Genomic DNA, 72,089 nt, shown 5'->3' on the forward strand with positions numbered 1-72,089 from the left:
TCGCGGTCAATGTTTTTTTCAGCTGAGGAGATAACTTGAAACGCCCGTATCTTGGGCAAGGAAGGAGTGAGAGAGCTCACATTTCAGACACAGCATCCATGGTGCAATGGCTTCAATTTGTGTTATTTTGGGGCAAATTGGGGAATATTGAATTTTTGGTGAAAATGTTGACCCCGCGGTCAATGTTTTTTTCAGCTGAGGAGAACTTGAAAAGCCCATATCTTGGGCAAGGAAGGAGTTAGAGTGTTAAAATTTTAAGACGCAGCATCCAGGCTGCAATGGCTTCAATTTGTGTTATTTTGGGGCAAATTGGGGAATAGTGAATTTTTGGTGAAAATGTTGACCCCGCGGTCAATGTTTTTTTCAGCTGAGGAGAACTTGAAATGCCCATATCTTGGATAAGGAAGGAGTGAGAGAGCTCACATTTCAGACACAGCATCCAGGCTGCATTGGCTTCAATTTGTGTTATTTCGGGGCAAATTGGGGAATATTGAATTTTTGGTGAAAAAGTTGACCCCGCGGTCAATGTTTTTTTCAGCTGAGGAGAACTTGAAACGCCCATATCTTGGATAAGGATGGAGTGAGAGAGCTCACATTTCAGACACAGCATCCAGGCTGCAATGGCTTCAATTTGTGTTATTTTGGGGCAAATTGGGGAATATTGAATTTTTGGTGAAAAAGTTGACCCCGCGGTCAATGTTTTTTTCAGCTGAGGAGATAACTTGAAACGCCCATATCTTGGGCAAGGAAGGAGTTAGAGTGTTAAAATTTTTAGATGCAGCATCCAAGCTGCAATGGCTTCAATTTGTGTTATTTCGGGGCAAATTGGGGAATATTGAATTTTTTGTGATAATGTTGACCCCGCGGTCAATGTTTTTTTCAGCTGAGGAGAACTTGAAACGCCCATATCTTGGATAAGGATGGAGTGAGAGAGCTCACATTTCAGACACAGCATCCAGGCTGCATTGGCTTCAATTTGTGTTATTTTTGGGCAAATTGGGGAATATTGAATTTTTGGTGAAAAAGTTGACCTCGCGGTCAATGTTTTTTTCAGCTGAGGAGATAACTTGAAACGCCCGTATCTTGGGCAAGGAAGGAGTGAGAGAGCTCACATTTCAGACACAGCATCCAGGCTGCAATGGCTTCAATTTGTGTTATTTCGGGGCAAATTGGGGAATATTGAATTTTTGGTGAAAAAGTTGACCTCGCGGTCAATGTTTTTTTCAGCTGAGGAGAACTTGAAATGCCCATATCTTGGATAAGGAAGGAGTGAGAGAGCTCACATTTCAGACACAGCATCCAGGCTGCATTGGCTTCAATTTGTGTTATTTTGGGGCAAATTGGGGAATATTGAATTTTTGGTGAAAAAGTTGACCCCGCGGTCAATGTTTTTTTCAGCTGAGGAGAACTTGAAAGGCCCATATCTTGGGCAAGGAAGGAGTTAGAGTGTTCAAATTTTTAGACGCAGCATCCAGGCTGCAATGGCTTCAATTTGTGTTATTTTGGGGCAAATTGGGGAATATTGAATTTTTGGTGAAAATGTTGACCCCGCAGTCAATGTTTTTTTCAGCTGAGGAGATAACTTGAAACGCCCGTATCTTGGGCAAGGAAGGAGTGAGAGAGCTCACATTTCAGACACAGCATCCATGCTGCAATGGCTTCAATTTGTGTTATTTTGGGGCAAATTGGGGAATAGTGAATTTTTGGTGAAAATGTTGACCCCGCGGTCAATGTTTTTTTCAGCTGAGGAGAACTTGAAACGCCCATATCTTGGGCAAGGAAGGAGTTAGAGTGTTAAAATTTTAAGACGCAGCATCCAGGCTGCAATGGCTTCAATTTGTGTTATTTCGGGGCAAATTGGGGAATATTGAATTTTTTGTGAAAATGTTGACCCCGCGGTCAATGTTTTTTTCAGCTGAGGAGAACTTGAAATGCCCATATCTTGGATAAGGAAGGAGTGAGAGAGCTCACATTTCAGACACAGCATCCAGGCTGCAATGGCTTCAATTTGTGTTATTTCAGGGCAAATTGGGGAATATTGAATTTTTTGTGAAAATGTTGACCCCGCGGTCAATGTTTTTTTCAGCTGAGGAGAACTTGAAATGCCCATATCTTGGATAAGGAAGGAGTGAGAGAGCTCACATTTCAGACACAGCATCCAGGCTGCAATGGCTTCAATTTGTGTTATTTTGGGGCAAATTGGGGAATATTGAATTTTTTGTGAAAATGTTGACCCCGCGGTCAATGTTTTTTTCAGCTGAGGAGAACTTGAAACACCCATATCTTGGGCAAGGAAGGAGTTAGAGTGTTAAAATTTTTAGACGCAGCATCCAGGCTGCAAAAGCTTCAATTTGTGTTATTTAGGGGCAAATTGGGGAATATTGAATTTTTTGTGAAAATGTTGACCCCGCGGTCAATGTTTTTTTCAGCTGAGGAGAACTTGAAACACCCATATCTTGGGCAAGGAAGGAGTTAGAGAGCTCACATTTCAGTCACAGCATCCAGATTGCAATGGCTTCAATTTGTGTTATTTCAGGGCAAATTGGGGAATAATGAATTTTTGGTGAAAAAGTTGACCCCGCGGTCAATGTTTTTTTCAGCTGAGGAGAATTTGAAATGCCCATATCTTGGGCAAGGAAGGAGTGAGAGAGCTTAAATTTCAAATGCAGCATCCTGGCAGAAATGGCATCAATTTGTGTTATTTTGGGGCAAATTGGGGAATATTGAATTTTTGGTGAAAAAGTTGACCCCGCGGTCAATGTTTTTTTCAGCTGAGGAGAACTTGAAACGCCCATATCTTGGGCAAGGAAGGAGTTAGAGTGTTCAAATTTTTAGACGCAGCATCCAAGCTGCAATGGCTTCAATTTGTGTTATTTCGGGGCAAATTGGGGAATATTGAATTTTTTGTGAAAATGTTGACCCCGCGGTCAATGTTTTTTTCAGCTGAGGAGAACTTGAAACGCCCATATCTTGGATAAGGATGGAGTGAGAGAGCTCACATTTCAGACACAGCATCCAGGCTGCAATGGCTTCAATTTGTGTTATTTTGGGGCAAATTGGGGAATATTGAATTTTTGGTGAAAAAGTTGACCCCGCGGTCAATGTTTTTTTCAGCTGAGGAGATAACTTGAAACGCCCATATCTTGGGCAAGGAAGGAGTTAGAGTGTTAAAATTTTTAGATGCAGCATCCAAGCTGCAATGGCTTCAATTTGTGTTATTTCGGGGCAAATTGGGGAATATTGAATTTTTTGTGAAAATGTTGACCCCGCGGTCAATGTTTTTTTCAGCTGAGGAGAACTTGAAACGCCCATATCTTGGATAAGGATGGAGTGAGAGAGCTCACATTTCAGACACAGCATCCAGGCTGCATTGGCTTCAATTTGTGTTATTTTGGGGCAAATTGGGGAATATTGAATTTTTGGTGAAAAAGTTGACCCCGCGGTCAATGTTTTTTTCAGCTGAGGAGATAACTTGAAACGCCCGTATCTTGGGCAAGGAAGGAGTGAGAGAGCTCACATTTCAGACACAGCATCCAGGCTGCAATGGCTTCAATTTGTGTTATTTCGGGGCAAATTGGGGAATATTGAATTTTTGGTGAAAAAGTTGACCCCGCGGTCAATGTTTTTTTCAGCTGAGGAGAACTTGAAACGCCCATATCTTGGGCAAGGAAGGAGTTAGAGTGTTCAAATTTTTAGACGCAGCATCCAAGCTGCAATGGCTTCAATTTGTGTTATTTCGGGGCAAATTGGGGAATATTGAATTTTTTGTGAAAATGTTGACCCCGCGGTCAATGTTTTTTTCAGCTGAGGAGAACTTGAAATGCCCATATCTTGGATAAGGAAGGAGTGAGAGAGCTCACATTTCAGACACAGCATCCAGGCTGCAATGGCTTCAATTTGTGTTATTTCGGGGCAAATTGGGGAATATTGAATTTTTTGTGAAAATGTTGACCCCGCGGTCAATGTTTTTTTCAGCTGAGGAGAACTTGAAATGCCCATATCTTGGATAAGGAAGGAGTTAGAGTGTTAAAATTTTTAGACGCAGCATCCAGGCTGCAATGGCTTCAATTTGTGTTATTTAGGGGCAAATTGGGGAATATTGAATTTTTTGTGAAAATGTTGACCCCGCGGTCAATGTTTTTTTCAGCTGAGGAGAACTTGAAACGCCCATATCTTGGGCAAGGAAGGAGTTAGAGAGCTCACATTTCAGTCACAGCATCCAGATTGCAATGGCTTCAATTTGTGTTATTTCGGGGCAAATTGGGGAATAGTGAATTTTTGGTGAAAATGTTGACCCCGCGGTCAATGTTTTTTTCAGCTGAGGAGAACTTGAAACGCCCATATCTTGGACAAGGAAGGAGTGAGAGAGCTTAAATTTCAGACACAGCATCCAGGCAGAAATGGCATCAATTTGTGTTATTTTGGGGCAAATTGGGGAATATTGAATTTTTGGTGAAAAAGTTGACCTCGCGGTCAATGTTTTTTTTACCTGAGGAGATAACTTGAAACGCCCGTATCTTGGGCAAGGAAGGAGTGAGAGAGCTCACATTTCAGACACAGCATCCATGCTGCAATGGCTTCAATATGTGTTATTTTGGGGCAAATTGGGGAATATTGAATTTTTTGTGAAAAAGTTGACCCCGCGGTCAATGTTTTTTTCAGCTGAGGAGAACTTGAAACGCCCATATCTTGGATAAGGAAGGAGTGAGAGAGCTCACGTTTCAGACACAGCATCCAGGCTGCAATGGCTTCAATTTGTGTTATTTTGGGGCAAATTGGGGAATATAGAATTTTTGGTGAAAATGTTGACCCCGCGGTCAACGTTTTTTTTCAACTGGAGAAAACTTGAAACGCCCATATCTTGGATAAGGAAGGAGTGAGAGAGCTCACATTTCAGACACAGCATCCAGGCTGCGAAGGGATGAATTTGTGTTATTTTGGGGCAAATTGGGGAATATTGAATTTTTGGTGAAAAAGTTGACCTCGCGGTCAATGTTTTTTTCAGCTGAGGAGATAACTTGAAACGCCCGTATCTTGGGCAAGGAAGGAGTGAGAGAGCTCACATTTCAGACACAGCATCCATGGTGCAATGGCTTCAATTTGTGTTATTTTGGGGCAAATTGGGGAATATTGAATTTTTGGTGAAAATGTTGACCCTGCGGTCAATGTTTTTTTCAGCTGAGGAGAACTTGAAACGCCCATATCTTGGGCAAGGAAGGAGTTAGAGTGTTAAAATTTTAAGACGCAGCATCCAGGCTGCAATGGCTTCAATTTGTGTTATTTCGGGGCAAATTGGGGAATATTGAATTTTTTGTGAAAATGTTGACCCCGCGGTCAATGTTTTTTTCAGCTGAGGAGAACTTGAAACGCCCATATCTTGGGCAAGGAAGGAGTTAGAGTGTTAAAATTTTTAGACGCAGCATCCAGGCTGCAATGGCTTCAATTTGTGTCATTTTGGGGCAAATTGGGGAATAGTGAATTTTTGGTGAAAATGTTGACCCCGCGGTCAATGTTTTTTTCAGCTGAGGAGAACTTGAAACGCCCATATCTTGGGCAAGGAAGGAGTTAGAGTGTTCAAATTTTTAGACGCAGCATCCAGGCTGCAATGGCTTAAATTTGTGTTATTTTGGGGCAAATTGGGGAATATTGATTTTTTGGTGAAAAAGTTGACCCCGCGGTCAATGTTTTTTTCAGCTGAGGAGAACTTGAAACGCCCATATCTTGGGCAAGGAAGGAGTTAGAGTGTTCAAATTTTTAGACGCAGCATCCAGGCTGCAATGGCTTCAATTTGTGTTATTTTGGGGCAAATTGGGGAATATTGATTTTTTGGTGAAAAAGTTGACCCCGCGGTCAATGTTTTTTTCAGCTGAGGAGAACTTGAAATGCCCATATCTTGGATAAGGAAGGAGTGAGAGAGCTCACATTTCAGACACAGCATCCAGGCTGCAATGGCTTCAATTTGTGTTATTTCGGGGCAAATTGGGGAATATTGAATTTTTTGTGAAAATGTTGACCCCGCGGTCAATGTTTTTTTCAGCTGAGGAGAACTTGAAACGCCCGTATCTTCGGCAAGGAAGGAGTGAGAGAGCTCACATTTCAGACACAGCATCCAGGCTGCAATGGCTTCAATTTGTGTTATTTTGGGGCAAATTGGGGAATATTGAATTTTTGGTGAAAAAGTTGACCTCGCGGTCAATGTTTTTTTCAGCTGAGGAGATAACTTGAAACGCCCGTATCTTGGGCAAGGAAGGAGTGAGAGAGCTCACATTACAGAAACAGCATCCATGGTGCAATGGCTTCAATTTGTGTTATTTTGGGGCAAATTGGGGAATATTGAATTTTTGGTGAAAATGTTGACCCTGCGGTCAATGTTTTTTTCAGCTGAGGAGAACTTGAAACGCCCATATCTTGGGCAAGGAAGGAGTTAGAGTGTTAAAATTTTAAGACGCAGCATCCAGGCTGCAATGGCTTCAATTTGTGTTATTTAGGGGCAAATTGGGGAATATTGAATTTTTGGTGAAAATGTTGACCCTGCGGTCAATGTTTTTTTCAGCTGAGGAGAACTTGAAATGCCCATATCTTGGATAAGGAAGGAGTGAGAGAGCTCACATTTCAGACACAGCATCCAGGCTGCAATGGCTTCAATTTGTGTTATTTCGGGGCAAATTGGGGAATATTGAATTTTTTGTGAAAATGTTGACCCCGCGGTCAATGTTTTTTTCAGCTGAGGAGAACTTGAAATGCCCATATCTTGGGCAAGGAAGGAGTTAGAGTGTTAAAATTTTAAGACGCAGCATCCAGGCTGCAATGGCTTCAATTTGTGTTATTTTGGGGCAAATTGGGGAATATTGAATTTTTGGTGAAAATGTTGACCCCGCGGTCAATGTTTTTTTCAGCTGAGGAGAACTTGAAATGCCCATATCTTGGATAAGGAAGGAGTGAGAGAGCTCACATTTCAGACACAGCATCCAGGCTGCAATGGCTTCAATTTGTGTTATTTCGGGGCGAATTGGGGAATATTGAATTTTTTGTGAAAATGTTGACCCCGCGGTCAATGTTTTTTTCAGCTGAGGAGAACTTGAAATGCCCATATCTTGGGCAAGGAAGGAGTTAGAGTGTTAAAATTTTAAGACGCAGCATCCAGGCTGCAATGGCTTCAATTTGTGTTATTTAGGGGCAAATTGGGGAATATTGAATTTTTTGTGAAAATGTTGACCCCGCGGTCAATGTTTTTTTCAGCTGAGGAGAACTTGAAACGCCCATATCTTGGGCAAGGAAGGAGTTAGAGTGTTCAAATTTTTAGACGCAGCATCCAGGCTGCAATGGCTTCAATTTGTGTTATTTTGGGGCAAATTGGGGAATATTGATTTTTTGGTGAAAAAGTTGACCCCGCGGTCAATGTTTTTTTCAGCTGAGGAGAACTTGAAATGCCCATATCTTGGATAAGGAAGGAGTGAGAGAGCTCACATTTCAGTCACAGCATCCAGATTGCAATGGCTTCAATTTGTGTTATTTCGGGGCAAATTGGGGAATAGTGAATTTTTGGTGAAAATGTTGACCCCGCGGTCAATGTTTTTTTCAGCTGAGGAGATAACTTGAAACGCCCATATCTTGGGCAAGGAAGGAGTTAGAGTGTTAAAATTTTAAGACGCAGCATCCAGGCTGCAATGGCTTCAATTTGTGTTATTTTGGGGCAAATTGGGGAATAGTGAATTTTTGGTGAAAATGTTGACCCCGCGGTCAATGTTTTTTTCAGCTGAGGAGAACTTGAAATGCCCATATCTTGGATAAGGAAGGAGTGAGAGAGCTCACATTTCAGACACAGCATCCAGGCTGCAATGGCTTCAATTTGTGTTATTTCGGGGCAAATTGGGGAATATTGAATTTTTTGTGAAAATGTTGACCCGCGGTCAATGTTTTTTTCAGCTGAGGAGAACTTGAAATGCCCATATCTTGGATAAGGAAGGAGTGAGAGAGCTCACATTTCAGACACAGCATCCAGGCTGCAATGGCTTCAATTTGTGTTATTTTGGGGCAAATTGGGGAATATTGAATTTTTTGTGAAAATGTTGACCCCGCGGTCAATGTTTTTTTCAGCTGAGGAGAACTTGAAACGCCCATATCTTGGGCAAGGAAGGAGTTAGAGTGTTAAAATTTTTAGACGCAGCATCCAGGCTGCAATGGCTTCAATTTGTGTTATTTAGGGGCAAATTGGGGAATATTGAATTTTTTGTGAAAATGTTGACCCCGCGGTCAATGTTTTTTTCAGCTGAGGAGAACTTGAAATGCCCATATCTTGGATAAGGAAGGAGTGAGAGAGCTCACATTTAAGACACAGCATCCAGGCTGCAATGGCTTCAATTTGTGTTATTTTGGGGCAAATTGGGGAATATTGAATTTTTGGTGAAAAAGTTGACCCCGCGGTCAATGTTTTTTTCAGCTGAGGAGATAACTTGAAACGCCCATATCTTGGGCAAGGAAGGAGTTAGAGTGTTAAAATTTTTAGATGCAGCATCCAAGCTGCAATGGCTTCAATTTGTGTTATTTCGGGGCAAATTGGGGAATATTGAATTTTTTGTGATAATGTTGACCCCGCGGTCAATGTTTTTTTCAGCTGAGGAGAACTTGAAATGCCCATATCTTGGATAAGGAAGGAGTGAGAGAGCTCACATTTCAGACACAGCATCCAGGCTGCAATGGCTTCAATTTGTGTTATTTTGGGGCAAATTGGGGAATATTGAATTTTTTGTGAAAATGTTGACCCCGCGGTCAATGTTTTTTTCAGCTGAGGAGAACTTGAAATGCCCATATCTTGGATAAGGAAGGAGTGAGAGAGCTCACATTTCAGACACAGCATCCAGGCTGCAATGGCTTCAATTTGTGTTATTTCAGGGCAAATTGGGGAATATTGAATTTTTTGTGAAAATGTTGACCCCGCGGTCAATGTTTTTTTCAGCTGAGGAGAACTTGAAATGCCCATATCTTGGATAAGGAAGGAGTGAGAGAGCTCACATTTCAGACACAGCATCCAGGCTGCAATGGCTTCAATTTGTGTTATTTCGGGGCAAATTGGGGAATATTGAATTTTTTGTGAAAATGTTGACCCGCGGTCAATGTTTTTTTCAGCTGAGGAGAACTTGAAATGCCCATATCTTGGATAAGGAAGGAGTGAGAGAGCTCACATTTCAGACACAGCATCCAGGCTGCAATGGCTTCAATTTGTGTTATTTTGGGGCAAATTGGGGAATATTGAATTTTTTGTGAAAATGTTGACCCCGCGGTCAATGTTTTTTTCAGCTGAGGAGAACTTGAAACGCCCATATCTTGGGCAAGGAAGGAGTTAGAGTGTTAAAATTTTTAGACGCAGCATCCAGGCTGCAATGGCTTCAATTTGTGTTATTTAGGGGCAAATTGGGGAATATTGAATTTTTTGTGAAAATGTTGACCCCGCGGTCAATGTTTTTTTCAGCTGAGGAGAACTTGAAATGCCCATATCTTGGATAAGGAAGGAGTGAGAGAGCTCACATTTAAGACACAGCATCCAGGCTGCAATGGCTTCAATTTGTGTTATTTTGGGGCAAATTGGGGAATATTGAATTTTTGGTGAAAAAGTTGACCCCGCGGTCAATGTTTTTTTCAGCTGAGGAGATAACTTGAAACGCCCATATCTTGGGCAAGGAAGGAGTTAGAGTGTTAAAATTTTTAGATGCAGCATCCAAGCTGCAATGGCTTCAATTTGTGTTATTTCGGGGCAAATTGGGGAATATTGAATTTTTTGTGATAATGTTGACCCCGCGGTCAATGTTTTTTTCAGCTGAGGAGAACTTGAAACGCCCATATCTTGGATAAGGATGGAGTGAGAGAGCTCACATTTCAGACACAGCATCCAGGCTGCATTGGCTTCAATTTGTGTTATTTTTGGGCAAATTGGGGAATATTGAATTTTTGGTGAAAAAGTTGACCTCGCGGTCAATGTTTTTTTCAGCTGAGGAGATAACTTGAAACGCCCGTATCTTGGGCAAGGAAGGAGTGAGAGAGCTCACATTTCAGACACAGCATTCAGGCTGCAATGGCTTCAATTTGTGTTATTTCGGGGCAAATTGGGGAATATTGAATTTTTGGTGAAAAAGTTGACCTCGCGGTCAATGTTTTTTTCAGCTGAGGAGAACTTGAAATGCCCATATCTTGGATAAGGAAGGAGTGAGAGAGCTCACATTTCAGACACAGCATCCAGGCTGCATTGGCTTCAATTTGTGTTATTTTGGGGCAAATTGGGGAATATTGAATTTTTGGTGAAAAAGTTGACCCCGCGGTCAATGTTTTTTTCAGCTGAGGAGAACTTGAAAGGCCCATATCTTGGGCAAGGAAGGAGTTAGAGTGTTCAAATTTTTAGACGCAGCATCCAGGCTGCAATGGCTTCAATTTGTGTTATTTCGGGGCAAATTGGGGAATATTGAATTTTTTGTGAAAATGTTGACCCCGCGGTCAATGTTTTTTTCAGCTGAGGAGAACTTGAAATGCCCATATCTTGGATAAGGAAGGAGTGAGAGAGCTCACATTTCAGACACAGCATCCAGGCTGCAATGGCTTCAATTTGTGTTATTTCAGGGCAAATTGGGGAATATTGAATTTTTTGTGAAAATGTTGACCCCGCGGTCAATGTTTTTTTCAGCTGAGGAGAACTTGAAATGCCCATATCTTGGATAAGGAAGGAGTGAGAGAGCTCACATTTCAGACACAGCATCCAGGCTGCAATGGCTTCAATTTGTGTTATTTTGGGGCAAATTGGGGAATATTGAATTTTTTGTGAAAATGTTGACCCCGCGGTCAATGTTTTTTTCAGCTGAGGAGAACTTGAAACACCCATATCTTGGGCAAGGAAGGAGTTAGAGTGTTAAAATTTTTAGACGCAGCATCCAGGCTGCAAAAGCTTCAATTTGTGTTATTTAGGGGCAAATTGGGGAATATTGAATTTTTTGTGAAAATGTTGACCCCGCGGTCAATGTTTTTTTCAGCTGAGGAGAACTTCAAACGCCCATATCTTGGGCAAGGAAGGAGTTAGAGTGTTAAAATTTTTAGACACAGCATCCAGGCTGCAATGGCTTCAATTTGTGTCATTTTGGGGCAAATTGGGGAATAGTGAATTTTTGGTGAAAATGTTGACCCCGCGGTCAATGTTTTTTTCAGCTGAGGAGAACTTGAAACGCCCATATCTTGGGCAAGGAAGGAGTTAGAGTGTTCAAATTTTTAGACGCAGCATCCAGGCTGCAATGGCTTCAATTTGTGTTATTTCGGGACAAATTGGGGAATATTGAATTTTTGGTGAAAATGTTGACCCCGCGGTCAATGTTTTTTTCAGCTGAGGAGAACTTGAAACGCCCATATCTTGGATAAGGAAGGAGTGAGAGAGCTCACATTTCAGACACAGCATCCATGCTGCAATGGCTTCAATTTGTGTTATTTTGGGGCAAATTGGGGAATAGTGAATTTTTGGTGAAAATGTTGACCCCGCGGTCAATGTTTTTTTCAGCTGAGGAGAACTTGAAACGCCCATATCTTGGATAAGGAAGGAGTGAGAGAGCTCACATTTCAGACACAGCATCCAGGCTGCAATGGCTTCAATTTGTGTTATTTTGGGGCAAATTGGGGAATATTGAATTTTTGGTGAAAATGTTGACCCCGCAGTCAATGTTTTTTTCAGCTGAGGAGATAACTTGAAACGCCCGTATCTTCGGCAAGGAAGGAGTGAGAGAGCTCACATTTCAGACACAGCATCCAGGCTGCAATGGCTTCAATTTGTGTTATTTCCGGATAAATTGGGGAATATTGAATTTTTGGTGAAAATGTTGACCCCGCGGTCAATGTTCTTTTCAGCTGAGGAGAACTTGAAACGCCCATATCTTGGGCAAGGAAGGAGTTAGAGTGCTAAAATTTTTAGACGCAGCATCCAGGCTGCAATGGCTTCAATTTGTGTCATTTTGGGGCAAATTGGGGAATAGTGAATTTTTGGTGAAAATGTTGACCCCGCGGTCAATGTTTTTTTCAGCTGAGGAGAACTTGAAACGCCCATATCTTGGGCAAGGAAGGAGTTAGAGTGTTAAAATTTTAAGACGCAGCATCCAGGCTGCAATGGCTTCAATTTGTGTTATTTCGGGGCAAATTGGGGAATATTGAATTTTTTGTGAAAATGTTGACCCCGCGGTCAATGTTTTTTTCAGCTGAGGAGAACTTGAAACGCCCATATCTTGGATAAGGAAAGAGTGAGAGAGCTCACATTTCAGACACAGCATCCAGGCTGCAATGGCTTCAATTTGTGTTATTTTGGGGCAAATTGGGGAATATTGAATTTATGGTGAAAAAGTTGACCTCGCGGTCAATGTTTTTTTCAGCTGAGGAGAACTTGAAAAGCCCATATCTTGGGCAAGGAAGGAGTTAGAGTGTTAAAATTTTAAGACGCAGCATCCAGGCTGCAATGGCTTCAATTTGTGTTATTTTGGGGCAAATTGGGGAATATTGAATTTTTGGTGAAAAAGTTGACCTCGCGGTCAATGTTTTTTTCAGCTGAGGAGATAACTTGAAACGCCCATATCTTGGGCAAGGAAGGAGTTAGAGTGTTCAAATTTTTAGATGCAGCATCTAGGCTGCAATGGCTTCAATTTGTGTTATTTTGGGGCAAATTGGGGAATATTGATTTTTTGGTGAAAAAGTTGACCCCGCGGTCAATGTTTTTTTCAGCTGAGGAGAACTTGAAACGCCCATATCTTGGATAAGGAAGGAGTGAGAGAGCTCACATTTCAGACACAGCATCCAGGCTGCAATGGCTTCAATTTGTGTTATTTTGGGGCAAATTGGGGAATATTGAATTTTTGGTGAAAAAGTTGACCTCGCGGTCAATGTTTTTTTCAGCTGAGGAGATAACTTGAAACGCCCATATCTTGGGCAAGGAAGGAGTTAGAGTGTTAAAATTTTAAGACGCAGCATCCAGGCTGCAATGGCTTCAATTTGTGTTATTTTGGGGCAAATTGGGGAATATTGAATTTTTGGTGAAAAAGTTGATCTCGCGGTCAATGTTTTTTTCAGCTGAGGAGATAACTTGAAACGCCCATATCTTGGGCAAGGAAGGAGTTAGAGTGTTCAAATTTTTAGATGCAGCATCTAGGCTGCAATGGCTTCAATTTGTGTTATTTTGGGGCAAATTGGGGAATATTGATTTTTTGGTGAAAAAGTTGACCCCGCGGTCAATGTTTTTTTCAGCTGAGGAGAACTTGAAACGCCCATATCTTGGATAAGGAAGGAGTGAGAGAGCTCACATTTCAGACACAGCATCCAGGCTGCAATGGCTTCAATTTGTGTTATTTCGGGACAAATTGGGGAATATTGAATTTTTGGTGAAAATGTTGACCCCGCAGTCAATGTTTTTTTCAGCTGAGGAGATAACTTGAAACGCCCGTATCTTGGGCAAGGAAGGAGTGAGAGAGCTCACATTTCAGACACAGCATCCATGCTGCAATGGCTTCAATTTGTGTTATTTTGGGGCAAATTGGGGAATAGTGAATTTTTGGTGAAAATGTTGACCCCGCGGTCAATGTTTTTTTCAGCTGAGGAGAACTTGAAATGCCCATATCTTGGATAAGGAAGGAGTGAGAGAGCTCACATTTCAGACACAGCATCCAGGCTGCAATGGCTTCAATTTGTGTTATTTCGGGGCAAATTGGGGAATATTGAATTTTTTGTGAAAATGTTGACCCCGCGGTCAATGTTTTTTTCAGCTGAGGAGAACTTCAAACGCCCATATCTTGGGCAAGGAAGGAGTTAGAGTGTTAAAATTTTTAGACACAGCATCCAGGCTGCAATGGCTTCAATTTGTGTCATTTTGGGGCAAATTGGGGAATAGTGAATTTTTGGTGAAAATGTTGACCCCGCGGTCAATGTTTTTTTCAGCTGAGGAGAACTTGAAACGCCCATATCTTGGGCAAGGAAGGAGTTAGAGTGTTCAAATTTTTAGACGCAGCATCCAGGCTGCAATGGCTTCAATTTGTGTTATTTCGGGACAAATTGGGGAATATTGAATTTTTGGTGAAAATGTTGACCCCGCGGTCAATGTTTTTTTCAGCTGAGGAGAACTTGAAACGCCCATATCTTGGATAAGGAAGGAGTGAGAGAGCTCACATTTCAGACACAGCATCCATGCTGCAATGGCTTCAATTTGTGTTATTTTGGGGCAAATTGGGGAATAGTGAATTTTTGGTGAAAATGTTGACCCCGCGGTCAATGTTTTTTTCAGCTGAGGAGAACTTGAAACGCCCATATCTTGGATAAGGAAGGAGTGAGAGAGCTCACATTTCAGACACAGCATCCAGGCTGCAATGGCTTCAATTTGTGTTATTTTGGGGCAAATTGGGGAATATTGAATTTTTGGTGAAAATGTTGACCCCGCAGTCAATGTTTTTTTCAGCTGAGGAGATAACTTGAAACGCCCGTATCTTCGGCAAGGAAGGAGTGAGAGAGCTCACATTTCAGACACAGCATCCAGGCTGCAATGGCTTCAATTTGTGTTATTTCCGGATAAATTGGGGAATATTGAATTTTTGGTGAAAATGTTGACCCCGCGGTCAATGTTCTTTTCAGCTGAGGAGAACTTGAAACGCCCATATCTTGGGCAAGGAAGGAGTTAGAGTGCTAAAATTTTTAGACGCAGCATCCAGGCTGCAATGGCTTCAATTTGTGTCATTTTGGGGCAAATTGGGGAATAGTGAATTTTTGGTGAAAATGTTGACCCCGCGGTCAATGTTTTTTTCAGCTGAGGAGAACTTGAAACGCCCATATCTTGGGCAAGGAAGGAGTTAGAGTGTTAAAATTTTAAGACGCAGCATCCAGGCTGCAATGGCTTCAATTTGTGTTATTTCGGGGCAAATTGGGGAATATTGAATTTTTTGTGAAAATGTTGACCCCGCGGTCAATGTTTTTTTCAGCTGAGGAGAACTTGAAACGCCCATATCTTGGATAAGGAAGGAGTGAGAGAGCTCACATTTCAGACACAGCATCCAGGCTGCAATGGCTTCAATTTGTGTTATTTTGGGGCAAATTGGGGAATATTGAATTTTTGGTGAAAAAGTTGACCTCGCGGTCAATGTTTTTTTCAGCTGAGGAGATAACTTGAAACGCCCATATCTTGGGCAAGGAAGGAGTTAGAGTGTTCAAATTTTTAGATGCAGCATCTAGGCTGCAATGGCTTCAATTTGTGTTATTTTGGGGCAAATTGGGGAATATTGAATTTCTGGTGAAAAAGTTGACCTCGCGGTCAATGTTTTTTTCAGCTGAGGAGATAACTTGAAACGCCCGTATCTTGGGCAAGGAAGGAGTGAGAGAGCTCACATTTCAGACACAGCATCCATGGTGCAATGGCTTCAATTTGTGTTATTTTGGGGCAAATTGGGGAATATTGAATTTTTGGTGAAAATGTTGACCCCGCGGTCAATGTTTTTTTCAGCTGAGGAGAACTTGAAAAGCCCATATCTTGGGCAAGGAAGGAGTTAGAGTGTTAAAATTTTAAGACGCAGCATCCAGGCTGCAATGGCTTCAATTTGTGTTATTTTGGGGCAAATTGGGGAATAGTGAATTTTTGGTGAAAATGTTGACCCCGCGGTCAATGTTTTTTTCAGCTGAGGAGAACTTGAAATGCCCATATCTTGGATAAGGAAGGAGTGAGAGAGCTCACATTTCAGACACAGCATCCAGGCTGCAATGGCTTCAATTTGTGTTATTTTTGGGCAAATTGGGGAATATTGAATTTTTGGTGAAAAAGTTGACCCCGCGGTCAATGTTTTTTTCAGCTGAGGAGATAACTTGAAACGCCCATATCTTGGGCAAGGAAGGAGTTAGAGTGTTAAAATTTTTAGATGCAGCATCCAAGCTGCAATGGCTTCAATTTGTGTTATTTCGGGGCAAATTGGGGAATATTGAATTTTTTGTGAAAATGTTGACCCCGCGGTCAATGTTTTTTTCAGCTGAGGAGATAACTTGAAACGCCCGTATCTTGGACAAGGAAGGAGTGAGAGAGCTCACATTTCAGACACAGCATCCAGGCTGCAATGGCTTCAATTTGTGTTATTTCGGGGCAAATTGGGGAATATTGAATTTTTGGTGAAAAAGTTGACCCCGCGGTCAATGTTTTTTTCAGCTGAGGAGAACTTGAAACGCCCATATCTTGGATAAGGAAGGAGTGAGAGAGCTCACATTTCAGACACAGCATCCAGGCTGCATTGGCTTCAATTTGTGTTATTTCGGGGCAAATTGGGGAATATTGAATTTTTGGTGAAAAAGTTGACCCCGCGGTCAATGTTTTTTTCAGCTGAGGAGAACTTGAAACGCCCATATCTTGGATAAGGATGGAGTGAGAGAGCTCACATTTCAGACACAGCATCCAGGCTGCAATGGCTTCAATTTGTGTTATTTTGGGGCAAATTGGGGAATATTGAATTTTTGGTGAAAAAGTTGACCCCGCGGTCAATGTTTTTTTCAGCTGAGGAGATAACTTGAAACGCCCATATCTTGGGCAAGGAAGGAGTTAGAGTGTTAAAATTTTTAGATGCAGCATCCAAGCTGCAATGGCTTCAATTTGTGTTATTTCGGGGCAAATTGGGGAATATTGAATTTTTTGTGATAATGTTGACCCCGCGGTCAATGTTTTTTTCAGCTGAGGAGAACTTGAAACGCCCATATCTTGGATAAGGATGGAGTGAGAGAGCTCACATTTCAGACACAGCATCCAGGCTGCATTGGCTTCAATTTGTGTTATTTTTGGGCAAATTGGGGAATATTGAATTTTTGGTGAAAAAGTTGACCTCGCGGTCAATGTTTTTTTCAGCTGAGGAGATAACTTGAAACGCCCGTATCTTGGGCAAGGAAGGAGTGAGAGAGCTCACATTTCAGACACAGCATCCAGGCTGCAATGGCTTCAATTTGTGTTATTTCGGGGCAAATTGGGGAATATTGAATTTTTGGTGAAAAAGTTGACCTCGCGGTCAATGTTTTTTTCAGCTGAGGAGAACTTGAAATGCCCATATCTTGGATAAGGAAGGAGTGAGAGAGCTCACATTTCAGACACAGCATCCAGGCTGCATTGGCTTCAATTTGTGTTATTTTGGGGCAAATTGGGGAATATTGAATTTTTGGTGAAAAAGTTGACCCCGCGGTCAATGTTTTTTTCAGCTGAGGAGAACTTGAAAGGCCCATATCTTGGGCAAGGAAGGAGTTAGAGTGTTCAAATTTTTAGACGCAGCATCCAGGCTGCAATGGCTTCAATTTGTGTTATTTTGGGGCAAATTGGGGAATATTGAATTTTTGGTGAAAATGTTGACCCCGCAGTCAATGTTTTTTTCAGCTGAGGAGATAACTTGAAACGCCCGTATCTTGGGCAAGGAAGGAGTGAGAGAGCTCACATTTCAGACACAGCATCCATGCTGCAATGGCTTCAATTTGTGTTATTTTGGGGCAAATTGGGGAATAGTGAATTTTTGGTGAAAATGTTGACCCCGCGGTCAATGTTTTTTTCAGCTGAGGAGAACTTGAAACGCCCATATCTTGGGCAAGGAAGGAGTTAGAGTGTTAAAATTTTAAGACGCAGCATCCAGGCTGCAATGGCTTCAATTTGTGTTATTTCGGGGCAAATTGGGGAATATTGAATTTTTTGTGAAAATGTTGACCCCGCGGTCAATGTTTTTTTCAGCTGAGGAGAACTTGAAATGCCCATATCTTGGATAAGGAAGGAGTGAGAGAGCTCACATTTCAGACACAGCATCCAGGCTGCAATGGCTTCAATTTGTGTTATTTCAGGGCAAATTGGGGAATATTGAATTTTTTGTGAAAATGTTGACCCCGCGGTCAATGTTTTTTTCAGCTGAGGAGAACTTGAAATGCCCATATCTTGGATAAGGAAGGAGTGAGAGAGCTCACATTTCAGACACAGCATCCAGGCTGCAATGGCTTCAATTTGTGTTATTTTGGGGCAAATTGGGGAATATTGAATTTTTTGTGAAAATGTTGACCCCGCGGTCAATGTTTTTTTCAGCTGAGGAGAACTTGAAACACCCATATCTTGGGCAAGGAAGGAGTTAGAGTGTTAAAATTTTTAGACGCAGCATCCAGGCTGCAAAAGCTTCAATTTGTGTTATTTAGGGGCAAATTGGGGAATATTGAATTTTTTGTGAAAATGTTGACCCCGCGGTCAATGTTTTTTTCAGCTGAGGAGAACTTGAAACACCCATATCTTGGGCAAGGAAGGAGTTAGAGAGCTCACATTTCAGTCACAGCATCCAGATTGCAATGGCTTCAATTTGTGTTATTTCAGGGCAAATTGGGGAATAATGAATTTTTGGTGAAAAAGTTGACCCCGCGGTCAATGTTTTTTTCAGCTGAGGAGAATTTGAAATGCCCATATCTTGGGCAAGGAAGGAGTGAGAGAGCTTAAATTTCAAATGCAGCATCCTGGCAGAAATGGCATCAATTTGTGTTATTTTGGGGCAAATTGGGGAATATTGAATTTTTGGTGAAAAAGTTGACCCCGCGGTCAATGTTTTTTTCAGCTGAGGAGAACTTGAAACGCCCATATCTTGGGCAAGGAAGGAGTTAGAGTGTTCAAATTTTTAGACGCAGCATCCAAGCTGCAATGGCTTCAATTTGTGTTATTTCGGGGCAAATTGGGGAATATTGAATTTTTTGTGAAAATGTTGACCCCGCGGTCAATGTTTTTTTCAGCTGAGGAGAACTTGAAACGCCCATATCTTGGATAAGGATGGAGTGAGAGAGCTCACATTTCAGACACAGCATCCAGGCTGCAATGGCTTCAATTTGTGTTATTTTGGGGCAAATTGGGGAATATTGAATTTTTGGTGAAAAAGTTGACCCCGCGGTCAATGTTTTTTTCAGCTGAGGAGATAACTTGAAACGCCCATATCTTGGGCAAGGAAGGAGTTAGAGTGTTAAAATTTTTAGATGCAGCATCCAAGCTGCAATGGCTTCAATTTGTGTTATTTCGGGGCAAATTGGGGAATATTGAATTTTTTGTGAAAATGTTGACCCCGCGGTCAATGTTTTTTTCAGCTGAGGAGAACTTGAAACGCCCATATCTTGGATAAGGATGGAGTGAGAGAGCTCACATTTCAGACACAGCATCCAGGCTGCATTGGCTTCAATTTGTGTTATTTTGGGGCAAATTGGGGAATATTGAATTTTTGGTGAAAAAGTTGACCCCGCGGTCAATGTTTTTTTCAGCTGAGGAGATAACTTGAAACGCCCGTATCTTGGGCAAGGAAGGAGTGAGAGAGCTCACATTTCAGACACAGCATCCAGGCTGCAATGGCTTCAATTTGTGTTATTTCGGGGCAAATTGGGGAATATTGAATTTTTGGTGAAAAAGTTGACCCCGCGGTCAATGTTTTTTTCAGCTGAGGAGAACTTGAAACGCCCATATCTTGGGCAAGGAAGGAGTTAGAGTGTTCAAATTTTTAGACGCAGCATCCAAGCTGCAATGGCTTCAATTTGTGTTATTTCGGGGCAAATTGGGGAATATTGAATTTTTTGTGAAAATGTTGACCCCGCGGTCAATGTTTTTTTCAGCTGAGGAGAACTTGAAACGCCCATATCTTGGATAAGGATGGAGTGAGAGAGCTCACATTTCAGACACAGCATCCAGGCTGCAATGGCTTCAATTTGTGTTATTTTGGGGCAAATTGGGGAATATTGAATTTTTGGTGAAAAAGTTGACCCCGCGGTCAATGTTTTTTTCAGCTGAGGAGATAACTTGAAACGCCCATATCTTGGGCAAGGAAGGAGTTAGAGTGTTCAAATTTTTAGACGCAGTATCCAGGCTGCAATGGCTTCAATTTGTGTTATTTCGGGACAAATTGGGGAATATTGAATTTTTGGTGAAAATGTTGACCCCGAGGTCAATGTTTTTTTCAGCTGAGGAGAACTTGAAACGCCCATATCTTGGGCAAGGAAGGAGTTAGAGTGCTAAAATTTTTAGACGCAGCATCCAGGCTGCAATGGCTTCAATTTGTGTCATTTTGGGGCAAATTGGGGAATAGTGAATTTTTGGTGAAAATGTTGACCCCGCGGTCAATGTTTTTTTCAGCTGAGGAGAACTTGAAACGCCCATATCTTGGGCAAGGAAGGAGTTAGAGTGTTAAAATTGTAAGACGCAGCATCCAGGCTGCAATGGCTTCAATTTGTGTTATTTCGGGGCAAATTGGGGAATATTGAATTTTTTGTGAAAATGTTGACCCCGCGGTCAATGTTTTTTTCAGCTGAGGAGAACTTGAAATGCCCATATCTTGGATAAGGAAGGAGTGAGAGAGCTCACATTTCAGACACAGCATCCAGGCTGCAATGGCTTCAATTTGTGTTATTTCGGGGCAAATTGGGGAATATTGAATTTTTTGTGAAAATGTTGACCCCGCGGTCAATGTTTTTTTCAGCTGAGGAGAACTTGAAATGCCCATATCTTGGATAAGGAAGGAGTTAGAGTGTTAAAATTTTTAGACGCAGCATCCAGGCTGCAATGGCTTCAATTTGTGTTATTTAGGGGCAAATTGGGGAATATTGAATTTTTTGTGAAAATGTTGACCCCGCGGTCAATGTTTTTTTCAGCTGAGGAGAACTTGAAACGCCCATATCTTGGGCAAGGAAGGAGTTAGAGAGCTCACATTTCAGTCACAGCATCCAGATTGCAATGGCTTCAATTTGTGTTATTTCGGGGCAAATTGGGGAATAGTGAATTTTTGGTGAAAATGTTGACCCCGCGGTCAATGTTTTTTTCAGCTGAGGAGAACTTGAAACGCCCATATCTTGGACAAGGAAGGAGTGAGAGAGCTTAAATTTCAGACACAGCATCCAGGCAGAAATGGCATCAATTTGTGTTATTTTGGGGCAAATTGGGGAATATTGAATTTTTGGTGAAAAAGTTGACCCCGCGGTCAATGTTTTTTTCAGCTGAGGAGAACTTGAAACGCCCATATCTTGGATAAGGAAGGAGTGAGAGAGCTCACGTTTCAGACACAGCATCCAGGCTGCAATGGCTTCAATTTGTGTTATTTTGGGGCAAATTGGGGAATATAGAATTTTTGGTGAAAATGTTGACCCCGCGGTCAACGTTTTTTTTCAACTGGAGAAAACTTGAAACGCCCATATCTTGGATAAGGAAGGAGTGAGAGAGCTCACATTTCAGACACAGCATCCAGGCTGCGAAGGGATGAATTTGTGTTATTTTGGGGCAAATTGGGGAATATTGAATTTTTGGTGAAAAAGTTGACCTCGCGGTCAATGTTTTTTTCAGCTGAGGAGATAACTTGAAACGCCCGTATCTTGGGCAAGGAAGGAGTGAGAGAGCTCACATTTCAGACACAGCATCCATGGTGCAATGGCTTCAATTTGTGTTATTTTGGGGCAAATTGGGGAATATTGAATTTTTGGTGAAAATGTTGACCCTGCGGTCAATGTTTTTTTCAGCTGAGGAGAACTTGAAACGCCCATATCTTGGGCAAGGAAGGAGTTAGAGTGTTAAAATTTTAAGACGCAGCATCCAGGCTGCAATGGCTTCAATTTGTGTTATTTCGGGGCAAATTGGGGAATATTGAATTTTTTGTGAAAATGTTGACCCCGCGGTCAATGTTTTTTTCAGCTGAGGAGAACTTGAAACGCCCATATCTTGGGCAAGGAAGGAGTTAGAGTGTTAAAATTTTTAGACGCAGCATCCAGGCTGCAATGGCTTCAATTTGTGTCATTTTGGGGCAAATTGGGGAATAGTGAATTTTTGGTGAAAATGTTGACCCCGCGGTCAATGTTTTTTTCAGCTGAGGAGAACTTGAAACGCCCATATCTTGGGCAAGGAAGGAGTTAGAGTGTTCAAATTTTTAGACGCAGCATCCAGGCTGCAATGGCTTAAATTTGTGTTATTTTGGGGCAAATTGGGGAATATTGATTTTTTGGTGAAAAAGTTGACCCCGCGGTCAATGTTTTTTTCAGCTGAGGAGAACTTGAAACGCCCATGTCTTGGATAAGGAAGGAGTGAGAGAGCTCACATTTCAGACACAGCATCCAGGCTGCAATGGCTTCAATTTGTGTTATTTCGGGACAAATTGGGGAATATTGAATTTTTGGTGAAAATGTTGACCCCGCAGTCAATGTTTTTTTCAGCTGAGGAGATAACTTGAAACGCACGTATCTTGGGCAAGGAAGGAGTGAGAGAGCTCACATTTCAGACACAGCATCCATGCTGCAATGGCTTCAATTTGTGTTATTTTGGGGCAAATTGGGGAATAGTGAATTTTTGGTGAAAATGTTGACCCCGCGGTCAATGTTTTTTTCAGCTGAGGAGAACTTGAAACGCCCGTATCTTCGGCAAGGAAGGAGTGAGAGAGCTCACATTTCAGACACAGCATCCAGGCTGCAATGGCTTCAATTTGTGTTATTTTGGGGCAAATTGGGGAATATTGAATTTTTGGTGAAAAAGTTGACCTCGCGGTCAATGTTTTTTTCAGCTGAGGAGATAACTTGAAACGCCCATATCTTGGGCAAGGAAGGAGTTAGAGTGTTCAAATTTTTAGATGCAGCATCTAGGCTGCAATGGCTTCAATTTGTGTTATTTTGGGGCAAATTGGGGAATATTGATTTTTTGGTGAAAAAGTTGACCCCGCGGTCAATGTTTTTTTCAGCTGAGGAGAACTTGAAACGCCCATATCTTGGATAAGGAAGGAGTGAGAGAGCTCACATTTCAGACACAGCATCCAGGCTGCAATGGCTTCAATTTGTGTTATTTCGGGACAAATTGGGGAATATTGAATTTTTGGTGAAAATGTTGACCCCGCAGTCAATGTTTTTTTCAGCTGAGGAGATAACTTGAAACGCCCGTATCTTGGGCAAGGAAGGAGTGAGAGAGCTCACATTTCAGACACAGCATCCATGCTGCAATGGCTTCAATTTGTGTTATTTTGGGGCAAATTGGGGAATAGTGAATTTTTGGTGAAAATGTTGACCCCGCGGTCAATGTTTTTTTCAGCTGAGGAGAACTTGAAATGCCCATATCTTGGATAAGGAAGGAGTGAGAGAGCTCACATTTCAGACACAGCATCCAGGCTGCAATGGCTTCAATTTGTGTTATTTCGGGGCAAATTGGGGAATATTGAATTTTTTGTGAAAATGTTGACCCCGCGGTCAATGTTTTTTTCAGCTGAGGAGAACTTCAAACGCCCATATCTTGGGCAAGGAAGGAGTTAGAGTGTTAAAATTTTTAGACACAGCATCCAGGCTGCAATGGCTTCAATTTGTGTCATTTTGGGGCAAATTGGGGAATAGTGAATTTTTGGTGAAAATGTTGACCCCGCGGTCAATGTTTTTTTCAGCTGAAGAGAACTTGAAACGCCCATATCTTGGGCAAGGAAGGAGTTAGAGTGTTAAAATTGTAAGACGCAGCATCCAGGCTGCAATGGCTTCAATTTGTGTTATTTCGGGGCAAATTGGGGAATATTGAATTTTTTGTGAAAATGTTGACCCCGCGGTCAATGTTTTTTTCAGCTGAGGAGAACTTGAAATGCCCATATCTTGGATAAGGAAGGAGTGAGAGAGCTCACATTTCAGACACAGCATCCAGGCTGCAATGGCTTCAATTTGTGTTATTTCGGGGCAAATTGGGGAATATTGAATTTTTTGTGAAAATGTTGACCCCGCGGTCAATGTTTTTTTCAGCTGAGGAGAACTTGAAATGCCCATATCTTGGATAAGGAAGGAGTTAGAGTGTTAAAATTTTTAGACGCAGCATCCAGGCTGCAATGGCTTCAATTTGTGTTATTTAGGGGCAAATTGGGGAATATTGAATTTTTTGTGAAAATGTTGACCCCGCGGTCAATGTTTTTTTCAGCTGAGGAGAACTTGAAACGCCCATATCTTGGGCAAGGAAGGAGTTAGAGAGCTCACATTTCAGTCACAGCATCCAGATTGCAATGGCTTCAATTTGTGTTATTTCGGGGCAAATTGGGGAATAGTGAATTTTTGGTGAAAATGTTGACCCCGCGGTCAATGTTTTTTTCAGCTGAGGAGAACTTGAAACGCCCATATCTTGGACAAGGAAGGAGTGAGAGAGCTTAAATTTCAGACACAGCATCCAGGCAGAAATGGCATCAATTTGTGTTATTTTGGGGCAAATTGGGGAATATTGAATTTTTGGTGAAAAAGTTGACCTCGCGGTCAATGTTTTTTTTACCTGAGGAGATAACTTGAAACGCCCGTATCTTGGGCAAGGAAGGAGTGAGAGAGCTCACATTTCAGACACAGCATCCATGCTGCAATGGCTTCAATATGTGTTATTTTGGGGCAAATTGGGGAATATTGAATTTTTTGTGAAAAAGTTGACCCCGCGGTCAATGTTTTTTTCAGCTGAGGAGAACTTGAAACGCCCATATCTTGGATAAGGAAGGAGTGAGAGAGCTCACGTTTCAGACACAGCATCCAGGCTGCAATGGCTTCAATTTGTGTTATTTTGGGGCAAATTGGGGAATATAGAATTTTTGGTGAAAATGTTGACCCCGCGGTCAACGTTTTTTTTCAACTGGAGAAAACTTGAAACGCCCATATCTTGGATAAGGAAGGAGTGAGAGAGCTCACATTTCAGACACAGCATCCAGGCTGCGAAGGGATGAATTTGTGTTATTTTGGGGCAATTTGGGGAATATTGAATTTTTGGTGAAAAAGTTGACCTCGCGGTCAATGTTTTTTTCAGCTGAGGAGATAACTTGAAACGCCCGTATCTTGGGCAAGGAAGGAGTGAGAGAGCTCACATTTCAGACACAGCATCCATGGTGCAATGGCTTCAATTTGTGTTATTTTGGGGCAAATTGGGGAATATTGAATTTTTGGTGAAAATGTTGAATCTGCGGTCAATGTTTTTTTCAGCTGAGGAGAACTTGAAACGCCCATATCTTGGGCAAGGAAGGAGTTAGAGTGTTAAAATTTTAAGACGCAGCATCCAGGCTGCAATGGCTTCAATTTGTGTTATTTCGGGGCAAATTGGGGAATATTGAATTTTTTGTGAAAATGTTGACCCCGCGGTCAATGTTTTTTTCAGCTGAGGAGAACTTGAAACGCCCATATCTTGGGCAAGGAAGGAGTTAGAGTGTTAAAATTTTTAGACGCAGCATCCAGGCTGCAATGGCTTCAATTTGTGTCATTTTGGGGCAAATTGGGGAATAGTGAATTTTTGGTGAAAATGTTGACCCCGCGGTCAATGTTTTTTTCAGCTGAGGAGAACTTGAAACGCCCATATCTTGGGCAAGGAAGGAGTTAGAGTGTTCAAATTTTTAGACGCAGCATCCAGGCTGCAATGGCTTAAATTTGTGTTATTTTGGGGCAAATTGGGGAATATTGATTTTTTGGTGAAAAAGTTGACCCCGCGGTCAATGTTTTTTTCAGCTGAGGAGAACTTGAAACGCCCATATCTTGGGCAAGGAAGGAGTTAGAGTGTTCAAATTTTTAGACGCAGCATCCAGGCTGCAATGGCTTCAATTTGTGTTATTTTGGGGCAAATTGGGGAATATTGATTTTTTGGTGAAAAAGTTGACCCCGCGGTCAATGTTTTTTTCAGCTGAGGAGAACTTGAAATGCCCATATCTTGGATAAGGAAGGAGTGAGAGAGCTCACATTTCAGACACAGCATCCAGGCTGCAATGGCTTCAATTTGTGTTATTTCGGGGCAAATTGGGGAATATTGAATTTTTTGTGAAAATGTTGACCCCGCGGTCAATGTTTTTTTCAGCTGAGGAGAACTTGAAACGCCCGTATCTTCGGCAAGGAAGGAGTGAGAGAGCTCACATTTCAGACACAGCATCCAGGCTGCAATGGCTTCAATTTGTGTTATTTTGGGGCAAATTGGGGAATATTGAATTTTTGGTGAAAAAGTTGACCTCGCGGTCAATGTTTTTTTCAGCTGAGGAGATAACTTGAAACGCCCATATCTTGGGCAAGGAAGGAGTTAGAGTGTTCAAATTTTTAGATGCAGCATCTAGGCTGCAATGGCTTAAATTTGTGTTATTTTGGGGCAAATTGGGGAATATTGATTTTTTGGTGAAAAAGTTGACCCCGCGGTCAATGTTTTTTTCAGCTGAGGAGAACTTGAAACGCCCATATCTTGGATAAGGAAGGAGTGAGAGAGCTCACATTTCAGACACAGCATCCAGGCTGCAATGGCTTCAATTTGTGTTATTTCGGGACAAATTGGGGAATATTGAATTTTTGGTGAAAATGTTGACCCCGCAGTCAATGTTTTTTTCAGCTGAGGAGATAACTTGAAACGCCCGTATCTTGGGCAAGGAAGGAGTGAGAGAGCTCACATTTCAGACACAGCATCCATGCTGCAATGGCTTCAATTTGTGTTATTTTGGGGCAAATTGGGGAATAGTGAATTTTTGGTGAAAATGTTGACCCCGCGGTCAATGTTTTTTTCAGCTGAGGAGAACTTGAAATGCCCATATCTTGGATAAGGAAGGAGTGAGAGAGCTCACATTTCAGACACAGCATCCAGGCTGCAATGGCTTCAATTTGTGTTATTTCGGGGCAAATTGGGGAATATTGAATTTTTTGTGAAAATGTTGACCCCGCGGTCAATGTTTTTTTCAGCTGAGGAGAACTTCAAACGCCCATATCTTGGGCAAGGAAGGAGTTAGAGTGTTAAAATTTTTAGACACAGCATCCAGGCTGCAATGGCTTCAATTTGTGTCATTTTGGGGCAAATTGGGGAATAGTGAATTTTTGGTGAAAATGTTGACCCCGCGGTCAATGTTTTTTTCAGCTGAAGAGAACTTGAAATGCCCATATCTTGGATAAGGAAGGAGTGAGAGAGCTCACATTTCAGACACAGCATCCAGGCTGCAATGGCTTCAATTTGTGTTATTTCGGGGCAAATTGGGGAATATTGAATTTTTTGTGAAAATGTTGACCCCGCGGTCAATGTTTTTTTCAGCTGAGGAGAACTTGAAATGCCCATATCTTGGATAAGGAAGGAGTGAGAGAGCTCACATTTAAGACACAGCATCCAGGCTGCAATGGCTTCAATTTGTGTTATTTTGGGGCAAATTGGGGAATATTGAATTTTTTGTGAAAATGTTGACCCCGCGGTCAATGTTTTTTTCAGCTGAGGAGAACTTGAAACGCCCATATCTTGGGCAAGGAAGGAGTTAGAGTGTTAAAATTTTTAGACGCAGCATCCAGGCTGCAATGGCTTCAATTTGTGTTATTTAGGGGCAAATTGGGGAATATTGAATTTTTTGTGAAAATGTTGACCCCGCGGTCAATGTTTTTTTCAGCTGAGGAGAACTTGAAACGCCCATATCTTGGGCAAGGAAGGAGTTAGAGTGTTCAAATTTTTAGACGCAGCATCCAGGCTGCAATGGCTTCAATTTGTGTTATTTTGGGGCAAATTGGGGAATATTGATTTTTTGGTGAAAAAGTTGACCCCGCGGTCAATGTTTTTTTCAGCTGAGGAGAACTTGAAATGCCCATATCTTGGATAAGGAAGGAGTGAGAGAGCTCACATTTCAGACACAGCATCCAGGCTGCAATGGCTTCAATTTGTGTTATTTCGGGGCAAATTGGGGAATATTGAATTTTTTGTGAAAATGTTGACCCCGCGGTCAATGTTTTTTTCAGCTGAGGAGAACTTGAAATGCCCATATCTTGGGCAAGGAAGGAGTTAGAGTGTTAAAATTTTAAGACGCAGCATCCAGGCTGCAATGGCTTCAATTTGTGTTATTTTGGGGCAAATTGGGGAATAGTGAATTTTTGGTGAAAATGTTGACCCCGCGGTCAATGTTTTTTTCAGCTGAGGAGAACTTGAAATGCCCATATCTTGGATAAGGAAGGAGTGAGAGAGCTCACATTTCAGACACAGCATCCAGGCTGCAATGGCTTCAATTTGTGTTATTTCGGGGCGAATTGGGGAATATTGAATTTTTTGTGAAAATGTTGACCCCGCGGTCAATGTTTTTTTCAGCTGAGGAGAACTTGAAATGCCCATATCTTGGGCAAGGAAGGAGTTAGAGTGTTAAAATTTTAAGACGCAGCATCCAGGCTGCAATGGCTTCAATTTGTGTTATTTAGGGGCAAATTGGGGAATATTGAATTTTTTGTGAAAATGTTGACCCCGCGGTCAATGTTTTTTTCAGCTGAGGAGAACTTGAAACGCCCATATCTTGGGCAAGGAAGGAGTTAGAGTGTTCAAATTTTTAGACGCAGCATCCAGGCTGCAATGGCTTCAATTTGTGTTATTTTGGGGCAAATTGGGGAATATTGATTTTTTGGTGAAAAAGTTGACCCCGCGGTCAATGTTTTTTTCAGCTGAGGAGAACTTGAAATGCCCATATCTTGGATAAGGAAGGAGTGAGAGAGCTCACATTTCAGTCACAGCATCCAGATTGCAATGGCTTCAATTTGTGTTATTTCGGGGCAAATTGGGGAATAGTGAATTTTTGGTGAAAATGTTGACCCCGCGGTCAATGTTTTTTTCAGCTGAGGAGATAACTTGAAACGCCCATATCTTGGGCAAGGAAGGAGTTAGAGTGTTAAAATTTTAAGACGCAGCATCCAGGCTGCAATGGCTTCAATTTGTGTTATTTTGGGGCAAATTGGGGAATAGTGAATTTTTGGTGAAAATGTTGACCCCGCGGTCAATGTTTTTTTCAGCTGAGGAGAACTTGAAATGCCCATATCTTGGATAAGGAAGGAGTGAGAGAGCTCACATTTCAGACACAGCATCCAGGCTGCAATGGCTTCAATTTGTGTTATTTCGGGGCAAATTGGGGAATATTGAATTTTTTGTGAAAATGTTGACCCGCGGTCAATGTTTTTTTCAGCTGAGGAGAACTTGAAATGCCCATATCTTGGATAAGGAAGGAGTGAGAGAGCTCACATTTCAGACACAGCATCCAGGCTGCAATGGCTTCAATTTGTGTTATTTTGGGGCAAATTGGGGAATATTGAATTTTTTGTGAAAATGTTGACCCCGCGGTCAATGTTTTTTTCAGCTGAGGAGAACTTGAAACGCCCATATCTTGGGCAAGGAAGGAGTTAGAGTGTTAAAATTTTTAGACGCAGCATCCAGGCTGCAATGGCTTCAATTTGTGTTATTTAGGGGCAAATTGGGGAATATTGAATTTTTTGTGAAAATGTTGACCCCGCGGTCAATGTTTTTTTCAGCTGAGGAGAACTTGAAACGCCCATATCTTGGGCAAGGAAGGAGTTAGAGAGCTCACATTTCAGTCACAGCATCCAGATTGCAATGGCTTCAATTTGTGTTATTTCGGGGCAAATTGGGGAATAGTGAATTTTTGGTGAAAATGTTGACCCCGCGGTCAATGTTTTTTTCAGCTGAGGAGAACTTGAAATGCCCATATCTTGGATAAGGAAGAAGTGAGAGAGCTCACATTTCAGACACAGCATCCAGGCTGCAATGGCTTCAATTTGTGTTATTTCGGGGCAAATTGGGGAATAGTGAATTTTTGGTGAAAATGTTGACCCCGCGGTCAATGTTTTTTTCAGCTGAGGAGAACTTGAAACGCCCATATCTTGGGCAAGGAAGGAGTTAGAGTGTTAAAATTTTTAGACGCAGCATCCAGGCTGCAATGGCTTCAATTTGTGTTATTTAGGGGCAAATTGGGGAATATTGAATTTTTTGTGAAAATGTTGACCCCGCGGTCAATGTTTTTTTCAGCTGAGGAGAACTTGAAACGCCCATATCTTGGGCAAGGAAGGAGTTAGAGAGCTCACATTTCAGTCACAGCATCCAGATTGCAATGGCTTCAATTTGTGTTATTTCGGGGCAAATTGGGGAATAGTGAATTTTTGGTGAAAATGTTGACCCCGCGGTCAATGTTTTTTTCAGCTGAGGAGATAACTTGAAACGCCCATATCTTGGGCAAGGAAGGAGTTAGAGTGTTAAAATTTTAAGACGCAGCATCCAGGCTGCAATGGCTTCAATTTGTGTTATTTTGGGGCAAATTGGGGAATAGTGAATTTTTGGTGAAAATGTTGACCCCGCGGTCAATGTTTTTTTCAGCTGAGGAGAACTTGAAATGCCCATATCTTGGGCAAGGAAGGAGTTAGAGTGTTAAAATTTTAAGACGCAGCATCCAGGCTGCAATGGCTTCAATTTGTGTTATTTCGGGGCAAATTGGGGAATATTGAATTTTTTGTGAAAATGTTGACCCCGCGGTCAATGTTTTTTTCAGCTGGGGAGAACTTGAAATGCCCATATCTTGGATAAGGAAGGAGTGAGAGAGCTCACATTTCAGACACAGCATCCAGGCTGCAATGGCTTCAATTTGTGTTATTTTGGGGCAAATTGGGGAATATTGAATTTTTTGTGAAAATGTTGACCCCGCGGTCAATGTTTTTTTCAGCTGAGGAGAACTTGAAACGCCCATATCTTGGGCAAGGAAGGAGTTAGAGTGTTAAAATTTTTAGACGCAGCATCCAGGCTGCAATGGCTTCAATTTGTGTTATTTAGGGGCAAATTGGGGAATATTGAATTTTTTGTGAAAATGTTGACCCCGCGGTCAATGTTTTTTTCAGCTGAGGAGAACTTGAAACGCCCATATCTTGGGCAAGGAAGGAGTTAGAGAGCTCACATTTCAGTCACAGCATCCAGATTGCAATGGCTTCAATTTGTGTTATTTCGGGGCAAATTGGGGAATATTGAATTTTTGGTGAAAATGTTGACCCCGCGGTCAATGTTTTTTTCAGCTGAGGAGAACTTGAAACGCCCATATCTTGGACAAGGAAGGAGTGAGAGAGCTTAAATTTCAGACACAGCATCCAGGCAGAAATGGCATCAATTTGTGTTATTTTGGGGCAAATTGGGGAATATTGAATTTTTGGTGAAAAAGTTGACCTCGCGGTCAATGTTTTTTTCACCTGAGGAGATAACTTGAAACGCCCGTATCTTGGGCAAGGAAGGAGTGAGAGAGCTCACATTTCAGACACAGCATCCATGCTGCAATGGCTTCAATATGTGTTATTTTGGGGCAAATTGGGGAATATTGAATTTTTTGTGAAAATGATAACCCCGCGGTCAATGTTTTTTTCAGCTGAGGAGAACTTGAAACGCCCATATCTTGGATAAGGAAGGAGTGAGAGAGCTCACGTTTCAGACACAGCATCCAGGCTGCAATGGCTTCAATTTGTGTTATTTTGGGGCAAATTGGGGAATATTGAATTTTCTGTGAAAATGTTGACCCCGCGGTCAATGTTTTTTTCAGCTGAGGAGAACTTGAAACGCCCATATCTTGGATAAGGAAGGAGTGAGAGAGCTCACGTTTCAGACACAGCATCCAGGCTGCAATGGCTTCAATTTGTGTTATTTTGGGGCAAATTGGGGAATATAGAATTTTTGGTGAAAATGTTGACCCTGCGGTCAATGTTTTTTTCAGCTGAGGAGATAACTTGAAACGCCCGTATCTTGGGCAAGGAAGGAGTGAGAGAGCTCACATTACAGACACAGCATCCATGGTGCAATGGCTTCAATTTGTGTTATTTTGGGGCAAATTGGGGAATATTGAATTTTTGGTGAAAATGTTGACCCTGCGGTCAATGTTTTTTTCAGCTGAGGAGAACTTGAAACGCCCATATCTTGGGCAAGGAAGGAGTTAGAGTGTTAAAATTTTAAGACGCAGCATCCAGGCTGCAATGGCTTCAATTTGTGTTATTTAGGGGCAAATTGGGGAATATTGAATTTTTGGTGAAAATGTTGACCCTGCGGTCAATGTTTTTTTCAGCTGAGGAGAACTTGAAATGCCCATATCTTGGATAAGGAAGGAGTGAGAGAGCTCACATTTCAGACACAGCATCCAGGCTGCATTGGCTTCAATTTGTGTTATTTTGGGGCAAATTGGGGAATATTGAATTTTTGGTGAAAAAGTTGACCCCGCGGTGAATGTTTTTTTCAGCTGAGGAGAACTTGAAATGCCCATATCTTGGGCAAGGAAGGAGTTAGAGTGTTAAAATTTTTAGACGCAGCATCCAAGCTGCAATGGCTTCAATTTGTGTTATTTCGGGGCAAATTGGGGAATATTGAATTTTTTTTGAAAATGTTGACCCCGCGGTCAATGTTTTTTTCAGCTGAGGAGAACTTGAAACGCCCATATCTTGGATAAGGATGGAGTGAGAGAGCTCACATTTCAGACACAGCATCCAGGCTGCATTGGCTTCAATTTGTGTTATTTTGGGGCAAATTGGGGAATATTGAATTTTTGGTGAAAAAGTTGACCCCGCGGTCAATGTTTTTTTCAGCTGAGGAGAACTTGAAAGGCCCATATCTTGGGCAAGGAAGGAGTTAGAGTGTTCAAATTTTTAGACGCAGCATCCAGGCTGCAATGGCTTCAATTTGTGTTATTTTGGGGCAAATTGGGGAATATTGAATTTTTGGTGAAAATGTTGACCCCGCAGTCAATGTTTTTTTCAGCTGAGGAGATAACTTGAAACGCCCGTATCTTGGGCAAGGAAGGAGTGAGAGAGCTCACATTTCAGACACAGCATCCAGGCTGCAATGGCTTCAATTTGTGTTATTTCCGGATAAATTGGGGAATATTGAATTTTTTGTGAAAATGTTGACCCCGCGGTCAATGTTTTTTTCAGCTGAGGAGAACTTGAAACGCCCATATCTTGGGCAAGGAAGGAGTTAGAGTGCTAAAATTTTTTGACGCAGCATCCAGGCTGCAATGGCTTCAATTTGTGTCATTTTGGGGCAAATTGGGGAATAGTGAATTTTTGGTGAAAATGTTGACCCCGCGGTCAATGTTTTTTTCAGCTGAGGAGAACTTGAAACGCCCATATCTTGGGCAAGGAAGGAGTTAGAGAGCTCACATTTCAGTCACAGCATCCAGATTGCAATGGCTTCAATTTGTGTTATTTAGGGGCAAATTGGGGAATATTGAATTTTTGGTGAAAATGTTGACCCCGCAGTCAATGTTTTTTTCAGCTGAGGAGAACTTGAAATGCCCATATCTTGGATAAGGAAGGAGTGAGAGAGCTCACATTTCAGACACAGCATCCAGGCTGCAATGGCTTCAATTTGTGTTATTTCGGGGCAAATTGGGGAATATTGAATTTTTTGTGAAAATGTTGACCCCGCGGTCAATGTTTTTTTCAGCTGAGGAGAACTTGAAATGCCCATATCTTGGGCAAGGAAGGAGTTAGAGTGTTAAAATTTTAAGACGCAGCATCCAGGCTGCAATGGCTTCAATTTGTGTTATTTAGGGGCAAATTGGGGAATATTGAATTTTTTGTGAAAATGTTGACCCCGCGGTCAATGTTTTTTTCAGCTGAGGAGAACTTGAAACGCCCATATCTTGGGCAAGGAAGGAGTTAGAGTGTTCAAATTTTTAGACGCAGCATCCAGGCTGCAATGGCTTCAATTTGTGTTATTTTGGGGCAAATTGGGGAATATTGATTTTTTGGTGAAAAAGTTGACCCCGCGGTCAATGTTTTTTTCAGCTGAGGAGAACTTGAAATGCCCATATCTTGGATAAGGAAGGAGTGAGAGAGCTCACATTTCAGTCACAGCATCCAGATTGCAATGGCTTCAATTTGTGTTATTTCGGGGCAAATTGGGGAATAGTGAATTTTTGGTGAAAATGTTGACCCCGCGGTCAATGTTTTTTTCAGCTGAGGAGATAACTTGAAACGCCCATATCTTGGGCAAGGAAGGAGTTAGAGTGTTAAAATTTTAAGACGCAGCATCCAGGCTGCAATGGCTTCAATTTGTGTTATTTTGGGGCAAATTGGGGAATAGTGAATTTTTGGTGAAAATGTTGACCCCGCGGTCAATGTTTTTTTCAGCTGAGGAGAACTTGAAATGCCCATATCTTGGATAAGGAAGGAGTGAGAGAGCTCACATTTCAGACACAGCATCCAGGCTGCAATGGCTTCAATTTGTGTTATTTCGGGGCAAATTGGGGAATATTGAATTTTTTGTGAAAATGTTGACCCGCGGTCAATGTTTTTTTCAGCTGAGGAGAACTTGAAATGCCCATATCTTGGATAAGGAAGGAGTGAGAGAGCTCACATTTCAGACACAGCATCCAGGCTGCAATGGCTTCAATTTGTGTTATTTTGGGGCAAATTGGGGAATATTGAATTTTTTGTGAAAATGTTGACCCCGCGGTCAATGTTTTTTTCAGCTGAGGAGAACTTGAAACGCCCATATCTTGGGCAAGGAAGGAGTTAGAGTGTTAAAATTTTTAGACGCAGCATCCAGGCTGCAATGGCTTCAATTTGTGTTATTTAGGGGCAAATTGGGGAATATTGAATTTTTTGTGAAAATGTTGACCCCGCGGTCAATGTTTTTTTCAGCTGAGGAGAACTTGAAACGCCCATATCTTGGGCAAGGAAGGAGTTAGAGAGCTCACATTTCAGTCACAGCATCCAGATTGCAATGGCTTCAATTTGTGTTATTTCGGGGCAAATTGGGGAATAGTGAATTTTTGGTGAAAATGTTGACCCCGCGGTCAATGTTTTTTTCAGCTGAGGAGAACTTGAAATGCCCATATCTTGGATAAGGAAGGAGTGAGAGAGCTCACATTTCAGACACAGCATCCAGGCTGCAATGGCTTCAATTTGTGTTATTTCGGGGCAAATTGGGGAATATTGAATTTTTTGTGAAAATGTTGACCCCGCGGTCAATGTTTTTTTCAGCTGAGGAGAACTTGAAATGCCCATATCTTTGATAAGGAAGGAGTGAGAGAGCTCACATTTCAGACACAGCATCCAGGCTGCAATGGCTTCAATTTGTGTTATTTCGGGGCAAATTGGGGAATATTGAATTTTTGTGAAAATGTTGACCCGCGGTCAATGTTTTTTTCAGCTGAGGAGAACTTGAAATGCCCATATCTTGGATAAGGAAGGAGTGAGAGAGCTCACATTTCAGACACAGCATCCAGGCTGCAATGGCTTCAATTTGTGTTATTTTGGGGCAAATTGGGGAATATTGAATTTTTTGTGAAAATGTTGACCCCGCGGTCAATGTTTTTTTCAGCTGAGGAGAACTTGAAACGCCCATATCTTGGGCAAGGAAGGAGTTAGAGTGTTAAAATTTTTAGACGCAGCATCCAGGCTGCAATGGCTTCAATTTGTGTTATTTAGGGGCAAATTGGGGAATATTGAATTTTTTGTGAAAATGTTGACCCCGCGGTCAATGTTTTTTTCAGCTGAGGAGAACTTGAAACGCCCATATCTTGGGCAAGGAAGGAGTTAGAGAGCTCACATTTCAGTCACAGCATCCAGATTGCAATGGCTTCAATTTGTGTTATTTCGGGGCAAATTGGGGAATAGTGAATTTTTGGTGAAAATGTTGACCCCGCGGTCAATGTTTTTTTCAGCTGAGGAGATAACTTGAAACGCCCATATCTTGGGCAAGGAAGGAGTTAGAGTGTTAAAATTTTAAGACGCAGCATCCAGGCTGCAATGGCTTCAATTTGTGTTATTTTGGGGCAAATTGGGGAATAGTGAATTTTTGGTGAAAATGTTGACCCCGCGGTCAATGTTTTTTTCAGCTGAGGAGAACTTGAAATGCCCATATCTTGGGCAAGGAAGGAGTTAGAGTGTTAAAATTTTAAGACGCAGCATCCAGGCTGCAATGGCTTCAATTTGTGTTATTTCGGGGCAAATTGGGGAATATTGAATTTTTTGTGAAAATGTTGACCCCGCGGTCAATGTTTTTTTCAGCTGGGGAGAACTTGAAATGCCCATATCTTGGATAAGGAAGGAGTGAGAGAGCTCACATTTCAGACACAGCATCCAGGCTGCAATGGCTTCAATTTGTGTTATTTTGGGGCAAATTGGGGAATATTGAATTTTTTGTGAAAATGTTGACCCCGCGGTCAATGTTTTTTTCAGCTGAGGAGAACTTGAAACGCCCATATCTTGGGCAAGGAAGGAGTTAGAGTGTTAAAATTTTTAGACGCAGCATCCAGGCTGCAATGGCTTCAATTTGTGTTATTTAGGGGCAAATTGGGGAATATTGAATTTTTTGTGAAAATGTTGACCCCGCGGTCAATGTTTTTTTCAGCTGAGGAGAACTTGAAACGCCCATATCTTGGGCAAGGAAGGAGTTAGAGAGCTCACATTTCAGTCACAGCATCCAGATTGCAATGGCTTTAATTTGTGTTATTTCGGGGCAAATTGGGGAATATTGAATTTTTGGTGAAAATGTTGACCCCGCGGTCAATGTTTTTTTCAGCTGAGGAGAACTTGAAACGCCCATATCTTGGACAAGGAAGGAGTGAGAGAGCTTAAATTTCAGACACAGCATCCAGGCAGAAATGGCATCAATTTGTGTTATTTTGGGGCAAATTGGGGAATATTGAATTTTTGGTGAAAAAGTTGACCTCGCGGTCAATGTTTTTTTCACCTGAGGAGATAACTTGAAACGCCCGTATCTTGGGCAAGGAAGGAGTGAGAGAGCTCACATTTCAGACACAGCATCCAGGCTGCAATGGCTTCAATTTGTGTTATTTTGGGGCAAATTGGGGAATATTGAATTTTCTGTGAAAATGTTGACCCCGCGGTCAATGTTTTTTTCAGCTGAGGAGAACTTGAAACGCCCATATCTTGGATAAGGAAGGAGTGAGAGAGCTCACGTTTCAGACACAGCATCCAGGCTGCAATGGCTTCAATTTGTGTTATTTTGGGGCAAATTGGGGAATATAGAATTTTTGGTGAAAATGTTGACCCTGCGGTCAATGTTTTTTTCAGCTGAGGAGATAACTTGAAACGCCCGTATCTTGGGCAAGGAAGGAGTGAGAGAGCTCACATTACAGACACAGCATCCATGGTGCAATGGCTTCAATTTGTGTTATTTTGGGGCAAATTGGGGAATATTGAATTTTTGGTGAAAATGTTGACCCTGCGGTCAATGTTTTTTTCAGCTGAGGAGAACTTGAAACGCCCATATCTTGGGCAAGGAAGGAGTTAGAGTGTTAAAATTTTAAGACGCAGCATCCAGGCTGCAATGGCTTCAATTTGTGTTATTTAGGGGCAAATTGGGGAATATTGAATTTTTGGTGAAAATGTTGACCCTGCGGTCAATGTTTTTTTCAGCTGAGGAGAACTTGAAATGCCCATATCTTGGATAAGGAAGGAGTGAGAGAGCTCACATTTCAGACACAGCATCCAGGCTGCATTGGCTTCAATTTGTGTTATTTTGGGGCAAATTGGGGAATATTGAATTTTTGGTGAAAAAGTTGACCCCGCGGTGAATGTTTTTTTCAGCTGAGGAGAACTTGAAATGCCCATATCTTGGGCAAGGAAGGAGTTAGAGTGTTAAAATTTTTAGACCCAGCATCCAAGCTGCAATGGCTTCAATTTGTGTTATTTCGGGGCAAATTGGGGAATATTGAATTTTTTTTGAAAATGTTGACCCCGCGGTCAATGTTTTTTTCAGCTGAGGAGAACTTGAAACGCCCATATCTTGGATAAGGATGGAGTGAGAGAGCTCACATTTCAGACACAGCATCCAGGCTGCATTGGCTTCAATTTGTGTTATTTTGGGGCAAATTGGGGAATATTGAATTTTTGGTGAAAAAGTTGACCCCGCGGTCAATGTTTTTTTCAGCTGAGGAGAACTTGAAAGGCCCATATCTTGGGCAAGGAAGGAGTTAGAGTGTTCAAATTTTTAGACGCAGCATCCAGGCTGCAATGGCTTCAATTTGTGTTATTTTGGGGCAAATTGGGGAATATTGAATTTTTGGTGAAAATGTTGACCCCGCAGTCAATGTTTTTTTCAGCTGAGGAGATAACTTGAAACGCCCGTATCTTGGGCAAGGAAGGAGTGAGAGAGCTCACATTTCAAACACAGCATCCATGCTGCAATGGCTTCAATTTGTGTTATTTTGGGGCAAATTGGGGAATATTGAATTTTTGGTGAAAATGTTGACCCCGCAGTCAATGTTTTTTTCAGCTGAGGAGATAACTTGAAACGCCCGTATCTTGGGCAAGGAAGGAGTGAGAGAGCTCACATTTCAGACACAGCATCCAGGCTGCAATGGCTTCAATTTGTGTTATTTCCGGATAAATTGGGGAATATTGAATTTTTTGTGAAAATGTTGACCCCGCGGTCAATGTTTTTTTCAGCTGAGGAGAACTTGAAACGCCCATATCTTGGGCAAGGAAGGAGTTAGAGTGCTAAAATTTTTTGACGCAGCATCCAGGCTGCAATGGCTTCAATTTGTGTTATTTTGGGGCAAATTGGGGAATATTGAATTTTTGGTGAAAATGTTGACCCCGCGGTCAATGTTTTTTTCAGCTGAGGAGAACTTGAAACGCCCATATCTTGGGCAAGGAAGGAGTTAGAGTGTTAAAATTTTAAGACGCAGCATCCAGGCTGCAATGGCTTCAATTTGTGTTATTTAGGGGCAAATTGGGGAATATTGAATTTTTGGTGAAAATGTTGACCCTGCGGTCAATGTTTTTTTCAGCTGAGGAGAACTTGAAATGCCCATATCTTGGATAAGGAAGGAGTGAGAGAGCTCACATTTCAGACACAGCATCCAGGCTGCATTGGCTTCAATTTGTGTTATTTTGGGGCAAATTGGGGAATATTGAATTTTTGGTGAAAAAGTTGACCCCGCGGTGAATGTTTTTTTCAGCTGAGGAGAACTTGAAATGCCCATATCTTGGGCAAGGAAGGAGTTAGAGTGTTAAAATTTTTAGACGCAGCATCCAAGCTGCAATGGCTTCAATTTGTGTTATTTCGGGGCAAATTGGGGAATATTGAATTTTTTTTGAAAATGTTGACCCCGCGGTCAATGTTTTTTTCAGCTGAGGAGAACTTGAAACGCCCATATCTTGGATAAGGATGGAGTGAGAGAGCTCACATTTCAGACACAGCATCCAGGCTGCATTGGCTTCAATTTGTGTTATTTTGGGGCAAATTGGGGAATATTGAATTTTTGGTGAAAAAGTTGACCCCGCGGTCAATGTTTTTTTCAGCTGAGGAGAACTTGAAAGGCCCATATCTTGGGCAAGGAAGGAGTTAGAGTGTTCAAATTTTTAGACGCAGCATCCAGGCTGCAATGGCTTCAATTTGTGTTATTTTGGGGCAAATTGGGGAATATTGAATTTTTGGTGAAAATGTTGACCCCGCAGTCAATGTTTTTTTCAGCTGAGGAGATAACTTGAAACGCCCGTATCTTGGGCAAGGAAGGAGTGAGAGAGCTCACATTTCAAACACAGCATCCATGCTGCAATGGCTTCAATTTGTGTTATTTTGGGGCAAATTGGGGAATATTGAATTTTTGGTGAAAATGTTGACCCCGCAGTCAATGTTTTTTTCAGCTGAGGAGATAACTTGAAACGCCCGTATCTTGGGCAAGGAAGGAGTGAGAGAGCTCACATTTCAGACACAGCATCCAGGCTGCAATGGCTTCAATTTGTGTTATTTCCGGATAAATTGGGGAATATTGAATTTTTTGTGAAAATGTTGACCCCGCGGTCAATGTTTTTTTCAGCTGAGGAGAACTTGAAACGCCCATATCTTGGGCAAGGAAGGAGTTAGAGTGCTAAAATTTTTTGACGCAGCATCCAGGCTGCAATGGCTTCAATTTGTGTCATTTTGGGGCAAATTGGGGAATAGTGAATTTTTGGTGAAAATGTTGACCCCGCGGTCAATGTTTTTTTCAGCTGAGGAGAACTTGAAACGCCCATATCTTGGGCAAGGAAGGAGTTAGAGAGCTCACATTTCAGTCACAGCATCCAGATTGCAATGGCTTCAATTTGTGTTATTTTGGGGCAAATTGGGGAATATTGAATTTTTGGTGAAAATGTTGACCCCGCAGTCAATGTTTTTTTCAGCTGAGGAGAACTTGAAACGCCCATATCTTGGGCAAGGAAGGAGTTAGAGTGTTAAAATTTTAAGACGCAGCATCCAGGCTGCAATGGCTTCAATTTGTGTTATTTTGGGGCAAATTGGGGAATATAGAATTTTTGGTGAAAATGTTGACCCCGCGGTCAACGTTTTTTTTCAACTGGAGAAAACTTGAAACGCCCATATCTTGGATAAGGAAGGAGTGAGAGAGCTCACATTTCAGACACAGCATCCAGGCTGCAATGGGATGAATTTGTGTTATTTTGGGGCAAATTGGGGAATATTGAATTTCTGGTGAAAAAGTTGACCTCGCGGTCAATTTTTTTTTCAGCTGAGGAGATAACTTGAAACGCCCGTATCTTGGGCAAGGAAGGAGTGAGAGAGCTCACATTTCAGACACAGCATCCATGGTGCAATGGCTTCAATTTGTGTTATTTTGGGGCAAATTGGGGAATATTGAATTTTTTGTGAAAATGTTGACCCCGCGGTCAATGTTTTTTTCAGCTGAGGAGAACTTCAAACGCCCATATCTTGGGCAAGGAAGGAGATAGAGTGTTAAAATTTTTAGACACAGCATCCAGGCTGCAATGGCTTCAATTTGTGTTATTTTGGGGCAAATTGGGGAATATTGATTTTTTGGTGAAAAAGTTGACCCCGCGGTCAATGTTTTTTTCAGCTGAGGAGAACTTGAAATGCCCATATCTTGGATAAGGAAGGAGTGAGAGAGCTCACATTTCAGACACAGCATCCAGGCTGCAATGGCTTCAAATTGTGTTATTTCGGGGCAAATTGGGGAATATTGAATTTTTTGTGAAAATGTTGACCCCGCGGTCAATGTTTTTTTCAGCTGAGGAGAACTTGAAACGCCCATATCTTGGGCAAGGAAGGAGTTAGAGAGCTCACATTTAAGACACAGCATCCAGGCTGCAATGGCTTCAATTTGTGTTATTTTGGGGCAAATTGGGGAATATTGAATTTTTTGTGAAAATGTTGACCCCGCGGTCAATGTTTTTTTCAGCTGAGGAGAACTTGAAACGCCCATATCTTGGGCAAGGAAGGAGTTAGAGTGTTAAAATTTTTAGATGCAGCATCCAGGCTGCAATGGCTTCAATTTGTGTTATTTAGGGGCAAATTGGGGAATATTGAATTTTTTGTGAAAATGTTGACCCCGCGGTCAATGTTTTTTTCAGCTGAGGAGAACTTGAAACGCCCATATCTTGGGCAAGGAAGGAGTTAGAGTGTTCAAATTTTTAGACGCAGCATCCAGGCTGCAATGGCTTCAATTTGTGTTATTTTGGGGCAAATTGGGGAATATTGATTTTTTGGTGAAAAAGTTGACCCCGCGGTCAATGTTTTTTTCAGCTGAGGAGAACTTGAAATGCCCATATCTTGGATAAGGAAGGAGTGAGAGAGCTCACATTTCAGACACAGCATCCAGGCTGCAATGGCTTCAATTTGTGTTATTTCGGGGCAAATTGGGGAATATTGAATTTTTTGTGAAAATGTTGACCCCGCGGTCAATGTTTTTTTCAGCTGAGGAGAACTTGAAATGCCCATATCTTGGATAAGGAAGGAGTGAGAGAGCTCATATTTCAGACACAGCATCCAGGCTGCAATGGCTTCAATTTGTGTTATTTTGGGGCAAATTGGGGAATATTGAATTTTTTGTGAAAATGTTGACCCCGCGGTCAATGTTTTTTTCAGCTGAGGAGAACTTGAAACGCCCATATCTTGGGCAAGGAAGGAGTTAGAGTGTTAAAATTTTTAGACGCAGCATCCAGGCTGCAATGGCTTCAATTTGTGTTATTTAGGGGCAAATTGGGGAATATTGAATTTTTTGTGAAAATGTTGACCCCGCGGTCAATGTTTTTTTCAGCTGAGGAGAACTTGAAACGCCCATATCTTGGGCAAGGAAGGAGTTAGAGAGCTCACATTTCAGTCACAGCATCCAGATTGCAATGGCTTCAATTTGTGTTATTTCGGGGCAAATTGGGGAATAGTGAATTTTTGGTGAAAATGTTGACCCCGCGGTCAATGTTTTTTTCAGCTGAGGAGATAACTTGAAACGCCCATATCTTGGGCAAGGAAGGAGTTAGAGTGTTAAAATTTTAAGACGCAGCATCCAGGCTGCAATGGCTTCAATTTGTGTTATTTTGGGGCAAATTGGGGAATAGTGAATTTTTGGTGAAAATGTTGACCCCGCGGTCAATGTTTTTTTCAGCTGAGGAGAACTTGAAATGCCCATATCTTGGATAAGGAAGGAGTGAGAGAGCTCACATTTCAGACACAGCATCCAGGCTGCAATGGCTTCAATTTGTGTTATTTCGGGGCAAATTGGGGAATATTGAATTTTTTGTGAAAATGTTGACCCCGCGGTCAATGTTTTTTTCAGCTGAGGAGAACTTGAAATGCCCATATCTTGGGCAAGGAAGGAGTTAGAGTGTTAAAATTTTAAGACGCAGCATCCAGGCTGCAATGGCTTCAATTTGTGTTATTTTGGGGCAAATTGGGGAATATTGAATTTTTTGTGAAAATGTTGACCCCGCGGTCAATGTTTTTTTCAGCTGAGGAGAACTTGAAACGCCCATATCTTGGGCAAGGAAGGAGTTAGAGTGTTAAAATTTTTAGACGCAGCATCCAGGCTGCAATGGCTTCAATTTGTGTTATTTCGGGGCAAATTGGGGAATATTGAATTTTTTGTGAAAATGTTGACCCCGCGGTCAATGTTTTTTTCAGCTGAGGAGAACTTGAAATGCCCATATCTTGGATAAGGAAGGAGTGAGAGAGCTCACATTTCAGACACAGCATCCAGGCTGCAATGGCTTCAATTTGTGTTATTTCGGGGCAAATTGGGGAATATTGAATTTTTTGTGAAAATGTTGACCCCGCGGTCAATGTTTTTTTCAGCTGAGGAGAACTTGAAACGCCCATATCTTGGGCAAGGAAGGAGTTAGAGTGTTAAAATTTTTAGACGCAGCATCCAGGCTGCAATGGCTTCAATTTGTGTTATTTTGGGGCAAATTGGGGAATATTGATTTTTTGGTGAAAAAGTTGACCCCGCGGTCAATGTTTTTTTCAGCTGAGGAGAACTTGAAATGCCCATATCTTGGATAAGGAAGGAGTGAGAGAGCTCACATTTCAGACACAGCATCCAGGCTGCAATGGCTTCAATTTGTGTTATTTCGGGGCAAATTGGGGAATATTGAATTTTTTGTGAAAATGTTGACCCCGCGGTCAATGTTTTTTTCAGCTGAGGAGAACTTGAAATGCCCATATCTTGGATAAGGAAGGAGTGAGAGAGCTCACATTTCAGACACAGCATCCAGGCTGCAATGGCTTCAATTTGTGTTATTTTGGGGCAAATTGGGGAATATTGAATTTTTTGTGAAAATGTTGACCCCGCGGTCAATGTTTTTTTCAGCTGAGGAGAACTTGAAACGCCCATATCTTGGGCAAGGAAGGAGTTAGAGTGTTAAAATTTTTAGACGCAGCATCCAGGCTGCAATGGCTTCAATTTGTGTTATTTAGGGGCAAATTGGGGAATATTGATTTTTTGGTGAAAAAGTTGACCCCGCGGTCAATGTTTTTTTCAGCTGAGGAGAACTTGAAACGCCCATATCTTGGGCAAGGAAGGAGTTAGAGAGCTCACATTTCAGTCACAGCATCCAGATTGCAATGGCTTCAATTTGTGTTATTTCGGGGCAAATTGGGGAATAGTGAATTTTTGGTGAAAATGTTGACCCCGCGGTCAATGTTTTTTTCAGCTGAGGAGATAACTTGAAACGCCCATATCTTGGGCAAGGAAGGAGTTAGAGTGTTAAAATTTTAAGACGCAGCATCCAGGCTGCAATGGCTTCAATTTGTGTTATTTTGGGGCAAATTGGGGAATATTGAATTTTTTGTGAAAATGTTGACCCCGCGGTCAATGTTTTTTTCAGCTGAGGAGAACTTGAAACGCCCATATCTTGGGCAAGGAAGGAGTTAGAGTGTTAAAATTTTTAGACGCAGCATCCAGGCTGCAATGGCTTCAATTTGTGTTATTTCGGGGCAAATTGGGGAATATTGAATTTTTTGTGAAAATGTTGACCCCGCGGTCAATGTTTTTTTCAGCTGAGGAGAACTTGAAATGCCCATATCTTGGATAAGGAAGGAGTGAGAGAGCTCACATTTCAGACACAGCATCCAGGCTGCAATGGCTTCAATTTGTGTTATTTCGGGGCAAATTGGGGAATATTGAATTTTTTGTGAAAATGTTGACCCCGCGGTCAATGTTTTTTTCAGCTGAGGAGAACTTGAAACGCCCATATCTTGGGCAAGGAAGGAGTTAGAGTGTTAAAATTTTTAGACGCAGCATCCAGGCTGCAATGGCTTCAATTTGTGTTATTTTGGGGCAAATTGGGGAATATTGATTTTTTGGTGAAAAAGTTGACCCCGCGGTCAATGTTTTTTTCAGCTGAGGAGAACTTGAAATGCCCATATCTTGGATAAGGAAGGAGTGAGAGAGCTCACATTTCAGACACAGCATCCAGGCTGCAATGGCTTCAATTTGTGTTATTTCGGGGCAAATTGGGGAATATTGAATTTTTTGTGAAAATGTTGACCCCGCGGTCAATGTTTTTTTCAGCTGAGGAGAACTTGAAATGCCCATATCTTGGATAAGGAAGGAGTGAGAGAGCTCACATTTCAGACACAGCATCCAGGCTGCAATGGCTTCAATTTGTGTTATTTTGGGGCAAATTGGGGAATATTGAATTTTTTGTGAAAATGTTGACCCCGCGGTCAATGTTTTTTTCAGCTGAGGAGAACTTGAAACGCCCATATCTTGGGCAAGGAAGGAGTTAGAGTGTTAAAATTTTTAGACGCAGCATCCAGGCTGCAATGGCTTCAATTTGTGTTATTTAGGGGCAAATTGGGGAATATTGAATTTTTTGTGAAAATGTTGACCCCGCGGTCAATGTTTTTTTCAGCTGAGGAGAACTTGAAACGCCCATATCTTGGGCAAGGAAGGAGTTAGAGAGCTCACATTTCAGTCACAGCATCCAGATTGCAATGGCTTCAATTTGTGTTATTTCGGGGCAAATTGGGGAATAGTGAATTTTTGGTGAAAATGTTGACCCCGCGGTCAATGTTTTTTTCAGCTGAGGAGATAACTTGAAACGCCCATATCTTGGGCAAGGAAGGAGTTAGAGTGTTAAAATTTTAAGACGCAGCATCCAGGCTGCAATGGCTTCAATTTGTGTTATTTTGGGGCAAATTGGGGAATAGTGAATTTTTGGTGAAAATGTTGACCCCGCGGTCAATGTTTTTTTCAGCTGAGGAGAACTTGAAATGCCCATATCTTGGATAAGGAAGGAGTGAGAGAGCTCACATTTCAGACACAGCATCCAGGCTGCAATGGCTTCAATTTGTGTTATTTCGGGGCAAATTGGGGAATATTGAATTTTTTGTGAAAATGTTGACCCCGCGGTCAATGTTTTTTTCAGCTGAGGAGAACTTGAAATGCCCATATCTTGGATAAGGAAGGAGTGAGAGAGCTCACATTTCAGACACAGCATCCAGGCTGCAATGGCTTCAATTTGTGTTATTTCGGGGCAAATTGGGGAATATTGAATTTTTTGTGAAAATGTTGACCCCGCGGTCAATGTTTTTTTCAGCTGAGGAGAACTTGAAACGCCCATATCTTGGGCAAGGAAAGAGTTAGAGTGTTAAAATTTTAAGACGCAGCATCCAGGCTGCAATGGCTTCAATTTGTGTTATTTTGGGGCAAATTGGGGAATAGTGAATTTTTGGTGAAAATGTTGACCCCGCGGTCAATGTTTTTTTCAGCTGAGGAGAACTTGAAATGCCCATATCTTGGGCAAGGAAGGAGTTAGAGTGTTAAAATTTTAAGAAGCAGCATCCAGGCTGCAATGGCTTCAATTTGTGTTATTTCGGGGCAAATTGGGGAATATTGAATTTTTTGTGAAAATGTTGACCCCGCGGTCAATGTTTTTTTCAGCTGGGGAGAACTTGAAATGCCCATATCTTGGATAAGGAAGGAGTGAGAGAGCTCACATTTCAGACACAGCATCCAGGCTGCAATGGCTTCAATTTGTGTTATTTTGGGGCAAATTGGGGAATATTGAATTTTTTGTGAAAATGTTGACCCCGCGGTCAATGTTTTTTTCAGCTGAGGAGAACTTGAAACGCCCATATCTTGGGCAAGGAAGGAGTTAGAGTGTTAAAATTTTTAGACGCAGCATCCAGGCTGCAATGGCTTCAATTTGTGTTATTTAGGGGCAAATTGGGGAATATTGAATTTTTTGTGAAAATGTTGACCCCGCGGTCAATGTTTTTTTCAGCTGAGGAGAACTTGAAACGCCCATATCTTGGGCAAGGAAGGAGTTAGAGAGCTCACATTTCAGTCACAGCATCCAGATTGCAATGGCTTCAATTTGTGTTATTTCGGGGCAAATTGGGGAATATTGAATTTTTGGTGAAAATGTTGACCCCGCGGTCAATGTTTTTTTCAGCTGAGGAGAACTTGAAACGCCCATATCTTGGACAAGGAAGGAGTGAGAGAGCTTAAATTTCAGACACAGCATCCAGGCAGAAATGGCATCAATTTGTGTTATTTTGGGGCAAATTGGGGAATATTGAATTTTTGGTGAAAAAGTTGACCTCGCGGTCAATGTTTTTTTCACCTGAGGAGATAACTTGAAACGCCCGTATCTTGGGCAAGGAAGGAGTGAGAGAGCTCACATTTCAGACACAGCATCCATGCTGCAATGGCTTCAATATGTGTTATTTTGGGGCAAATTGGGGAATATTGAATTTTTTGTGAAAATGATAACCCCGCGGTCAATGTTTTTTTCAGCTGAGGAGAACTTGAAACGCCCATATCTTGGATAAGGAAGGAGTGAGAGAGCTCACGTTTCAGACACAGCATCCAGGCTGCAATGGCTTCAATTTGTGTTATTTTGGGGCAAATTGGGGAATATTGAATTTTCTGTGAAAATGTTGACCCCGCGGTCAATGTTTTTTTCAGCTGAGGAGAACTTGAAACGCCCATATCTTGGGCAAGGAAGGAGTTAGAGTGTTAAAATTTTAAGACGCAGCATCCAGGCTGCAATGGCTTCAATTTGTGTTATTTTGGGGCAAATTGGGGAATATTGAATTTTTTGTGAAAATGTTGACCCCGCGGTCAATGTTTTTTTCAGCTGAGGAGAACTTGAAACGCCCATATCTTGGGCAAGGAAGGAGTTAGAGTGTTAAAATTTTTAGACGCAGCATCCAGGCTGCAATGGCTTCAATTTGTGTCATTTTGGGGCAAATTGGGGAATATTGAATTTTTGGTGAAAATGTTGACCCTGCGGTCAATGTTTTTTTCAGCTGAGGAGAACTTGAAATGCCCATATCTTGGATAAGGAAAGAGTGAGAGAGCTCACATTTCAGACACAGCATCCAGGCTGCATTGGCTTCAATTTGTGTTATTTTGGGGCAAATTGGGGAATATTGAATTTTTGGTGGAAAAGTTGACCCCGCGGTGAATGTTTTTTTCAGCTGAGGAGAACTTGAAATGCCCATATCTTGGATAAGGAAGGAGTGAGAGAGCTCACATTTCAGACACAGCATCCAGGCTGCAATGGCTTCAATTTGTGTTATTTTGGGGCAAATTGGGGAATATTGAATTTTTTGTGAAAATGTTGACCCCGCGGTCAATGTTTTTTTCAGCTGAGGAGAACTTGAAACGCCCATATCTTGGGCAAGGAAGGAGTTAGAGTGTTAAAATTTTTAGACGCAGCATCCAGGCTGCAAAAGCTTCAATTTGTGTTATTTAGGGGCAAATTGGGGAATATTGAATTTTTTGTGAAAATGTTGACCCCGCGGTCAATGTTTTTTTCAGCTGAGGAGAACTTGAAACGCCCATATCTTGGATAAGGATGGAGTGAGAGAGCTCACATTTCAGACACAGCATCCAGGCTGCATTGGCTTCAATTTGTGTTATTTTGGGGCAAATTGGGGAATATTGAATTTTTGGTGAAAAAGTTGACCTCGCGGTCAATGTTTTTTTCAGCTGAGGAGATAACTTGAAACGCCCGTATCTTGGGCAAGGAAGGAGTGAGAGAGCTCACATTTCAGACACAGCATCCAGGCTGCATTGGCTTCAATTTGTGTTATTTTGGGGCAAATTGGGGAATATTGAATTTTTGGTGAAAAAGTTGACCTCGCGGTCAATGTTTTTTTCAGCTGAGGAGAACTTGAAACGCCCATATCTTGGGCAAGGAAGGAGTTAGAGTGTTAAAATTTTAAGACGCAGCATCCAGGCTGCAATGGCTTCAATTTGTGTTATTTCGGGGCAAATTGGGGAATATTGAATTTTTTGTGAAAATGTTGACCCCGCGGTCAATGTTTTTTTCAGCTGAGGAGAACTTGAAACGCCCATATCTTGGGCAAGGAAGGAGTTAGAGTGTTAAAATTTTTAGACGCAGCATCCAGGCTGCAATGGCTTCAATTTGTGTCATTTTGGGGCAAATTGGGGAATAGTGAATTTTTGGTGAAAATGTTGACCCCGCGGTCAATGTTTTTTTCAGCTGAGGAGAACTTGAAATGCCCATATCTTGGATAAGGAAGGAGTGAGAGAGCTCACATTTCAGACACAGCATCCAGGCTGCAATGGCTTCAATTTGTGTTATTTCGGGGCAAATTGGGGAATATTGAATTTTTTGTGAAAATGTTGACCCCGCGGTCAATGTTTTTTTCAGCTGAGGAGAACTTGAAATGCCCATATCTTGGATAAGGAAGGAGTGAGAGAGCTCACATTTCAGACACAGCATCCAGGCTGCGATGGCTTCAATTTGTGTTATTTTGGGGCAAATTGGGGAATAGTGAATTTTTTGTGAAAATGTTGACCCCGCGGTCAATGTTTTTTTCAGCTGAGGAGAACTTGAAACGCCCATATCTTGGGCAAGGAAGGAGTTAGAGTGTTAAAATTTTAAGACGCAGCATCCAGGCTGCAATGGCTTCAATTTGTGTTATTTCGGGGCAAATTGGGGAATATTGAATTTTTTGTGAAAATGTTGACCCCGCGGTCAATGTTTTTTTTCAACTGGAGAAAACTTGAAACGCCCATATCTTGGATAAGGAAGGAGTGAGAGAGCTCACATTTCAGACACAGCATCCAGGCTGCAATGGGATGAATTTGTGTTATTTTGGGGCAAATTGGGGAATATTGAATTTTTTGTGAAAATGTTGACCCCGCGGTCAATGTTTTTTTCACCTGAGGAGATAACTTGAAATGCCCATATCTTGGATAAGGATGGAGTGAGAGAGCTCACATTTCAGACGCAGCATCCAGGCTGCAATGGCTTCAATTTGTGTTATTTCGGGGCAAATTGGGGAATATTGAATTTTTTGTGAAAATGTTGACCCCGCGGTCAATGTTTTTTTCAGCTGAGGAGAACTTGAAATGCCCATATCTTGGGCAAGGAAGGAGTTAGAGTGTTAAAATTTTAAGACGCAGCATCCAGGCTGCAATGGCTTCAATTTGTGTTATTTTGGGGCAAATTGGGGAATATTGAATTTTTTGTGAAAATGTTGACCCCGCGGTCAATGTTTTTTTCAGCTGAGGAGAACTTGAAACGCCCATATCTTGGGCAAGGAAGGAGTTAGAGTGTTAAAATTTTTAGACGCAGCATCCAGGCTGCAATGGCTTCAATTTGTGTTATTTTGGGGCAAATTGGGGAATATTGATTTTTTGGTGAAAAAGTTGACCCTGCGGTCAATGTTTTTTTCAGCTGAGGAGAACTTGAAATGCCCATATCTTGGATAAGGAAGGAGTGAGAGAGCTCACATTTCAGACACAGCATCCAGGCTGCAATGGGATGAATTTGTGTTATTTCGGGGCAAATTGGGGAATATTGAATTTTTGGTGAAAAAGTTGACCCCGCGGTCAATGTTTTTTTCAGCTGAGGAGAATTTGAAACGCCCATATCTTGGGCAAGGAAGGAGTGAGAGAGCTCACATTTCAGACACAGCATCCAGGCTGCATTGGCTTCAATTTGTGTTATTTTGGGGCAAATTGGGGAATATTGAATTTTTGGTGAAAATGTTGACCCCGCGGTCAATGTTTTTTTCAGCTGAGGAGAACTTGAAACGCCCATATCTTGGGCAAGGAAGGAGTTAGAGTGTTAAAATTTTAAGACGCAGCATCCAGGCTGCAATGGCTTCAATTTGTGTTATTTCCGGACAAATTGGGGAATATTGAATTTTTGGTGAAAAAGTTGACCCCGCGGTCAATGTTTTTTTCAGCTAAGGAGAACTTGAAATGCCCATATCTTGGATAAGGAAGGAGTGAGAGAGCTCACATTTCAGACACAGCATCCAGGCTGCAATGGGATGAATTTGTGTTATTTCGGGGCAAATTGGGGAATATTGAATTTTTGGTGAAAATGTTGACCCCGCGGTCAATGTTTTTTTCAGCTGAGGAGAATTTGAAACGCCCATATCTTGGGCAAGGAAGGAGTGAGAGAGCTTAAATTTCAGATGCAGCATCCAGGCTGCAATGGCTTCAATGTGTGTTATTTTGGGGCAAATTGGGGAATATTGAATTTTTGGTGAAAAAGTTGACACCGCGGTCAATGTTTTTTTCAGCTGAGGAGAACTTGAAACGCCCATATCTTGGATAAGGATGGAGTGAGAGAGCTCACATTTCAGACACAGCATCCAGGCTGCATTGGCTTCAATTTGTGTTATTTTGGGGCAAATTGGGGAATATTGAATTTTTGGTGAAAATGTTGACCCCGCGGTCAATGTTTTTTTCAGCTGAGGAGAACTTGAAACGCCCATATCTTGGATAAGGATGGAGTGAGAGAGCTCACATTTCAGACACAGCATCCAGGCTGCATTGGCTTCAATTTGTGTTATTTCCGGGCAAATTGGGGAATATTGAATTTTTGGTGAAAAAGTTGACCCCGCGGTCAATGTTTTTTTCAGCTGAGGAGAACTTGAAAGGCCCATATCTTGGGCAAGGAAGGAGTTAGAGTGTTCAAATTTTTAGACGCAGCATCCAGGCTGCAATGGCTTCAATTTGTGTTATTTCGGGGCAAATTGGGGAATATTGAATTTTTTGTGAAAATGTTGACCCCGCGGTCAATGTTTTTTTCAGCTGAGGAGAACTTGAAATGCCCATATCTTGGATAAGGAAGGAGTGAGAGAGCTCACATTTCAGACACAGCATCCAGGCTGCAATGGCTTCAATTTGTGTTATTTTGGGGCAAATTGGGGAATATTGAATTTTTTGTGAAAATGTTGACCCCGCGGTCAATGTTTTTTTCAGCTGAGGAGAACTTGAAACACCCATATCTTGGGCAAGGAAGGAGTTAGAGAGCTCACATTTCAGTCACAGCATCCAGATTGCAATGGCTTCAATTTGTGTTATTTCGGGGCAAATTGGGGAATATTGAATTTTTGGTGAAAAAGTTGACCCCGCGGTCAATGTTTTTTTCAGCTGAGGAGAACTTGAAACGCCCATATCTTGGATAAGGATGGAGTGAGAGAGCTCACATTTCAGACACAGCATCCAGGCTGCATTGGCTTCAATTTGTGTTATTTCGGGGCAAATTGGGGAATATTGAATTTTTTGTGAAAATGTTGACCCCGCGGTCAATGTTTTTTTCAGCTGAGGAGAACTTGAAACGCCCATATCTTGGATAAGGATGGAGTGAGAGAGCTCACATTTCAGACACAGCATCCAGGCTGCATTGGCTTCAATTTGTGTTATTTTGGGGCAAATTGGGGAATATTGAATTTTTGGTGAAAAAGTTGACCTCGCGGTCAATGTTTTTTTCAGCTGAGGAGATAACTTGAAACGCCCGTATCTTGGGCAAGGAAGGAGTGAGAGAGCTCACATTTCAGACACAGCATCCAGGCTGCATTGGCTTCAATTTGTGTTATTTTGGGGCAAATTGGGGAATATTGAATTTTTGGTGAAAATGTTGACCCTGCGGTCAATGTTTTTTTCAGCTGAGGAGAACTTGAAACGCCCATATCTTGGGCAAGGAAGGAGTTAGAGTGTTAAAATTTTAAGACGCAGCATCCAGGCTGCAATGGCTTCAATTTGTGTTATTTTGGGGCAAATTGGGGAATATTGATTTTTTGGTGAAAAAGTTGACCCCGCGGTCAATGTTTTTTTCAGCTGAGGAGAACTTGAAATGCCCATATCTTGGATAAGGAAGGAGTGAGAGAGCTCACATTTCAGACACAGCATCCAGGCTGCAATGGCTTCAATTTGTGTTATTTCGGGGCAAATTGGGGAATATTGAATTTTTTGTGAAAATGTTGACCCCGCGGTCAATGTTTTTTTCAGCTGAGGAGAACTTGAAATGCCCATATCTTGGATAAGGAAGGAGTGAGAGAGCTCACATTTAAGACACAGCATCCAGGCTGCAATGGCTTCAATTTGTGTTATTTTGGGGCAAATTGGGGAATATTGAATTTTTTGTGAAAATGTTGACCCCGCGGTCAATGTTTTTTTCAGCTGAGGAGAACTTGAAACGCCCATATCTTGGGCAAGGAAGGAGTTAGAGTGTTAAAATTTTTAGACGCAGCATCCAGGCTGCAATGGCTTCAATTTGTGTTATTTAGGGGCAAATTGGGGAATATTGAATTTTTTGTGAAAATGTTGACCCCGCGGTCAATGTTTTTTTCAGCTGAGGAGAACTTGAAACGCCCATATCTTGGGCAAGGAAGGAGTTAGAGTGTTCAAATTTTTAGACGCAGCATCCAGGCTGCAATGGCTTCAATTTGTGTTATTTTGGGGCAAATTGGGGAATATTGATTTTTTGGTGAAAAAGTTGACCCCGCGGTCAATGTTTTTTTCAGCTGAGGAGAACTTGAAATGCCCATATCTTGGATAAGGAAGGAGTGAGAGAGCTCACATTTCAGACACAGCATCCAGGCTGCAATGGCTTCAATTTGTGTTATTTCGGGGCAAATTGGGGAATATTGAATTTTTTGTGAAAATGTTGACCCCGCGGTCAATGTTTTTTTCAGCTGAGGAGAACTTGAAATGCCCATATCTTGGATAAGGAAGGAGTGAGAGAGCTCACATTTCAGACACAGCATCCAGGCTGCAATGGCTTCAATTTGTGTTATTTTGGGGCAAATTGGGGAATATTGAATTTTTTGTGAAAATGTTGACCCCGCGGTCAATGTTTTTTTCAGCTGAGGAGAACTTGAAACGCCCATATCTTGGGCAAGGAAGGAGTTAGAGTGTTAAAATTTTTAGACGCAGCATCCAGGCTGCAATGGCTTCAATTTGTGTTATTTCGGGGCAAATTGGGGAATATTGAATTTTTTGTGAAAATGTTGACCCCGCGGTCAATGTTTTTTTCAGCTGAGGAGAACTTGAAACGCCCATATCTTGGGCAAGGAAGGAGTTAGAGAGCTCACATTTCAGTCACAGCATCCAGATTGCAATGGCTTCAATTTGTGTTATTTCGGGGCAAATTGGGGAATAGTGAATTTTTGGTGAAAATGTTGACCCTGCGGTCAATGTTTTTTTCAGCTGAGGAGATAACTTGAAACGCCCATATCTTGGGCAAGGAAGGAGTTAGAGTGTTAAAATTTTAAGACGCAGCATCCAGGCTGCAATGGCTTCAATTTGTGTTATTTTGGGGCAAATTGGGGAATAGTGAATTTTTGGTGAAAATGTTGACCCCGCGGTCAATGTTTTTTTCAGCTGAGGAGAACTTGAAATGCCCATATCTTGGATAAGGAAGGAGTGAGAGAGCTCACATTTCAGACACAGCATCCAGGCTGCAATGGCTTCAATTTGTGTTATTTCGGGGCAAATTGGGGAATATTGAATTTTTTGTGAAAATGTTGACCCCGCGGTCAATGTTTTTTTCAGCTGAGGAGAACTTGAAATGCCCATATCTTGGGCAAGGAAGGAGTTAGAGTGTTAAAATTTTAAGACGCAGCATCCAGGCTGCAATGGCTTCAATTTGTGTTATTTTGGGGCAAATTGGGGAATATTGAATTTTTTGTGAAAATGTTGACCCCGCGGTCAATGTTTTTTTCAGCTGAGGAGAACTTGAAACGCCCATATCTTGGGCAAGGAAGGAGTTAGAGTGTTCAAATTTTTAGACGCAGCATCCAGGCTGCAATGGCTTCAATTTGTGTTATTTTGGGGCAAATTGGGGAATATTGATTTTTTGGTGAAAAAGTTGACCCCGCGGTCAATGTTTTTTTCAGCTGAGGAGAACTTGAAATGCCCATATCTTGGATAAGGAAGGAGTGAGAGAGCTCACATTTCAGACACAGCATCCAGGCTGCAATGGCTTCAATTTGTGTTATTTCGGGGCAAATTGGGGAATATTGAATTTTTTGTGAAAATGTTGACCCCGCGGTCAATGTTTTTTTCAGCTGAGGAGAACTTGAAATGCCCATATCTTGGATAAGGAAGGAGTGAGAGAGCTCACATTTCAGACACAGCATCCAGGCTGCAATGGCTTCAATTTGTGTTATTTTGGGGCAAATTGGGGAATATTGAATTTTTTGTGAAAATGTTGACCCCGCGGTCAATGTTTTTTTCAGCTGAGGAGAACTTGAAACGCCCATATCTTGGGCAAGGAAGGAGTTAGAGTGTTAAAATTTTTAGACGCAGCATCCAGGCTGCAATGGCTTCAATTTGTGTTATTTAGGGGCAAATTGGGGAATATTGAATTTTTTGTGAAAATGTTGACCCCGCGGTCAATGTTTTTTTCAGCTGAGGAGAACTTGAAACGCCCATATCTTGGGCAAGGAAGGAGTTAGAGAGCTCACATTTCAGTCACAGCATCCAGATTGCAATGGCTTCAATTTGTGTTATTTCGGGGCAAATTGGGGAATAGTGAATTTTTGGTGAAAATGTTGACCCCGCGGTCAATGTTTTTTTCAGCTGAGGAGATAACTTGAAACGCCCATATCTTGGGCAAGGAAGGAGTTAGAGTGTTAAAATTTTAAGACGCAGCATCCAGGCTGCAATGGCTTCAATTTGTGTTATTTTGGGGCAAATTGGGGAATAGTGAATTTTTGGTGAAAATGTTGACATCGCGGTCAATGTTTTTTTCAGCTGAGGAGAACTTGAAATGCCCATATCTTGGATAAGGAAGGAGTGAGAGAGCTCACATTTCAGACACAGCATCCAGGCTGCAATGGCTTCAATTTGTGTTATTTCGGGGCAAATTGGGGAATATTGAATTTTTTGTGAAAATGTTGACCCCGCGGTCAATGTTTTTTTCAGCTGAGGAGAACTTGAAATGCCCATATCTTGGGCAAGGAAGGAGTTAGAGTGTTAAAATTTTAAGACGCAGCATCCAGGCTGCAATGGCTTCAATTTGTGTTATTTCGGGGCAAATTGGGGAATATTGAATTTTTTGTGAAAATGTTGACCCCGCGGTCAATGTTTTTTTCAGCTGAGGAGAACTTGAAATGCCCATATCTTGGATAAGGAAGGAGTGAGAGAGCTCACATTTCAGACACAGCATCCAGGCTGCAATGGCTTCAATTTGTGTTATTTCGGGGCAAATTGGGGAATATTGAATTTTTTGTGAAAATGTTGACCCCGCGGTCAATGTTTTTTTCAGCTGAGGAGAACTTGAAATGCCCATATCTTGGATAAGGAAGGAGTGAGAGAGCTCACATTTCAGACACAGCATCCAGGCTGCAATGGCTTCAATTTGTGTTATTTTGGGGCAAATTGGGGAATATTGATTTTTTTGTGAAAATGTTGACCCCGCGGTCAATGTTTTTTTCAGCTGAGGAGAACTTGAAACGCCCATATCTTGGGCAAGGAAGGAGTTAGAGAGCTCACATTTCAGTCACAGCATCCAGATTGCAATGGCTTCAATTTGTGTTATTTCGGGGCAAATTGGGGAATAGTGAATTTTTGGTGAAAATGTTGACCCCGCGGTCAATGTTTTTTTCAGCTGAGGAGAACTTGAAATGCCCATATCTTGGGCAAGGAAGGAGTTAGAGTGTTAAAATTTTAAGACGCAGCATCCAGGCTGCAATGGCTTCAATTTGTGTTATTTCGGGGCAAATTGGGGAATATTGAATTTTTTGTGAAAATGTTGACCCCGCGGTCAATGTTTTTTTCAGCTGGGGAGAACTTGAAATGCCCATATCTTGGATAAGGAAGGAGTGAGAGAGCTCACATTTCAGACACAGCATCCAGGCTGCAATGGCTTCAATTTGTGTTATTTTGGGGCAAATTGGGGAATATTGAATTTTTTGTGAAAATGTTGACCCCGCGGTCAATGTTTTTTTCAGCTGAGGAGAACTTGAAACGCCCATATCTTGGGCAAGGAAGGAGTTAGAGTGTTAAAATTTTTAGACGCAGCATCCAGGCTGCAATGGCTTCAATTTGTGTTATTTTGGGGCAAATTGGGGAATATTGAATTTTTTGTGAAAATGTTGACCCCGCGGTCAATGTTTTTTTCAGCTGAGGAGAACTTGAAACGCCCATATCTTGGGCAAGGAAGGAGTTAGAGAGCTCACATTTCAGTCACAGCATCCAGATTGCAATGGCTTCAATTTGTGTTATTTTGGGGCAAATTGGGGAATATTGAATTTTTGGTGAAAATGTTGACCCTGCGGTCAATGTTTTTTTCAGCTGAGGAGAACTTGAAACGCCCATATCTTGGGCAAGGAAGGAGTTAGAGTGTTAAAATTTTAAGACGCAGCATCCAGGCTGCAATGGCTTCAATTTGTGTTATTTTGGGGCAAATTGGGGAATATTGAATTTTTGGTGAAAATGTTGACCCCGCAGTCAATGTTTTTTTCAGCTGAGGAGATAACTTGAAACGCCCGTATCTTGGGCAAGGAAGGAGTGAGAGAGCTCACATTTCAGACACAGCATCCATGCTGCAATGGCTTCAATTTGTGTTATTTTGGGGCAAATTGGGGAATATTGAATTTTTGGTGAAAATGTTGACCCCGCGGTCAATGTTTTTTTCAGCTGAGGAGAACTTGAAACGCCCATATCTTGGATAAGGATGGAATGAGAGAGCTCACATTTCAGACACAGCATCCAGGCTGCATTGGCTTCAATTTGTGTTATTTCGGGGCAAATTGGGGAATATTGAATTTTTGGTGAAAAAGTTGACCCCGCGGTCAATGTTTTTTTCAGCTGAGGAGAACTTGAAAGGCCCATATCTTGGGCAAGGAAGGAGTTAGAGTGTTCAAATTTTTAGACGCAGCATCCAGGCTGCAATGGCTTCAATTTGTGTTATTTTGGGGCAAATTGGGGAATATTGAATTTTTGGTGAAAATGTTGACCCCGCAGTCAATGTTTTTTTCAGCTGAGGAGATAACTTGAAACGCCCGTATCTTGGGCAAGGAAGGAGTGAGAGAGCTCACATTTCAGACACAGCATCCATGCTGCAATGGCTTCAATTTGTGTTATTTCCGGATAAATTGGGGAATATTGAATTTTTTGTGAAAATGTTGACCCCGCGGTCAATGTTTTTTTCAGCTGAGGAGAACTTGAAACGCCCATATCTTGGGCAAGGAAGGAGTTAGAGTGCTAAAATTTTTAGACGCAGCATCCAGGCTGCAATGGCTTCAATTTGTGTCATTTTGGGGCAAATTGGGGAATAGTGAATTTTTGGTGAAAATGTTGACCCCGCGGTCAATGTTTTTTTCAGCTGAGGAGAACTTGAAACGCCCATATCTTGGGCAAGGAAGGAGTTAGAGAGCTCACATTTCAGTCACAGCATCCAGATTGCAATGGCTTCAATTTGTGTTATTTAGGGGCAAATTGGGGAATATTGAATTTTTGGTGAAAATGTTGACCCCGCAGTCAATGTTTTTTTCAGCTGAGGAGATAACTTGAAACGCCCATATCTTGGGCAAGGAAGGAGTTAGAGTGTTCAAATTTTTAGATGCAGCATCTAGGCTGCAATGGCTTCAATTTGTGTTATTTTGGGGCAAATTGGGGAATATTGATTTTTTGGTGAAAAAGTTGACCCCGCGGTCAATGTTTTTTTCAGCTGAGGAGAACTTGAAACTCCCATATCTTGGATAAGGAAGGAGTGAGAGAGCTCACATTTCAGACACAGCATCCAGGCTGCAATGGCTTCAATTTGTGTTATTTCGGGACAAATTGGGGAATATTGAATTTTTGGTGAAAATGTTGACCCCGCAGTCAATGTTTTTTTCAGCTGAGGAGATAACTTGAAACGCCCGTATCTTGGGCAAGGAAGGAGTGAGAGAGCTCACATTTCAGACACAGCATCCATGCTGCAATGGCTTCAATTTGTGTTATTTTGGGGCAAATTGGGGAATAGTGAATTTTTGGTGAAAATGTTGACCCCGCGGTCAATGTTTTTTTCAGCTGAGGAGAACTTGAAATGCCCATATCTTGGATAAGGAAGGAGTGAGAGAGCTCACATTTCAGACACAGCATCCAGGCTGCAATGGGATGAATTTGTGTTATTTTGGGGCAAATTGGGGAATATTGAATTTCTGGTGAAAAAGTTGACCTCGCGGTCAATTTTTTTTTCAGCTGAGGAGATAACTTGAAACGCCCGTATCTTGGGCAAGGAAGGAGTTAGAGTGTTCAAATTTTTAGACGCAGCATCCAGGCTGCAATGGCTTCAATTTGTGTTATTTTGGGGCAAATTGGGGAATAGTGAATTTTTGGTGAAAATGTTGACCCCGCGGTCAATGTTTTTTTCAGCTGAGGAGAACTTGAAACGCCCATATCTTGGGCAAGGAAGGAGTTAGAGTGTTCAAATTTTTAGACGCAGCATCCAGGCTGCAATGGCTTCAATTTGTGTTATTTTGGGGCAAATTGGGGAATATTGATTTTTTGGTGAAAAAGTTGACCCCGCGGTCAATGTTTTTTTCAGCTGAGGAGAACTTGAAATGCCCATATCTTGGATAAGGAAGGAGTGAGAGAGCTCACATTTCAGACACAGCATCCAGGCTGCAATGGCTTCAATTTGTGTTATTTCGGGGCAAATTGGGGAATATTGAATTTTTTGTGAAAATGTTGACCCCGCGGTCAATGTTTTTTTCAGCTGAGGAGAACTTGAAATGCCCATATCTTGGATAAGGAAGGAGTGAGAGAGCTCACATTTAAGACACAGCATCCAGGCTGCAATGGCTTCAATTTGTGTTATTTTGGGGCAAATTGGGGAATATTGAATTTTTTGTGAAAATGTTGACCCCGCGGTCAATGTTTTTTTCAGCTGAGGAGAACTTGAAACGCCCATATCTTGGGCAAGGAAGGAGTTAGAGTGTTAAAATTTTTAGACGCAGCATCCAGGCTGCAATGGCTTCAATTTGTGTTATTTTGGGGCAAATTGGGGAATATTGAATTTTTTGTGAAAATGTTGACCCCGCGGTCAATGTTTTTTTCAGCTTAGGAGAACTTGAAACGCGCATATCTTGGATAAGGAAGGAGTGAGAGAGCTCACATTTCAGACACAGCATCCAGGCTGCAATGGGATGAATTTGTGTTATTTCGGGGCAAATTGGGGAATATTGAATTTTTTGTGAAAATGTTGACCCCGCGGTCAATGTTTTTTTCAGCTGAGGAGAACTTGAAATGCCCATATCTTGGGCAAGGAAGGAGTTAGAGTGTTAAAATTTTAAGACGCAGCATCCAGGCTGCAATGGCTTCAATTTGTGTTATTTTGGGGCAAATTGGGGAATATTGAATTTTTTGTGAAAATGTTGACCCCGCGGTCAATGTTTTTTTCAGCTGAGGAGAACTTGAAACGCCCATATCTTGGGCAAGGAAGGAGTTAGAGTGTTCAAATTTTTAGACGCAGCATCCAGGCTGCAATGGCTTCAATTTGTGTTATTTTGGGGCAAATTGGGGAATATTGATTTTTTGGTGAAAAAGTTGACCCCGCGGTCAATGTTTTTTTCAGCTGAGGAGAACTTGAAATGCCCATATCTTGGATAAGGAAGGAGTGAGAGAGCTCACATTTCAGACACAGCATCCAGGCTGCAATGGCTTCAATTTGTGTTATTTCGGGGCAAATTGGGGAATATTGAATTTTTTGTGAAAATGTTGACCCCGCGGTCAATGTTTTTTTCAGCTGAGGAGAACTTGAAATGCCCATATCTTGGATAAGGAAGGAGTGAGAGAGCTCACATTTCAGACACAGCATCCAGGCTGCAATGGCTTCAATTTGTGTTATTTTGGGGCAAATTGGGGAATATTGAATTTTTTGTGAAAATGTTGACCCCGCGGTCAATGTTTTTTTCAGCTGAGGAGAACTTGAAACGCCCATATCTTGGGCAAGGAAGGAGTTAGAGTGTTAAAATTTTTAGACGCAGCATCCAGGCTGCAATGGCTTCAATTTGTGTTATTTAGGGGCAAATTGGGGAATATTGAATTTTTTGTGAAAATGTTGACCCCGCGGTCAATGTTTTTTTCAGCTGAGGAGAACTTGAAACGCCCATATCTTGGGCAAGGAAGGAGTTAGAGAGCTCACATTTCAGTCACAGCATCCAGATTGCAATGGCTTCAATTTGTGTTATTTCGGGGCAAATTGGGGAATAGTGAATTTTTGGTGAAAATGTTGACCCCGCGGTCAATGTTTTTTTCAGCTGAGGAGATAACTTGAAACGCCCATATCTTGGGCAAGGAAGGAGTTAGAGTGTTAAAATTTTAAGACGCAGCATCCAGGCTGCAATGGCTTCAATTTGTGTTATTTTGGGGCAAATTGGGGAATAGTGAATTTTTGGTGAAAATGTTGACCCCGCGGTCAATGTTTTTTTCAGCTGAGGAGAACTTGAAACGCCCATATCTTGGATAAGGAAGGAGTGAGAGAGCTCACATTTCAGACACAGCATCCAGGCTGCAATGGCTTCAATTTGTGTTATTTCAGGGCAAATTGGGGAATATTGAATTTTTTGTGAAAATGTTGACCCCGCGGTCAATGTTTTTTTCAGCTTAGGAGAACTTGAAACGCGCATATCTTGGATAAGGAAGGAGTGAGAGAGCTCACATTTCAGACACAGCATCCAGGCTGCAATGGGATGAATTTGTGTTATTTCGGGGCAAATTGGGGAATATTGAATTTTTTGTGAAAATGTTGACCCCGCGGTCAATGTTTTTTTCAGCTGAGGAGAACTTGAAATGCCCATATCTTGGGCAAGGAAGGAGTTAGAGTGTTAAAATTTTAAGACGCAGCATCCAGGCTGCAATGGCTTCAATTTGTGTTATTTTGGGGCAAATTGGGGAATATTGAATTTTTTGTGAAAATGTTGACCCCGCGGTCAATGTTTTTTTCAGCTGAGGAGAACTTGAAACGCCCATATCTAGGGCAAGGAAGGAGTTAGAGTGTTCCAATTTTTAGACGCAGCATCCAGGCTGCAATGGCTTCAATTTGTGTTATTTTGGGGCAAATTGGGGAATATTGATTTTTTGGTGAAAAAGTTGACCCCGCGGTCAATGTTTTTTTCAGCTGAGGAGAACTTGAAATGCCCATATCTTGGATAAGGAAGGAGTGAGAGAGCTCACATTTCAGACACAGCATCCAGGCTGCAATGGCTTCAATTTGTGTTATTTCGGGGCAAATTGGGTAATATTGAATTTTTTGTGAAAATGTTGACCCCGCGGTCAATGTTTTTTTCAGCTGAGGAGAACTTGAAACGCCCATATCTTGGGCAAGGAAGGAGTTAGAGTGTTAAAATTTTTAGACGCAGCATCCAGGCTGCAATGGCTTCAATTTGTGTCATTTTGGGGCAAATTGGGGAATATTGAATTTTTTGTGAAAATGTTGACCCCGCGGTCAATGTTTTTTTCAGCTGAGGAGAACTTGAAACGCCCATATCTTGGATAAGGATGGAGTGAGAGAGCTCACATTTCAGACACAGCATCCAGGCTGCATTTTCTTCAATTTGTGTTATTTTGGGGCAAATTGGGGAATATTGAATTTTTGGTGAAAATGTTGACCCCGCGGTCAATGTTTTTTTCAGCTGAGGAGAACTTGAAACGCCCATATCTTGGATAAGGAAGGAGTGAGAGAGCTCACATTTCAGACACAGCATCCAGGCTGCAATGGGATGAATTTGTGTTATTTCGGGGCAAATTGGGGAATATTGAATTTTTTGTGAAAATGTTGACCCCGCGGTCAATGTTTTTTTCAGCTGAGGAGAACTTGAAATGCCCATATCTTGGGCAAGGAAGGAGTTAGAGTGTTAAAATTTTAAGACGCAGCATCCAGGCTGCAATGGCTTCAATTTGTGTTATTTTGGGGCAAATTGGGGAATATTGAATTTTTTGTGAAAATGTTGACCCCGCGGTCAATGTTTTTTTCAGCTGATGAGAACTTGAAACGCCCATATCTTGGGCAAGGAAGGAGTTAGAGTGTTCAAATTTTTAGACGCAGCATCCAGGCTGCAATGGCTTCAATTTGTGTTATTTTGGGGCAAATTGGGGAATATTGATTTTTTGGTGAAAAAGTTGACCCCGCGGTCAATGTTTTTTTCAGCTGAGGAGAACTTGAAATGCCCATATCTTGGATAAGGAAGGAGTGAGAGAGCTCACATTTCAGACACAGCATCCAGGCTGCAATGGCTTCAATTTGTGTTATTTCGGGGCAAATTGGGGAATATTGAATTTTTTGTGAAAATGTTGACCCCGCGGTCAATGTTTTTTTCAGCTGAGGAGAACTTGAAATGCCCATATCTTGGATAAGGAAGGAGTGAGAGAGCTCACATTTCAGACACAGCATCCAGGCTGCAATGGCTTCAATTTGTGTTATTTTGGGGCAAATTGGGGAATATTGAATTTTTTGTGAAAATGTTGACCCCGCGGTCAATGTTTTTTTCAGCTGAGGAGAACTTGAAACGCCCATATCTTGGGCAAGGAAGGAGTTAGAGTGTTAAAATTTTTAGACGCAGCATCCAGGCTGCAATGGCTTCAATTTGTGTTATTTAGGGGCAAATTGGGGAATATTGAATTTTTTGTGAAAATGTTGACCCCGCGGTCAATGTTTTTTTCAGCTGAGGAGAACTTGAAACGCCCATATCTTGGGCAAGGAAGGAGTTAGAGAGCTCACATTTCAGTCACAGCATCCAGATTGCAATGGCTTCAATTTGTGTTATTTCGGGGCAAATTGGGGAATAGTGAATTTTTGGTGAAAATGTTGACCCCGCGGTCAATTTTTTTTTTCAGCTGAGGAGAACTTGAAATGCCCATATCTTGGGCAAGGAAGGAGTTAGAGTGTTAAAATTTTAAGACGCAGCATCCAGGCTGCAATGGCTTCAATTTGTGTTATTTTGGGGCAAATTGGGGAATATTGAATTTTTTGTGAAAATGTTGACCCCGCGGTCAATGTTTTTTTCAGCTGGGGAGAACTTGAAATGCCCATATCTTGGATAAGGAAGGAGTGAGAGAGCTTAAATTTCAGACGCAGCATCCAGGCAGGAATGGCATCAATTTGTGTTATTTTGGGGCAAATTGGGGAATATTGAATTTTTGGTGAAAAAGTTGACCCCGTGGTCAATGTTTTTTTCAGCTGAGGAGAACTTGAAACGCCCATATCTTGGATAAGGAAGGAGTGAGAGAGCTCACATTTCAGACACAGCATCCAGGCTGCAATGGGATGAATTTGTGTTATTTTGGGGCAAATTGGGGAATATTGAATTTTTGGTGAAAATGTTGACCCCGCGGTCAATGTTTTTTTCAGCTGAGGAGATAACTTGAAACGCCCGTATCTTGGGCAAGGAAGGAGTGAGAGAGCTCACATTTCAGACACAGCATCCAGGCTGCAATGGCTTCAATTTGTGTTATTTTGGGGCAAAGTGGGGAATATTGAATTTTTGGTGAAAATGTTGACCCCGCGGTCAATGTTTTTTTCAGCTGAGGAGAACTTGAAACGCCCATATCTTGGATAAGGAAGGAGTGAGAGAGCTCACATTTCAGACACAGCATCCAGGCTGCAATGGGATGAATTTGTGTTATTTTGGGGCAAATTGGGGAATATTGAATTTTTGGTGAAAATGTTGACCCCGCGGTCAATGTTTTTTTCAGCTGAGGAGAACTTGAAACGCCCATATCTTGGATAAGGAAGGAGTGAGAGAGCTCACATTTCAGACACAGCATCCAGGCTGCAATGGCTTCAATTTGTGTTATTTTGGGGCAAATTGGGGAATATTGAATTTTTGGTGAAAATGTTGACCCCGCGGTCAACGTGTTTTTTCAACTGGAGAAAACTTGAAACGCCCATATCTTGGGCAAGGAAGGAGTTAGAGTGTTCAAATTTTTAGACGCAGCATCCAGGCTGCAATGGCTTCAATTTGTGTTATTTTGGGGCAAATTGGGGAATATTGTTTTTTTGGTGAAAAAGTTGACCCCGCGGTCAATGTTTTTTTCAGCTGAGGAGAACTTGAAACGCCCATATCTTGGGCAAGGAAGGAGTGAGAGAACTTAAATTTCAGACGCAGCATCCAGGCAGGAATGGCATCAATTTGTGTTATTTTGGGGCAAATTGGGGAATATTGAATTTTTGGTGAAAAAGTTGACCTCGCGGTCAATGTTTTTTTCAGCAGAGGAGAACTTGAAACGCCCATATCTTGGGCAAGGAAGGAGTGAGAGAGCTTAAATTTCAGATGCAGCATCCAGGCAGGAATGGCATCAATTTGTGTTATTTTGGGGCAAATTGGGGAATATTGAATTTTTGGTGAAAAAGTTGACCCCGTGGTCAATGTTTTTTTCAGCTGAGGAGAACTTGAAACGCCCATATCTTGGATAAGGAAGGAGTGAGAGAGCTCACATTTCAGACACAGCATCCAGGCTGCAATGGGATGAATTTGTGTTATTTTGGGGCAAATTGGGGAATATTGAATTTTTGGTGAAAATGTTGACCCCGCGGTCAATGTTTTTTTCAGCTGAGGAGAACTTGAAACGCCCATATCTTGGGCAAGGAAGGAGTGAGAGAGCTTAAATTTCAGACGCAGCATCCAGGCAGGAATGGCATCAATTTGTGTTATTTTGGGGCAAATTGCAGAATATTGAATTTTTGGTGAAAATGTTGACCCCGCGGTCAATGTTTTTTTCAGCTGAGGAGATAACTTGAAACGCCCGTATCTTGGGCAAGGAAGGAGTGAGAGAGCTCACATTTCAGACACAGCATCCAGGCTGCAATGGCTTCAATTTGTGTTATTTTGGGGCAAAGTGGGGAATATTGAATTTTTGGTGAAAATGTTGACCCCGCGGTCAATGTTTTTTTCAGCTGAGGAGAACTTGAAACGCCCATATCTTGGATAAGGAAGGAGTGAGAGAGCTCACATTTCAGACACAGCATCCAGGCTGCAATGGGATGAATTTGTGTTATTTTGGGGCAAATTGGGGAATATTGAATTTTTGGTGAAAATGTTGACCCCGCGGTCAATGTTTTTTTCAGCTGAGGAGATAACTTGAAACGCCCGTATCTTGGGCAAGGAAGGAGTGAGAGAGCTCACATTTCAGACACAGCATCCAGGCTGCAATGGCTTCAATTTGTGTTATTTTGGGGCAAAGTGGGGAATATTGAATTTTTGGTGAAAATGTTGACCCCGCGGTCAATGTTTTTTTCAGCTGAGGAGAACTTGAAACGCCCATATCTTGGATAAGGAAGGAGTGAGAGAGCTCACATTTCAGACACAGCATCCAGGCTGCAATGGGATGAATTTGTGTTATTTTGGGGCAAATTGGGGAATATTGAATTTTTGGTGAAAATGTTGACCCCGCGGTCAACTTGTTTTTTCAACTGGAGAAAACTTGAAACGCCCATATCTTGGATAAGGAAGGAGTGAGAGAGCTCACATTTCAGACGCAGCATCCAGGCTGCAATGGCTTCAATTTGTGTTATTTTGGGGCAAAGTGGGGAATATTGAATTTTTGGTGAAAAAGTTGACCCCGCGGTCAATGTTTTTTTCAGCTGAGGAGAACTTGAAACGCCCATATCTTGGGCAAGGAAGGAGTGAGAGAGCTTAAATTTCAGACGCAGCATCCAGGCAGGAATGGCATCAATTTGTGTTATTTTGGGGCAAATTGGGGAATATTGAATTTTTGGTGAAAAAGTTGACCCCGTGGTCAATGTTTTTTTCAGCTGAGGAGAACTTGAAACGCCCATATCTTGGATAAGGAAGGAGTGAGAGAGCTCACATTTCAGACACAGCATCCAGGCTGCAATGGGATGAATTTGTGTTATTTTGGGGCAAATTGGGGAATATTGAATTTTTGGTGAAAATGTTGACCCCGCGGTCAATGTTTTTTTCAGCTGAGGAGAACTTGAAACGCCCATATCTTGGGCAAGGAAGGAGTGAGAGAGCTTAAATTTCAGACGCAGCATCCAGGCAGGAATGGCATCAATTTGTGTTATTTTGGGGCAAATTGCAGAATATTGAATTTTTGGTGAAAAAGTTGACCTCGCGGTCAACTTGTTTTTTCAACTGGAGAAAACTTGAAACGCCCATATCTTGGATAAGGAAGGAGTGAGAGAGCTCACATTTCAGACGCAGCATCCAGGCTGCAATGGCTTCAATTTGTGTTATTTTGGGGCAAAGTGGGGAATATTGAATTTTTGGTGAAAATGTTGACCCCGCGGTCAACTTGTTTTTTCAACTGGAGAAAACTTGAAACGCCCATATCTTGGATAAGGAAGGAGTGAGAGAGCTCACATTTCAGACGCAGCATCCAGGCTGCAATGGCTTCAATTTGTGTTATTTTGGGGCAAAGTGGGGAATATTGAATTTTTGGTGAAAAAGTTGACCCCGCGGTCAATGTTTTTTTCAGCTGAGGAGAACTTGAAACGCCCATATCTTGGGCAAGGAAGGAGTGAGAGAGCTTAAATTTCAGATGCAGCATCCAGGCAGGAATGGCATCAATTTGTGTTATTTTGGGGCAAATTGGGGAATATTGAATTTTTGGTGAAAAAGTTGACCCCGTGGTCAATGTTTTTTTCAGCTGAGGAGAACTTGAAACGCCCATATCTTGGATAAGGAAGGAGTGAGAGAGCTCACATTTCAGACACAGCATCCAGGCTGCAATGGGATGAATTTGTGTTATTTTGGGGCAAATTGGGGAATATTGAATTTTTGGTGAAAATGTTGACCCCGCGGTCAATGTTTTTTTCAGCTGAGGAGAACTTGAAATGCCCATATCTTGGATAAGGAAGGAGTGAGAGAGCTCACATTTCAGACACAGCATCCAGGCTGCAATGGCTTCAATTTGTGTTATTTTGGGGCAAATTGGGGAATATTGAATTTTTGGTGAAAATGTTGACCCCGCGGTCAATGTTTTTTTCAGCTGAGGAGAACTTGAAACGCCCATATCTTGGGCAAGGAAGGAGTTAGAGTGTTAAAATTTTTAGACGCAGCATCCAGGCTGCAAAAGCTTCAATTTGTGTTATTTAGGGGCAAATTGGGGAATATTGAATTTTTTGTGAAAATGTTGACCCCGCGGTCAATGTTTTTTTCAGCTGAGGAGAACTTGAAACGCCCATATCTTGGATAAGGATGGAGTGAGAGAGCTCACATTTCAGACACAGCATCCAGGCTGCATTGGCTTCAATTTGTGTTATTTTGGGGCAAATTGGGGAATATTGAATTTTTGGTGAAAAAGTTGACCTCGCGGTCAATGTTTTTTTCAGCTGAGGAGATAACTTGAAACGCCCGTATCTTGGGCAAGGAAGGAGTGAGAGAGCTCACATTTCAGACACAGCATCCAGGCTGCAATGGCTTCAATTTGTGTTATTTCGGGGCAAATTGGGGAATATTGAATTTTTGGTGAAAAAGTTGACCCCGCGGTCAATGTTTTTTTCAGCTGAGGAGAACTTGAAACGCCCATATCTTGGGCAAGGAAGGAGTTAGAGTGTTAAAATTTTAAGACGCAGCATCCAGGCTGCAATGGCTTCAATTTGTGTTATTTCGGGGCAAATTGGGGAATATTGAATTTTTTGTGAAAATGTTGACCCCGCGGTCAATGTTTTTTTCAGCTGAGGAGAACTTGAAACGCCCATATCTTGGGCAAGGAAGGAGTTAGAGTGTTAAAATTTTTAGACGCAGCATCCAGGCTGCAATGGCTTCAATTTGTGTCATTTTGGGGCAAATTGGGGAATAGTGAATTTTTGGTGAAAATGTTGACCCCGCGGTCAATGTTTTTTTCAGCTGAGGAGAACTTGAAATGCCCATATCTTGGATAAGGAAGGAGTGAGAGAGCTCACATTTCAGACACAGCATCCAGGCTGCAATGGCTTCAATTTGTGTTATTTCGGGGCAAATTGGGGAATATTGAATTTTTTGTGAAAATGTTGACCCCGCGGTCAATGTTTTTTTCAGCTGAGGAGAACTTGAAATGCCCATATCTTGGATAAGGAAGGAGTGAGAGAGCTCACATTTCAGACACAGCATCCAGGCTGCGATGGCTTCAATTTGTGTTATTTTGGGGCAAATTGGGGAATAGTGAATTTTTTGTGAAAATGTTGACCCCGCGGTCAATGTTTTTTTTCAACTGGAGAAAACTTGAAACGCCCATATCTTGGATAAGGAAGGAGTGAGAGAGCTCACATTTCAGACACAGCATCCAGGCTGCAATGGGATGAATTTGTGTTATTTTGGGGCAAATTGGGGAATATTGAATTTTTTGTGAAAATGTTGACCCCGCGGTCAATGTTTTTTTCACCTGAGGAGATAACTTGAAATGCCCATATCTTGGATAAGGATGGAGTGAGAGAGCTCACATTTCAGACGCAGCATCCAGGCTGCAATGGCTTCAATTTGTGTTATTTTGGGGCAAATTGGGGAATATTGAATTTTTGGTGAAAATGTTGACCCCGCGGTCAATGTTTTTTTCAGCTGAGGAGAACTTGAAACGCCCATATCTTGGGCAAGGAAGGAGTGAGAGAGCTTAAATTTCAGACGCAGCATCCAGGCAGGAATGGCATCAATTTGTGTTATTTTGGGGCAAATTGCGGAATATTGAATTTTTGGTGAAAAAGTTGACCTCGCGGTCAATGTTTTTTTCAGCTGAGGAGATAACTTGAAACGCCCGTATCTTGGGCAAGGAAGGAGTGAGAGAGCTCACATTTCAGATGCAGCATCCAGGCTGCAATGGCTTCAATTTGTGTTATTTTGGGGCAAAGTGGGGAATATTGAATTTTTGGTGAAAAAGTTGACCCCGCGGTCAATGTTTTTTTCAGCTGAGGAGAACTTGAAACGCCCATATCTTGGGCAAGGAAGGAGTGAGAGAGCTTAAATTTCAGACGCAGCATCCAGGCAGGAATGGCATCAATTTGTGTTATTTTGGGGCAAATTGGGGAATATTGAATTTTTGGTGAAAATGTTGACCCCGCGGTCAACGTATTTTTTCAACTGGAGAAAATTTGAAACGCCCATATCTTGGATAAGGAAGGAGTGAGAGAGCTCACATTTCAGACACAGCATCCAGGCTGCAATGGCTTCAATTTGTGTTATTTGGGGGCAAATTGGGGAACATTGAATTTTTGGTGAAAAAGTTGACCACGCGGTCAATGTTTTTTTCAGCTGAGGAGAACTTGAAACGCCCATATCTTGGGCAAGGAAGGAGTTAGAGTGTTCAAATTTTTAGACGCAGCATCCAGGCTGCAATGGCTTCAATTTGTGTTATTTCGGGGCAAATTGGGGAATATTGAATTTTTGGTGAAAATGTTGACCCCGCGGTCAACTTGTTTTTTCAACTGGAGAAAACTTGAAACGCCCATATCTTGGATAAGGAAGGAGTGAGAGAGGTCACATTTCAGACACAGCATCCAGGCTGCAATGGGATGAATTTGTGTTATTTTGGGGCAAATTGGGGAATATTGAATTTTTGGTGAAAAAGTTGACCTCGCGGTCAATGTTTTTTTCAGCAGAGGAGATAACTTGAAACGCCCGTATCTTGGGCAAGGAAGGAGTTAGAGTGTTCAAATTTTTAGACGCAGCATCCAGGCTGCAATGGCTTCAATTTGTGTCATTTTGGGGCAAATTGGGGAATATTGAATTTTTTGTGAAAATGTTGACCCCGCGGTCAATGTTTTTTTCAGCTGAGGAGAACTTGAAACGCCCATATCTTGGGCAAGGAAGGAGTTAGAGAGCTCACATTTCAGACACAGCATCCAGGCTGCAATGGCTTCAATTTGTGTTATTTCGGGGCAAATTGGGGAATATTGAATTTTTGGTGAAAATGTTGACCCCGCGGTCAACTTGTTTTTTCAACTGGAGAAAACTTGAAACGCCCATATCTTGGATAAGGAAGGAGTGAGAGAGCTCACATTTCAGACGCAGCATCCAGGCTGCAATGGCTTCAATTTGTGTTATTTTGGGGCAAAGTGGGGAATATTGAATTTTTGGTGAAAAAGTTGACCCCGCGGTCAATGTTTTTTTCAGCTGAGGAGAACTTGAAACGCCCATATCTTGGGCAAGGAAGGAGTGAGAGAGCTTAAATTTCAGACGCAGCATCCAGGCAGGAATGGCATCAATTTGTGTTATTTTGGGGCAAATTGGGGAATATTGAATTTTTGGTGAAAAAGTTGACCCCGTGGTCAATGTTTTTTTCAGCTGAGGAGAACTTGAAACGCCCATATCTTGGATAAGGAAGGAGTGAGAGAGCTCACATTTCAGACACAGCATCCAGGCTGCAATGGGATGAATTTGTGTTATTTTGGGGCAAATTGGGGAATATTGAATTTTTGGTGAAAATGTTGACCCCGCGGTCAATGTTTTTTTCAGCTGAGGAGAACTTGAAACGCCCATATCTTGGATAAGGAAGGAGTGAGAGAGCTCACATTTCAGACACAGCATCCAGGCTGCAATGGCTTCAATTTGTGTTATTTTGGGGCAAATTGGGGAATATTGAATTTTTGGTGAAAATGTTGACCCCGCGGTCAACGTGTTTTTTCAACTGGAGAAAACTTGAAACGCCCATATCTTGGGCAAGTAAGGAGTTAGAGTGTTCAAATTTTTAGACGCAGCATCCAGGCTGCAATGGCTTCAATTTGTGTTATTTTGGGGCAAATTGGGGAATATTGTTTTTTTGGTGAAAAAGTTGACCCCGCGGTCAATGTTTTTTTCAGCTGAGGAGAACTTGAAACGCCCATATCTTGGGCAAGGAAGGAGTGAGAGAACTTAAATTTCAGACGCAGCATCCAGGCAGGAATGGCATCAATTTGTGTTATTTTGGGGCAAATTGGGGAATATTGAATTTTTGGTGAAAAAGTTGACCTCGCGGTCAATGTTTTTTTCAGCAGAGGAGAACTTGAAACGCCCATATCTTGGGCAAGGAAGGAGTTAGAGAGCTCACATTTCAGACACAGCATCCAGGCTGCAATGGCTTCAATTTGTGTTATTTCGGGGCAAATTGGGGAATATTGAATTTTTGGTGAAAATGTTGACCCCGCGGTCAACTTGTTTTTTCAACTGGAGAAAACTTGAAACGCCCATATCTTGGATAAGGAAGGAGTGAGAGAGGTCACATTTCAGACACAGCATCCAGGCTGCAATGGGATGAATTTGTGTTATTTTGGGGCAAATTGGGGAATATTGAATTTTTGGTGAAAAAGTTGACCTCGCGGTCAATGTTTTTTTCAGCAGAGGAGATAACTTGAAACGCCCGTATCTTGGGCAAGGAAGGAGTTAGAGTGTTCAAATTTTTAGACGCAGCATCCAGGCTGCAATGGCTTCAATTTGTGTCATTTTGGGGCAAATTGGGGAATATTGAATTTTTTGTGAAAATGTTGACCCCGCGGTCAATGTTTTTTTCAGCTGAGGAGAACTTGAAACGCCCATATCTTGGGCAAGGAAGGAGTTAGAGAGCTCACATTTCAGACACAGCATCCAGGCTGCAATGGCTTCAATTTGTGTTATTTCGGGGCAAATTGGGGAATATTGAATTTTTGGTGAAAATGTTGACCCCGCGGTCAACTTGTTTTTTCAACTGGAGAAAACTTGAAACGCCCATATCTTGGATAAGGAAGGAGTGAGAGAGCTCACATTTCAGACGCAGCATCCAGGCTGCAATGGCTTCAATTTGTGTTATTTTGGGGCAAAGTGGGGAATATTGAATTTTTGGTGAAAAAGTTGACCCCGCGGTCAATGTTTTTTTCAGCTGAGGAGAACTTGAAACGCCCATATCTTGGGCAAGGAAGGAGTGAGAGAGCTTAAATTTCAGATGCAGCATCCAGGCAGGAATGGCATCAATTTGTGT

The sequence above is a fragment of the Genypterus blacodes genome, unplaced genomic scaffold, assembly GCF_046128005.1.
Source record: "Genypterus blacodes isolate CSIRO-AG114 ecotype Tasmania unplaced genomic scaffold, CSIRO-AGI_Gbla_v1 ptg000094l_1, whole genome shotgun sequence".
NCBI lineage: Eukaryota > Metazoa > Chordata > Actinopteri > Ophidiiformes > Ophidiidae > Genypterus > Genypterus blacodes.